Source organism: Rutidosis leptorrhynchoides, chromosome 1 (assembly GCF_046630445.1).
Source record: "Rutidosis leptorrhynchoides isolate AG116_Rl617_1_P2 chromosome 1, CSIRO_AGI_Rlap_v1, whole genome shotgun sequence".
Lineage (NCBI taxonomy): Eukaryota > Viridiplantae > Streptophyta > Magnoliopsida > Asterales > Asteraceae > Rutidosis > Rutidosis leptorrhynchoides.
Genome location: NC_092333.1, coordinates 650,360,064 through 650,432,152, shown reverse-complemented (window position 1 = coordinate 650,432,152; position 72,089 = coordinate 650,360,064). Strand labels below are relative to the sequence as shown.

At 33.0% G+C, this 72,089-nt stretch overlaps 3 protein-coding genes across 5 annotated transcripts; 1 reads left to right on the top strand and 2 right to left on the bottom strand.

The window, feature by feature from the left end:
- Positions 1–24,755: 24,755 nt before the first annotated feature.
- LOC139885780 (protein NUCLEOLAR FACTOR 1-like) lies at positions 24,756–25,793 on the top strand. The gene is made up of 3 exons (XM_071869538.1): positions 24,756–24,967; positions 25,071–25,246; positions 25,766–25,793. Exons 1-3 carry the CDS (start codon positions 24,887–24,889, stop codon positions 25,770–25,772), a joined length of 264 nt encoding a protein of 87 aa, XP_071725639.1. The 5' UTR covers positions 24,756–24,886; the 3' UTR covers positions 25,773–25,793.
- Positions 25,794–26,310: 517 nt separating this feature from the next.
- LOC139885779 (cytochrome b-c1 complex subunit 6-1, mitochondrial-like) lies at positions 26,311–32,257 on the bottom strand. 3 transcript variants are annotated; one of them, XM_071869537.1, is made up of 6 exons: positions 32,129–32,189; positions 31,996–32,037; positions 31,098–31,182; positions 27,344–27,433; positions 26,884–27,261; positions 26,311–26,617 (listed from the first exon to the last, which is right to left on the bottom strand). In XM_071869537.1, coding segments are annotated over exons 2-5 (210 nt in total). In that variant the 5' UTR covers positions 31,998–32,037; positions 32,129–32,189; the 3' UTR covers positions 26,311–26,617; positions 26,884–27,228. The 3 variants fall into 3 exon arrangements, with proteins under 3 accessions (XP_071725638.1, XP_071725636.1, XP_071725637.1); XM_071869535.1 differs by having other exon boundaries at positions 26,318–26,617; positions 32,147–32,257; XM_071869536.1 differs by having other exon boundaries at positions 26,328–26,617; positions 26,998–27,261; positions 32,147–32,257.
- A 5,308-nt stretch (positions 32,258–37,565) lies between these two features.
- Positions 37,566–41,238, bottom strand: LOC139885778 (cytochrome b-c1 complex subunit 6-1, mitochondrial-like). Its single transcript, XM_071869534.1, has 5 exons — positions 41,120–41,238; positions 40,975–41,013; positions 39,623–39,707; positions 38,032–38,121; positions 37,566–37,929 (listed from the first exon to the last, which is right to left on the bottom strand). Coding segments are annotated over exons 2-5 (210 nt in total). The 5' UTR covers positions 40,977–41,013; positions 41,120–41,238; the 3' UTR covers positions 37,566–37,896.
- Positions 41,239–72,089: the final 30,851 nt, after the last annotated feature.

The following is a 72,089-nucleotide window of genomic DNA, read 5'->3' as shown; positions in this document are numbered from 1 at the left end:
ACATTTAATTTTCTCATTCACTCTTTTACGATAGCTTCGTTTATACGCTTCCTATAATCGAATCGTTTTATCCATATTATTAAATAGTGATAAAACTTTATTTTTCAACTCATATTCATAATTAAGATATTCTTGTTATAAACAATGATGATCTCTATCAAATTTCAAGAATATGATTTCACGAACTCCTCTCTGTCTTATCTGCCCCAATATTGTGGCATAAACGCTCAAGGTTTTAAATGAGCACAATATTATTCATAACATATTTCATGTATCTAATTTACTGAAATGACTTGTAAAACATCATCATTTTGAATGATCTCCGCATTAATAATAAAATGCACTTCGTAGAAGAACTTGTAGAAATTATGGTTTGTATGATTTTAATTCTTGAAACAGAACAATATTCTATCCATTGGAATTCACGCAAGGCCCCGAGCATACCTGGGAACGTGAAAACCAAATAAAACGTAAATATCCTCGTCTATGTACGAACAACACCGATTAATGGCAACAACTAAATTTCGGGACGAAATTTCTTTTAACGGGTAGGTACTATAACAACCCTCATATTTCCATACCTGAATTGACTAATTTGACTAAAGGGTTGTTATCCATACGTAATATATAATTAAATTTGACATTGATCAAATATTTATTTTTATTCGACACTTTTTATTAACTAAAGTTTACACTAATTATATAAAATAACTTTAGTTAATATTAATATTAATATTAATGCATATTATATTTAAAACTATATGAAACATAATTATTAATTAAATGATAAGTTATTTTAATCATTATATATATTTTTTTAGCTTATAAAAAAAAGATTTTTTTATAAATTAAATAATGAGCCCATGAATTTTGACTAAATATTTTCAAAAACAAAAACTTATTAAAAACATTTTTAACATGTTTTAATTTTTTGTCAAAATTGGCACCTTTATTTTATTTATATTTTTTCTTTTCACCAACCATTTTTTTTCCTATAAATACCCACTTCCATTTCATAAAAACTTGTATCAAATCTTTGAAAAAACTCTCTCACAAACTTGGGAAAGTACTTGAGGTATTTTCTATATTTTTTATCGAATTGCTTTTATTTTTTTGTATATTCTTTAAAAATTCGAATTTAATATATATAAATTATTTTTACATGTTATAATTAGTATTATAAGTATTATGATGTATAAAAATAATTTTGATAATTTATGGAATATTATTTATAATTAAATATGAATTATGTAGTATTTAAACATAAAAAAAATATAAAATTCGTAATAAAATATTAAACAATAATAAAAATAATTATAATTTTTTTTTGAGATTATTATACTTTTATAAACAAGCAAAAATTATAAAACTTAAATAAATGGGATGATTAGTATTTAAAAAGAATTTACTTTTGCATTATTCTAAACCGAGATAAATAATAAAGAAAATATAAAATAAATACAAACGTGTATTAAATATTTTTATAAAATTTTTATATGATTAGTAGCATCACTAGATACTTTAAAAAAATATAAAAATTAATTTTAAATTATTTTTCCTATTTATTTAATTACAGGCCGATTACAATGGTTAAATAATTAGAAAATATTAAATAAATAATATTTCGATATAAAATTTGATTTAATAATTTTTATAACATTTTTACATAATATAGAACCTATAAAAAATATAAAATTATTTATTTAGGTCGATTTAATATTTATTACCTAATTAAATTTGATTAATATAAACCGAGTATATATATAAAGAAAAGTGGGAAATAAATACAAAAACTTGATAAAATTATTTTTATAAAATATCCTAGTGAATTTTATAATTAACTAAGTTTATAAAAATTATAAATATAATATTTAATGAATTAATATTCGAATTAACATATATTAGTATGATTTTCGATTAACATAAGTATATTACATATACTAAATTAATATTATTATTATAACTTACGGTTAATAACTAAATATACTATATAATAAAGTATAATGCTTATAATGTAAGTTAATAACAATACATTATTAATAAACACTTATTTTATAACTATATTAATTTAATAATAATAACTTATAGTATATAATATAAGATAATCAAATTGTTAATACATTAATAAATATAATATAACATATATAATAACATATAAATCTAAAGTGAAGGTTAATCAAAGATAATGTATAATTCATGTGAACTTCATCGCTACTCACGATCGTAAGTGAATGATGTCTAGGTTGCCATTTATGGGTAAGCTTGTGGATCTCGAATGCCATGACTTAGATTATGGTCAAGAGTCCTGGGCCCCCGGTTACATCTGGTCATTCCTGACTTATTTGATAGCAACGAAGTTTGAGTAAAGTTATACAACGTCTTACTAAAGATTAACCCGAACTTTCTAAAATTGGAAAATTACTATAAGTGGAAACTTTCCATAAATAGTAACCTTCCGAAAATGGAAATTCTATAGTGAACCATTACTATCAATATAGTACTATATACTATTATCTGTTAGGCAATGTCTGATCATACGTTCTATCTCTAGGTTGAGATCTCGATCACGTCCTTCCGTTCAATTCTTTCGTGGAATACTCTTTTGTGCTACTAAGGTGATTTTCATAGCCCCACTTTTACTGTTTACTTAACTATTTATAACTTTTGGGGTGAGACACATACTTGCTTTATAACTGTTTTACACTTAGACACAAGTATTAAATTGTTTACTATGCTGTCATGCTTTGATTCATGCTAAACCCCTACCGTAATATCGTCAATTGCTACGTTTAAATGCAAACTTAATTATTATGAGTAGGCCTATTGAGAGTAACGTCTCTAACCATTCGACCGTTGGTCTTTGGTTACATAATAATGATTCCACGACACTGACAGTACAAGGTGTCATAGGGTAAACTTATTTAGTAGCGATATTACAAAATGCAGCAACACTTTTAGATTGATATTTCTATATCAATCAACTTTAAACTAAATCTTGTGGTCTAAAACTTTGGATATTATTTATAAACCTGTGAATTTCACTCAACCTTTTTGGTTGACACTTTAAGCATGTTTTGTCTCAGGTGATGATTGAGCTAGCTGTTTGCAACTTTGTGATGATAGATTTGATGCTTGCATGGAGTCCACATCGCATATTATATTTTAGTTCATAAACATTTATTTTACGTTTTAATAATAATGTTAACATGTATTACTGCTTCCGCTGTTTTATTAACAAAGGTTTTATTTAAAAAGTCTCATATAGAGTCGTTCTCGTTTATAAAACTGTGTTATGATATGATTGGTCACAATTACCCCTGGTCCATTTTGGGGGGTGTGACACAAGGCTTGTTATAGAGAACCAGGATTGCATTCTATGTGTGCCTTATGTAGGTGCCTTAGCAATCTTTAGGTCTATAACATTTCCTGCCTTAGTTTTAAGTGTTTTCCCTTAATCTTTATACTGCAAATCCATCTTACTACATGCTTTTACCTCTTCTGACATTATGTATCCTTTCCTAAGGATGTCAATCCAAAACCCTATCATCTTGCATGATCCCGACTCTGAAGGATCAGCTAGTATGTGATTGTTATCATATCCATACATACCTTTATGACCTGACTTCGCCATTGTGATTCAAAGTATTCTTTGACTCACACGAAGGGATGTCACTCATGACTCAACATTCCCACGTCAACTATCTAAGTTTGATCACGTGTCATGACCTTATGAAGTGACCTTGGAATGGAAGTATGAATTAGTGAAATATAATGACGCTTGGCCGACGTGATTATATTACAGTAATTCATATAGAAATTCCAATATCATGACATATGGAATAGAAAGTGAATCAAAGAAAAAATTTCAAGTCATTCAAAAATCTCAATGTTATTACATGAAGTGAAATTATCATCCGAATTATAGATATACGAAGAGATCGTTACGACCAAACTATCTATCTCATACCCATGAGTAGATTAACAAATTCTCCTATGCCATAAAAGTTGTAAAGCTTGGCATTATTTCTTTCTTAAACAACTTATCTCTTTGACGCTTAATTATCACATCCCCGTTGGAAGGAAGGATGCATGTTCTTAAGTGATTTGAAGTGACACCCCTGAAACTTCTTCGAAACATGCCTCGTGCTATCTGCAATTACGATCCTAGTATAGATTTTCATAAACCCATTAGGAAACCCGTCTAAGATAAGTGACAACCACTCGCAATATTTTCATTTGAATATTCAAACGAAGATATTATAAACACCACATTCATTATCACGTTCTCAAACTCTACCATTCAGCAACAGCTTCACACATAAACATTTTGAATTCCGAGAACATATGTCCTAATAATAGTCAACAGCCATATTTAAATACAATAGATTTCATTACCTCGTAACATTTTTGCTCAAATATCACCCGGAATTTTCAAGGTCTTCACTCAAATTTTCTTAGTCTTTCTCCAAATATAAAATTCTGTTTGCCAAAATTTTACATACACTATTTTACTATGCGATCCTCTCGAAATTTTTATAGATTTATTTACCGCCATTCGTGCAAATTTTATAAATTGTATATATTTAAGCAAAATTTACCTTTATTTATTTTGACTAGTACATATAAAATTATACTCTCACTTTTTCAAATCAATTCAAAAGATATTTTACTCAAAATAGTACATGTTGTACATAACTCTAGTTTTACTAAGAACTTCGTTTCCTTTTTAAATTATCACCTTAAACGACTCGAACTTCTATAAAATTTTCATTGCTTGTTTATGTAAAAAATTTCGTATTATTCTACACCACGTATTCATCACAATTCCTCATGTCCTTTGAAACTTATCATTAAGTTCATCATTCAAAACTCTATGTTCTCGTCAACTTTTCCCCTTTTGAGGTTGACCGTTGAGAGGATTTTACTTCTAATATCTCACTATTAAACCACAACACCCTCGTGAACATCAATTCTATAATTCTATATTTTGTGATACAAGAAATCATTTTTAGAGATTTTCTCACCCGGTGTAAACAATTCTTCATACCCAATGATTCATATTTCTTCTCATCCGCACTTAAACTCATAAGAGAATAATAGGCCGACTCGCCATCTGTGCAAGAAAGTCTTTCCCATTAAGAGATCACACTTTTTCGTGCGGTTTCCTATCAGAAATATAATTTATAATTCTCGCTATCCTCTTTAAAGGAGTTACCTTAAATGTATATGACATTTATTTGTTTACTCCAAATATCTCTCTTCGTTTGTTGCAACTAGATGATTATCCTAGATAAGGGTTTGACCTCTGTTTCGACCTAACGAAAATCATAATCATAAAGTTACATTCGACAGTGTGCCTCTAAAATTTCTTCCAAGGATAAGTTCACATGTATTGTAAAATATTGGACAATATCTTTTCCACAAGACCATTTTGAGGGCATCTTAGTAATCATGGCTTGCTTTGCATATAAGCCAGATTAAAGACCCCTCGGCTGGCATCTCGTTTCGCATTCCTTAAAAATCATAGGCATCATGCCTATGGTTAATCTTCCGGAATTAAAATCTAAACACCAACTATATCAAACACAAGCCATGCATCAAACTACATGGCCGTAATCTCCACGTACTCCTATCTGTTTTTCTACCCTAGTATTGTGGCATAAACACTCGAGGTTTAGAGCCTAGTAATGTTCATGCCGCGTTTCATGGACCCAGCTTATTGAAAAGCTTGTATGGCATCTTCATCTCTTTTAAGGAAACCTAGTCAGATGACACTCATGTTATCTCTTTTAATTACCCCCGCATTGATAATAAAAATGCACTTCATAGAAGAACCTGTAGAATTTATGGATCGTGAGATCAAACACTTGAAATAGGACAACAATTCCTATTGCCAAAGATCCGTTGGAATTCACGAAGAGGCCCCGAGTATACCTGAGAACGTGAAGACCAGATGAAGCGGAAATATCCACATCAAATCTCAACTGCTGCTGCATCCGAGAAGTCTTCCTGAAACTTCGGGACGAAGTTTAAATTAACGGGGAGGTACTATAACAACCCTCACTTTTCCCTTCTGAATTTTCCAAATTGCCCTTAGGGTTTCAATGTCATATCCTGTGTATTAGCATTAGGGTTGTTATCCGGGTATAATAAATAAAGTAATTAATACTTAAACCCTAATATTATATAAAACCCTAAACCCTAACCCTACCTGTTAACTACTAAACCCTAATACCATTTAATATTTAATACTTAAACCCTAACCCTAATACTAAACAAATAATATAAACTATATGTAATAAATTAAATGTGACATTTATATAGATTAAAAACTAATGGGAACTAAGTAAAAATTTATGTAAGACATAGACAAATAATTAAGTGATTTAATAAAATATATTATAAATAAATATAACTTTGATAAAAAAAAATATATAAAATATATAGATATATAGTAATTGCCGAAAAAAAAATATATACATAAAATAAATCGGCTAGGAAAGAAAAAGAAAAAAAAGAAGCTTGATCCCTACTTCACTCCTAATCCTAATCTAACACTTTCACCTCAAGGAAACCTCGTTCATTAAGCTATTTTTCTAAGTAATCCTAGTGTAATTAGGAAATCTAAACTCAACTATAAAAGGGACCATTAGCTCTTGATCTTTATTCACAACTTGCATCACAAAAAAAAAAAAAATCACAAGACTTCTCTTCTTGTTGATTGTATTCGGCAGTTTTGCCACCATCCCATCACCCTTTTATCTAACCAAAACAGCCTTCCAACACCACCACCTAATCGACATCTAACAACCCTCCAAAACAGCCCATAAAGTCGACTGTTTTGCCTCTGTTGTGCTGTAATTTTCGAGCCACAACAGCTGCTATTTGCAACTGTAAAACCGCCACCTAAACAGCCCTTGTTTCCTGCTATAAGTCGACACTTTTTACAACCTTTAACCTGCTATTATTCAGCTGTAATTCGCCATCAAAAAAATAGCCCCAAGGTCGACTTAATTGCTGCGTTTCTTTTGCCTGTTTCCTGCTGTACATCGTGACCCAAATCAGCCCAAAAATCCTCCTGTTTCTGCTGAATTCGTCTACCACAAATCCACCATCAAACACCCTTCTGTTGTGCTATTTTTGGGTGCCAACTTGCAGCCCTTTTATGCTGTTCTCTGCGTATCAAAATCCACCCAAACAGGCTATCAAAACAGCCTACTGCAGCTGTGTGTTTGCTGCTGTTGACCGCCACCAATCTCCATCACAAACCGCCATTTTTTGGTCGTTATTTGCTCCTGTTTTCGGGCTGCTACTGTTCGGTTCCTGGCACCATCAAAACGTCTCCTTTTCTTGCTTAGAACCACACTTAAGGTATCCTTAAAGTCTATAACTAATTATACTTTTAATTTGTTTTAATTGTTATGTTATTAGCTATAGTTATTGATTATGAATGTGATCAAAAATTATGATATTGAAGTATTAATAAGAAACTAGTTAATAAAGTTAATATAAGTATGATGTTGAATATAAATTATGATTATGATCTTTAGGTTATCATGAGCATGGTTAAAAGATAAAAAAATTATGATTATAAGTAATATATTAAGTATGATCATGGCTATTAAGATCAAGTTGTAATGTTATAAAATCAAGTATGAATTATGATTTAATGTGAAAAGTTTAGGTTATGAATACGAATTGATTATGGCTAAAAAGATGATTAGTTATTATGATATAAAGTCATGATTTTATCTTAATAAGATACTAGGTTGATTTAGGTATGATCATGAAGTTAGTTAATGTTAGTTGATGATCACGTATTATAATTAATCGTTAATAATAAGATGAAGATTTTGATTATGAATTTTGAATTGATCATGAAGTATTAATAAGGTTAAAGATTTGTGATTTTATGTAAGTAAACTAGATAATGATAATAGTTGTAAGATTATTATTATTAGTAATAAAGATGATGATGTTGTAAAAGGTTATGAATAAGGGTTACAAATTGATTAATAAGATTGTTAAACCAAAAAGTATTATGAATTAGTTATGATTGTGGTTTAGTAACATAGTTAGGATCATGGTGTACGTGCATGCATGCAAACTGATAAGGCTAAAAAGAACATATATTTCATAGCATTATTCCCCAAGAAAGACAAGATTTTAGTTGCAATTGTTCCATTTTCAAGTAATAATCGGTTATATTAAATAAGTGCGAAGACAAAAGGCGAAAACGAAGATTTGAAGACGCAAAGGTCCAAAAAGCTCAAAAGTACAAGATACAATCAAAAAGGTTCAAATTATTGATGAAGAACGTCTAAAAATGACAAGAGTACAAGTTACAAAACGCAAAGTACAAGATATTAAATTATACGAAAGGACGTTCGAAAATCCGGAACCGGGGCATGAACCAACTTTCAGCGCTCGACGCAACAGTGTAAAAATTACGAGTCAACTATGCACAAGAATAAAATACAATATTTAAATAATTCATAATAAGAATAATATTAAATAATAAAAAGTTGTTAATTGAGCATAGTTAAGGGGTCATAAGTGAAAATTTCAATTTACAATTCGCCTATAAAAGGCTATGTAAATCGATGAAATAAGGGAGACCTTTTTCTATTCGATCTTTTTTTTCTATCCTTAATATCAAATATCAATATCTATATTCTATATCTCTATCATAATGTTAACTTAATAAGATATAACAATAATCTTAATTTTAATTTTAAATTATGATAATAATAAGATTTATGATAGAGATCGTTTGAGTGTGTAAGTTGAAATTCTGTCCGTGTAACGCTACGCTATTTTTAATCATTGTAAGTTATGTTCAACCTTTTTACATTAATGTCTCGTAGCTAAGTTATTATTATGCTTATTTAAAACGAAGTAATCATGATGTTGGGCTAATTACTAAAATTGGGTAATTGGGCTTTGTACCATAATTAAGGTTTGGGCAAAAGACCGACACTTGTGGAAATTGAACTATTGACTATTAATAGATGGGGGGTATTGTCTAATTGAGTGACAACTCATTGGAGTCTGTCGAACCTATCTTCAAATTAATTAACCTAATAATTAATAATGATTATGGTTGTCCTATTTAGTGATGTTCATATGGAATCTGTTATAATCATTTAATTAATCAATTGGGTTGGGTAATTGATTATTCATTCTGATCAAGTGGATGAATTAATATTCATAAACTAATTAAAACAGGGGTGGATTACATACAGTGATAACTGGTGTAATTGTTGACAGAAGTGATAACTGCGTCACAGTTTAAATCCTTAATCAGTTGGAATATTTGACTTCGGGTATAAGGGTAATTTGACGAGGATACTCGCACTTTATATTTATGACCGATGGACTATTATGGACAAAAACCAGATAGATGTATCAAATAAACCAGGACAAAGGACAATTAACCCATGGTAATAAATTAAAATCAACACGTCAAACATCATGATTACGGAAGTTTAAATAAGCATAATTCTTTTATTATATTTCTCATCGTATCTTTATTTACTGTCATTTTATTACTCGCAATTTTATTTTCTGTCATTTTATTTATCGCAATTTATTTTACGCACTTTAATTTTTGTCATTTATTTTTACGCTTAAAATCGACAAACCGGTCATTAAACGGTAAAACCCCCATTTTATAATAATACTACTACTTATTTATATATATATTTTTACAAATAAACTTAATAATATAGCGTTAACTTCACCAGCTCCCTGTGGAACGAACCGGACTTAGTAAAAACTACACTACTCTACGATTAGGTACACTGCCTATAGTGTTGTAGCAAGGTTTAGGTATATCCCATCCGTAAATTAATAAAACTTGTGTCATATTTTGTAGTATTTTGTATTAAAAATAATACTATTTCGTACCCTCACGCTACATCATCAAGTTTTTGGCGCCGCTGCCGGGAGCGCTAAAACGCTATATTTTTAATTATAATAATATTGAAATAAAATATAATAATATAATAATATTGAAATAGAATATAATAATATAATAATATTGAAATAGAATATAATAATATAATAATATTTAAGAATCAAAAATTTATACGTAAATTTTAAAAAAGTCGTATTTATTAAATACTTCAGGGGTATATTATGTAACTTATAATTAATAATTGCTATCATGTCGCTTTCATGTGAATAGTAAATTAATTAATTTATTTTCATTTACTATTCATGAATAGTAAATGAATTAAAAAAAAAAAAGTTTTGAAAAAAAAATTATAATTATAAAAAAAATTATTAATTTGTAAAAAAAAATCGTTTTTTTAAAAAAAAAAAAAAAAATTCGTTTTTTAAAAAAAAAAAAAAAAAAAAAAATTGTGTAAAAAAAAAAAATCGTTTTTTTTAAAAAAAAAAAAAAAAATCGTTTTAAAAAAAAAATTTGTAAAAAAAAAAATCGTTTTTTTTAAAAAAATTTAAAAAAAAAACGAAAAAAAAAAAAAAAAAAAACAAAAACGTAAAAAAAAAAACGTAAAAAAAAAAAATTTATTAAAAAAAAAATATATATATATTTTTAAAATTTTGTCTATAAAAAAAAATGTTTTTTTTAGTTTTATTACCTTTAGATTTTTAGACTATAGTCGCAACTTTTAGTATTAAGTTTAGTTTTGCCATAGTTATTTTCTTATTTTTATTTTTCGACGCCTTTTACCTATGTATCAATTACAATTCCAATTAGTAATCTCTATTTGTAGTTTTAATTTTAAGATAGTGATCGTTATAAGGTTGGATTAACCGCGTGTTTACAAACCACTCTTCGTCTTTTTCATTTTTCGACACTTTTCGACGCGCAATCTTTTTCTCTCTTATTTCTCGCCATTCTAGTTTTTAGGACTTAGAATTTTTTCTACTTCTTATCTAAATTTCTTAAAATTACGAAAATTTATTTTAAGTGGTTAAATTGATAGACATCAAAATTTTCTGGTTCGTAGTAATAGTTGGATTTGTACGTGGACCGGGTTATTGGAGCCAAACAGTACTCAATTATATTGAGACCAAACGAATCCTGCTCCTCTGCTGCATCTTTTGGCTATTCGAAACGTGGGCAAAATCAGAAAAGTCTATTAATTGGATAACTTATTATAATTTTTCTTTCCTTTTTAAAAACTAATAGGATATTCAGTGAATGCACCGAGCAAAACGTTCACCACCTTTCATACGTTCACCACCTGTAACTCGATCAATACATCTAGCAAATATTGTCGCCGTTGATTTTTCTTTAGAATCGTCATCTAGTCGAACAAGAACTCCAACTCAAATTTCCGATAATCCATCTTTTGAACCCGACTTCACAATTAAGAACCCGGAGCATATTCAAGGACAATTCCAAGATCCTGAACCACTAATTATTCCTCCTGAGCCACAAACCATTAAATCAGAATCCTCTAGTGATTCGTATTCAACAAATTCAATTATGGAAGTAACGGAACCTCTAAGTATGGAAGATCGAATGAGAGCTACACGCACGGGCCAAGGTCACGCCATTATTAAGCCAAATGTTAATGCGCCAGATTATGAAATCAAAGGACAAATCCTACACATGGTGACTAACCAATGCCAATTCAGTGGTGCACCGAATGAAGATCCTAACGAACACCTTCGTACGTTTAAAAGAATTTGTACACTATTCAAAATCCGAGAAGTGGAAGATGAGCAGATCTATCTCATGTTGTTTCCCTGGACTTTAAAGGGAGAAGCCAAAGATTGGTTAGAATCGTTACCTGAAGGGGCGATTGACACATGGGATGTTTTAGTTGAAAAATTTCTTAAACAATTCTTTCCGGCATCCAAAGCCGTGAGACTTCAAGGAGAAATTGTTACGTTCGCGCAAAAGCCAAATGAAACTCTATATGAGGCGTGGACAAGATTTGGAAAGTTGTTGAGAGGATGTCCTCAACACGGTTTAGACACTTATCAAATAGTACAAATATTCTACCAAGGTGTCAACGTTGCTACACGAAAAGACATCGACATAACAGCTGGTGGTTCCATTATGAAGAAAACCGCAACTGAAGCTTACAAAATTATTGATAACACAGCCTCCCACTCTCATGAGTGGCACCAAGAAAAAGATATTTTTCGTTCATCTAAAGTGGCTAGAGCCGATTCTAGCCATGACTTTGATTCCGTTTCCGCAAAAATAGATGCTTTCGAAAGACGAATGGAAAAGATGAATAAAGATATTCACGCAATACGAATCAGTTGTGAGCTATGCGGTGGACCACACTTATTGAAAGATTGTCACATTGAACCAACATTGGAACAACGAGAGAATGTTTTCTATATGAACCAAAGGCCGGGAAATAATTATCAAAATAATTATCAACCGCCAAGGCTAAACTTAAATCGAAATCAAAACATTCTTTACAATCCAAAAGGACCCGAAAATAACTGGTATAACCAACAAGGTCCGAATAACCAACCAACTCAAAACAACACTTTCAATCAACAAAGACCTAGCTTGTATAAACCACCACAACAACCCGAAGAGAAAAAGCCAAATCTTGAAGAAATGATGGCAAAGCTGATTGAATCTCAAACACAATTCATTACATCTCAAACCCAAACGAACGAGAGGTTTGATCAGTCATTAAGAACTCAACAAGCTTCCATTTTGAATCTTGAAAAACACGTAGGTACTCTTGCTAGCATGATGAGTGAGAGGGAACAAGGAAAGCTACCGAGTAATACTGAAGTAAATCCTCGGAATGAGAATGTTAATATGGTTTCAACGAATTCTGAAAAACCAGCACCAGAAGATGGGAAGGTTTTAGATGAGAGTAACAATGAAGAAGTTACACCACCACCACCCGAGTATGTAAAGCCAATGGTGGCACCATACAAACCACCCATCCCGTTTCCAAGAAAAGGAGTTGAGTATGAGCAAGTGATAGGTAATAAAGATTGTGATACCTCTGGAAAGAAGAAGAAGAAAAAGAATAAGAAAGTACAAGAAACAAAAGCCGTAGAAGTAAACCCGGTGAATACAGTTCCACCAAAACCTCCACCTAGGGTAGGTGATCCGGGTGAATTTATTGTTCCTTGTCTACTTAGTGATTGTGTTATGTATGATGCACTAGCAGATTTAGGTGCAAGTGTAAGTGTTATGCCTCTTTCATTATATAAGAGATTAGGTGTAGGTGAGTTAAGTCCAACGGATATGAGTGTTCGACTCTTTGATCAAACCATTAAACACCCAGTTGGAATTGTTGACAACCTACCCGTTCAAGTAGGCAATTTAACCTTTCTAGTCGAATTTATTGTCATTGACATAGAAGAGGACCCAAACGTTCCTCTAATTTTAGGTCGACCATTCTTTGCGTCCACCGGGGCGTTATTTGATGTAGGAAATGGAAGAATGACACTTAAAAGTGGTAACAAATCAATCACCTTTATGATTCGAAAGTCTAAATCTCCACCAGCCAAAACCGTTGAACCAGAAAAAATGATTGGTAAGAACCATGTTGTTTTACCAACTCCAACGGTAGTGCTTAGCAATAATGAAACGCCTAAGTGTGGGGAAAATGAAGTAACACCTAATGATAACCCAATAACAAAGAACCCCGTTGTTGATACGAAATTAGATGACCCCGTTATTAACAGTTCAATGAAGAAACTTTTTAAACGGGCTATTGATGCTAGAAGTAAGGGGAACTTTAAGTTATGTAACCGGTTAGTATCCAATCTGTCGCCTAAAGAAAGGGCGAAGCTAGTTGAATTATGGGATATTACGGAAGAAGCCGGGCACTGGCTTAAAGAAAAAGTCACAGATAGGCAAGTTGATTATGGACCAAGAGAAATTGACAATGAAGTTAATCACAATTTCAACACCACGGCTACCTAAGTGTGGGGAGATTCAAATGTTCTAAAAAGAAAATGCTATCTAGAGTTAGTTGTTCTGTTCTCGTGTAGTTCCGAGAATGGAATCCGATTGGTCTTTTCCGCTAGCAGACACTAAAGAACTAGTTTTCTCCCTCCATTCTGAATTTTTGTTTTGTAGGTTTTTTATGAAATTAATATGCTTTTTAAATTTAAGTTTTGTGTGATTTTAAAAACAAAATTTACTTTATTTCATTAAGTTAAAAAAAAAAATTGATTTCTAAAATTCGTCGTGAGTTGAAGACTAGGTCATAGAGCCGAAATTGCTTTACCCGAGGGCGGGGCGACAAATTTTGTTATCATTATTTTTAATTTTATTGATTTAAAGTATGCTAAAAATATTATACTTTATAAATTTTTGAAAAGTGGGGTTATAAACCAAACTTCAAAAATATATATATATATATATATATATATATATATATATATATATATATATATATATATATATATATATATATATATATATATATGTTTGTATTTTATCTTATGTACAAAACAGGGTAGAACAACGCACTTTCAAAGACTAACATTAAGTTCAGCAATAGCTACTGATTTTGACGACAAGAAGCAAAATATCAAATGTGATGTAAAATAATATGCTTACAAACTGGGTATTTTTAATCACTTTTCTACACTAATCACCCTCATGAATTTATAATTATAGTCTGATTTCATGCAAATGAGGGCATTGCATGATCTCAAGTGTGGGGAAGGGTTATAAATTCTCTCGGGTTTGCACTTAGTTTATTTGCCAAATTTTGTGAAAATTTGAAAAATTTTCAACTAAATGAATTTAAAATCATGTTTATACATATTTATGAACGGTGAAAACTAGGTGATAATACCGAAATTATCGTTACCTCGAAAAGGACATAAATTGAGAAACACCCTAAAACGCTTGAATTCATTTAAAATGAAATAAAAGAAAATAAAAAGGCAAAGAAAGAAACTAAGTGTGGGAAGAATGTACCAAGTTATTCAATTTAAAACATATATCACATATTTTTGTACAAGATTATTGCAGGTACTTTTGCTTTGGACGATACTAATCAGTTTTACCCGGTTTACTGTAATACATTTGAAAGAAAGATGGATCTACACGATGAATCAATTCCATCATTAAAAGGAAGTAAAGTCTTCCGAAAAAGACACGCGCTTCTTGATTTAGGTCATGAAGTTGTCGTCCAGACCAGCTGTAGGTTGACGAAAAACCTAGAAAAGTCATCACTAAAATCAGCAGGAAATCCACGGACCTCAGCATCAAACAGGGTCGCCAAGTGGTCAGATTTATCCTAACCATGAGAAGGATTTATCTCGTACAATGGGGGGCACCGTGCAAATTAGCTTGATAAGACTAATGAATCAGATCCCCAGAAAGGATAATCTCCTTAAAGATTAAAAATCAGCTTTTAAGACTGATATTACTCAATCCTTGAGATTGACCTTAAAGATTGAGAATTCAAACTCATGGAATTCAATGATATCTAAACTCGAGCTTGAACGAGAAAATATTTTGATCAAAAATACAAACCGATTTGTTTTCTGAAAATCCATTTTCAATGCGTTCATTACCATTGAACGTTAAATCCTAGGAATTCACCTGGAATTCATTAGGTCACCTGAACTAAATCGGGTGTCAACCGTAAGAACGGTGGTTGCATAGCATGGTCGGAGACAGGACCTTGTGCCAGACCGAAAAATCATAGGATGATCTTTACTATCGCTCCTACCAAGGATAGTTCTAGCATCCGACACGTTAAAAGACCATAATCAAATGCATGTCACGGGACATTGCCTTAACAGTTTCTTGTTCATCGCTTTCCTTTACAACCGGACGGTAGTTTACCGAAAGGTAATATACGGAACAAGTAAACTGGATGTGTGCTATTCGATACCGGGATAGCAGTGGATTACACGAACCTAAAAGTTTTTAGCCAAAATATTGATCCACAAATATATTTTGCAACACCGATGGTGGGTCAAATCAGAAAACTTGTCTAGGGTAAAAGCTAGAATGAATTTTCAAAAGATCAAATGTTTTCATAAAGATCCAATTTCCTTAAGGATCTAAATTTTTATAGTCATGTGGGACTGTAAACCGCCTTTCAAATGTGCACTTTGCTTTGGAAACCGAAAGTAAATCGGCTATTTGATTGCAAGTGTCGTTGACCTAAACCCAAGGTAACTGTGGATGACACACCCACCTTTAACCATGGTTCTATTGTTAATATCATTGTTTATACCGCTCTATCAAAATCACTGATGTACAAAGTGTGAAGAATAAAGAAGTGATTCGTGTGATGTATTATATTATTTCAAGACTGTATTGCTTGAGGACAAGCAACGCTCAAGTGTGGGGATATTGATAAGGCTAAAAAAGAACATATATTTCATAGCATTATTCCCCAAGAAAGACAAGATTTTAGTTGCAATTGTTCCATTTTCAAGTAATAATCGGTTATATTAAATAAGTGCGAAGACAAAAGGCGAAAACGAAGATTTGAAGACGCAAAGGTCCAAAAAGCTCAAAAGTACAAGATACAATCAAAAAGGTTCAAATTATTGATGAAGAACGTCTAAAAATGACAAGAGTACAAGTTACAAAACGCAAAGTACAAGATATTAAATTATACGAAAGGACGTTCGAAAATCCGGAACCGGGGCATGAACCAACTTTCAGCGCTCGACGCAACAGTGTAAAAATTACGAGTCAACTATGCACAAGAATAAAATACAATATTTAAATAATTCATAATAAGAATAATATTAAATAATAAAAAGTTGTTAATTGAGCATAGTTAAGGGGTCATAAGTGAAAATTTCAATTTACAATTCGCCTATAAAAGGCTATGTAAATCGATGAAATAAGGGAGACCTTTTTCTATTCGATCTTTTTTTTCTATCCTTAATATCAAATATCAATATCTATATTCTATATCTCTATCATAATGTTAACTTAATAAGATATAACAATAATCTTAATTTTAATTTTAAATTATGATAATAATAAGATTTATGATAGAGATCGTTTGAGTGTGTAAGTTGAAATTCTGTCCGTGTAACGCTACGCTATTTTTAATCATTGTAAGTTATGTTCAACCTTTTTACATTAATGTCTCGTAGCTAAGTTATTATTATGCTTATTTAAAACGAAGTAATCATGATGTTGGGCTAATTACTAAAATTGGGTAATTGGGCTTTGTACCATAATTAAGGTTTGGGCAAAAGACCGACACTTGTGGAAATTGAACTATTGACTATTAATAGATGGGGGTATTGTCTAATTGAGTGACAACTCATTGGAGTCTGTCGAACCTATCTTCAAATTAATTAACCTAATAATTAATAATGATTATGGTTGTCCTATTTAGTGATGTTCATATGGAATCTGTTATAATCATTTAATTAATCAATTGGGTTGGGTAATTGATTATTCATTCTGATCAAGTGGATGAATTAATATTCATAAACTAATTAAAACAGGGGTGGATTACATACAGTGATAACTGGTGTAATTGTTGACAGAAGTGATAACTGCGTCACAGTTTAAATCCTTAATCAGTTGGAATATTTGACTTCGGGTATAAGGGTAATTTGACGAGGATACTCGCACTTTATATTTATGACCGATGGACTATTATGGACAAAAACCAGATAGATGTATCAAATAAACCAGGACAAAGGACAATTAACCCATGGTAATAAATTAAAATCAACACGTCAAACATCATGATTACGGAAGTTTAAATAAGCATAATTCTTTTATTATATTTCTCATCGTATCTTTATTTACTGTCATTTTATTACTCGCAATTTTATTTTCTGTCATTTTATTTATCGCAATTTATTTTACGCACTTTAATTTTTGTCATTTATTTTTACGCTTAAAATCGACAAACCGGTCATTAAACGGTAAAACCCCCATTTTATAATAATACTACTACTTATTTATATATATATTTTTACAAATAAACTTAATAATATAGCGTTAACTTCACCAGCTCCCTGTGGAACGAACCGGACTTACTAAAAACTACACTACTCTACGATTAGGTACACTGCCTATAGTGTTGTAGCAAGGTTTAGGTATATCCCATCCGTAAATTAATAAAACTTGTGTCATATTTTGTAGTATTTTGTATTAAAAATAATACTATTTCGTACCCTCACGCTACATCATCACAAACGTATGTATGTGTATGTATACACTGTATGTATATGTGTGTGTATATGTAAATATATGCATACGTGTATATGTATGTGTATATATGTATGTATATGTACGTGTGTGTATGTATGAATGTGTATCGTGTAAGTTATATAAGTTAGTAAACTTAATAATAAAAAGTGATAAGTATATATAAATATGTATCATCATACACTTATGTATATGTAACACCTACACCTAATAAATATATATATCATACAGTTATGAACACATACATGTATAATAATAATAAATAATATATGTATATGTATGTATCAGCATAGAGGCATATTTATAGATGTAACATATAATGATAGATATACATAGTAATTAATTAAGGTAAATAATAATACTATTATTAAGATTATTGGTATAACCTATACACATACTTATATAGTAACACTTAATAACACTAAGTATATTATTATTACTTATATAAATATAACTTTCTCGAAAACGGTCACTGTTAATATAGTTTACTATATTAATAAACAAGGTTTATGTCTATTAGACATTAACTAATCGAACATAATATCTCTAGGTTGAGATCTCCGTGTTCAACACTCCGATCATATAACTTGCGTGGAAAATCTATCTGCTATTAAGGTGAACTTCATAGCCCCGCTTTTTAACTTTCTCTATTACTTATTTTATAACTTTGGAGTGAGACACATGCTTGCTTTTAAACTGTTTTACGCTTAGACACAAGTACTCAAACTTTATTTTGATCAAGTTCAAACTGTTGCTAACATGCTTTGATTCATGCTTAATCCCTACCATGATATCGTTAATTACTGGAATTTGGTAAGCTTAGTTATTGTGATAGCGCTATTGAGGGTGACGTCTCTATCCGGATGACCGCTGGTCAATGGATATATAATAACGATGAACGACACGAACGTGATGTGTTTAGGGTAACTTATGGTTAGTATCGATATCATATACACCAGCACTACTACCGAACTGATTAAACTGCTTATTTAATTCTTGTGGTCTAAAAACTTGTTATACTTATTAAACCTATGTTGTTCACTCAACCATTTTGGTTGACACTTTAAGCATGTTTTGTCTCAGGTACTTAGATACTTTGCTTTCGCTATAAAACTCTGCTGTTACTTAGAAGTCAAGCCGAGCACTCGGACCAGAGTTAACATCCGCGTCAATGGCGATTTTGGCGGGATGTTACATCATTGATCTTTAAGCCTCTCCGAAAAATCACGATACTTATTCATTGAAACTTTATCAAGTACTTATCTACAACTTGTAACAATAATTATCATACCAACTACTGGGAATTAGCAATCAGTATTTTGAATTTTGTAGCAATTTTACACCAACAGTTATATATATACATATAACGTCTACCTCCAAGACTTACAGACTTCGAATGTGAAGTTTCCGAAAAACACCCTAAACTGCGAACTAGTTCTCCGAATTTTGGAAAAATGCTGATGAAGCAGCAAAAACTGTAAACGACCTTAACAGTCAAAAGTTTGATGATAAAGAATAGTATGTTGGCAAAGCTCAGAAAAAGAGAAGGTTTGGAACTGGAAAACGGATTGAGCAAACTATGAAGGAGGCTGTGGACAAATCACAAAGACGAAATCTACCTTCAAAGAATCCAAATGATTCAGTGTCAGCTGAAATCCTTAGCAAATACCTTGCTCTTTACTCTGAAACCCTTGCGGACAATATTCTTCATCATCCTCTTATCTTAAATATTCTAAGATATCACCGTATGTTCCATTATAAATATCCTCCATATTTCTGAAGATATTTTCATAACCATTCTTATCTAAAATCATTTATCCCCTCGCGTTATCTGTAGCACATCATAAAGGAAACTGTTTTAGTTTCTAAACATCTGAAACCTCTGAGTGTAAAGTATGAATGTTTTTGAAGTAATGTTGGGAACTGAAGAATGAGTTAGTATAATATAATGATACTTGATCAACGCGATTATATTACAGTAAGTCATGCTGAGTTTTTAATGAAACATGATGATTCACAGACCATAACGTCATCATGTGTCATGTTACACGACTCTTACATTCAATCTAATCTCTAAACATATCAAAAACATATTCTCTTGATAGTTCTATCTTTTCCTTTGGATTCTGGTAATTTCACAAGTCAAATTGTGCTATTACAATTTCTCTCTTAGAGCATTAGCTATGTTCATTTCGAATTTCATATCTATGAATTCTAGACCATTATTCGCTTGACTTGAAGTCGAGAAGCAGAAATTACAAACCGTGTATATCGATGCGTATAGCAATATAAAGACACGGAAAAACTAAGAACACTATAAACCCAAGAGCATAGTAGAAATTAACAGATTCATTCGGTGGAAGATGAAAAAGAAGAATGACAGATGTGATAGTCAAGAATATATCAAGAATTAAAACTGGATGGAGCATATTGACGAATGTTTTGGAATTACGAAGAAAGGAAGAAAGTATAAAAGATGGGAGATGTGGAAATAAGGAAACGTAGGAGGTTGATTTATAGTAAAATATCTGAAAGAGAAATCGAGACAGATTATTGCATTAAATGGAAGAGGATCATAATTTCCTTAATCGCCGAAGAATCAAATCTTATATATATTACAAAGATTTTCTTTAATCCGGAGATCAACTGTGATGACGTCAAAAGATAAGACGAATCCCTATTTTCTCATTTCACTCTTTTACGATAGCTTCACTCATACGTTTAGAGTAATAGAATTATTTTATCCATATTTCTCAATTATGATAAAACCATATGAATCAACTTATAATCGTCATAATAACATTCTTATTGTTAGCCATGACGACCTTGATCAAATTTCGAGACGAAATTTCTTTAACGGGTAGGTACTGTGACGACCCGAAAATTTCCGACCAAATTTAAACTTAATCTTTATATAATTCCGACTTGATAAGCAATGAATTTTAATAAGTCTTGAACCTCCGGAAAGAGTTTTACACAAGCTTTTGGTCACCCTTTTATTCCGACGATTCACGAACGTCATAACTTGATTTAATTGTTTAATTGTTTAATTATTGTGTATATATATGGATTTATATATATTTAACTTGAAAATATGATAATTAAATATCTCATTAAGTATATTAACAAAGTATTATATATATATTTTCATACTACTAATTTAAAGAGTTTCTGAACAATATATATGTTACTATTTAAACGACGTAATTAACTTATGTTAAAATGTATTTACATATAATGTATTACGGGTGTAAATACATCCTTACAAGTATTAAATACACTTTATAATATACCAATACATATAAAGGATAGCTATACTCGTATTTTCGTTCAATTTCCTCAAGAATTCTACTCGCATTCATACGACATTTTTACCCGTATTATACACAGCTTCTAGAAGTATTTACTATTGGTATATACCAATAGAAATATGCAATTATTTGTGTAATATGTCATCCATGACCTAATCAATTTAATATGTCATCCATGACTTAATACATTTTAACTTATCTTAGATATTTTCACTAAAAACTAAATTTTCAAGCCTATAAATAAGCACCATTTCTAACTCATTTTTACACATTCATTTTCCAAATTTTACTTCCAACTTTCACACACACTTGCAAGAACTCTCTCAAGTTTTGTTATACTACTTTTTTCCAGCAACATTACATTCTAAACTTGAGGTAAAAACTCTACTTCAACTCTTGTTCAATTCATATGTCTATGGCTATCTATATAAGAGTTTATAAACTAGAACATAGTTTAGTTAATTCTAAACTTGTTCGCAAACAAAGTTAATCCTTCTAACTTGACTTTTAAAAACAAATTAACACATGTTCTATATCTATATGATATACTAACTTAATGAGTTAAAACTTGGAAACACGAAGAACACCGTAAAACCGGACATACGCCGTCGTAGTAAAACCGGGGGCTGTTTTGGGTTGGATAATTAAAAACTATCATAAAATTCGATTTAAAATTTGTTTTTCTGGGAAAATGATATTTCATATGAACATGATACTATATCCAAAAATCATGGTTAAACTTAAAATTGAAGTATGTTTTTCAAAATGGTTATCAAGATGTCGTTCTTTCGACGAAAATGACTACCTCTTTCAAATATGGATTATAACTTGTAACTCCGACTATAAACCACCAGTTTTTCAGTTTAGTTTCACAAATTACAGTTCGTTATGAAACCATAGCAATTTGATTCACTCAAAACGGATTTATAACGAAGAAATTATGGGCAAAACAATACTGGTTAGAAATGGATAATTTGATTACGGGATTAATTCATTAAAAGCTATACTAACCATATCCTAGCTAACTTTTCTTGTATTAAACATGTATTATAACATGTCATGGTTACACAATACGTCGGATAAATCAAAAGACACCACATACACAATACGTGTAACTACAATAGCGGTATTGTGGGTCATGATTGAGTCTTATACAACACGTGTATACTATGTACTACTAATTGTGGACTACTAACTGTGGACTACTAACTATGGACTACTAATTGTGGACTACTAACGTTGGACTGCTAACTTGACAACTTAAACAATCACACGTGATTGAAAATATAAACTTAAACAATCACACGTGATTGAAAATATAAACTTAAACAATCACACGTGATTGAATGAATAATAGTTGTATTACATTTTGATATACATATATATTTGTTACAGGTTCGTAAATTCAAGGACGACGGCCATATTTTTAATAAGTTGAAAACTTATTATTAATATACTTTTACTACCGTGAGTATATAGTCCCATTTTTAAACTCTAAAAATATTTTGGGATGAGAATAGGCATTTTATGTTTTATGCCATGGACACAAGTACTTAAAATATATTCTACGTTGAGTTGTACCACTTTGCATATTTTTCCCTAATAGCTTGGTAACTAATATTTACATGTTGTAAGAGCATGTAAGCGCGAATCCTATTGATAGATCTATCGGGTTTGACAACCCCAACCGGGCTAGTCGCTCTAGTATCGTAAACGGTTACATAGTACTTCGTTTTTACTACACTTGGTACGGTGTAGAGAGATTTCATAATAAAGGGAATATGCTACATTAATGGTTAAGTATGATTACCGAAGCGCTCAACAACTTATAGAATATTTTTATACACTTGCGAGTGTACATATATTTATAACTATGAAATCTTGTGGTCTATATTTATATCGATGCTAAACCTATATATCTCACCAACCTTAGTGTTGACTGTTTAAGCATGTTTATTCTCAGGTCCTTAAGAAAGTCTTCCGCTGTTGCATTATCCGAGCAAGCTGTGCATAGAGTCTCATGCTTTTAATTAAATAAAGTGTTGCATTCAATAAAACCTTTGTCATGTATTATATTTGACTGTTATGTCACGTGTGTAGTATTTGAAAATCGATGTATTATGGGGATTATTCCTTAAATAATCGCCCAATTGTTTAAAACATGCATTATGTATAATAATAGTGTGTTTTTTATGAAACGAATGCAATATTTTCTAAAACGTATCATATAGAGGTCAAATACCTCGCTATGGGACCAATGAATAACGTACCACGTTTATAGTAATATGGACGAGTCGTTTCAATTGGTATCCAGGTTGTTCCAATCGGTCTATGGTATGGGTTCTTTGCTGACTATTAATTTGATGCTTCTTCTTAATTAATTAGTCTTCCTACCTGAATTTACGATTTCGAAACATATTCACGCAATTAGTCACCGGCGCCATTGGTATCCATGTTGTTTTGTTCTTCACATTACAATTAGTCATTGTCAGATTGTTTAAATCTAATATTTATAGGTTTATTTTAGGTTTTTGTTTCAACTTAGTATGTATCTGCAGCTTTGGTTTTATCTTCCGTAAGGTAATGGCTGTTCTATTTGTTGCTGTATTATGACTTTAGGATTTGTGTTGTAATTTACTTGATCATTTTGTTGTGCTACTACTATTATGTGTTACTAACACCTAACAAAATAAATATAGTTGTAATAGGTAAGAAACGTATACAACCGGTTTGATGTGGTGAAATGGTAACACCTAACAAAAAAAATATGGTTTGAAGAGTGGTTGAAATCTCATTCGAAATAACCTCGATATCAAATGTACTGTGAGGGTGGCTAGGTTTTCATAAAAGTAGAAAGGGAAACAGTGCAGCAGCTGCTTTTACTTCTATATATATATGCACGTTACATCTAGAAACTTTGCTGCAACACTTGCAAGGAATGCAGTAAGAAATCAACAGGAGGCGTGCCAATACTAGAATGTGTTGATCACCGCCATCATCCCGACCACAGATTCTACTTGCTATTTCATTTGGAATACAAATAGTATACTAAAAACTCTATAGCTAAAACTAAAAGTTTTACTATCATTCTTATAATCCTTTTTGTGATAAAATGGACTGATTTTTAAACGACGGTGTGAACTGTGGACTTTGACTTATATTATTTTCAAAATTAGTAGAATTAAAATGCGGAGGACCCATTCGGGCACCATATATTTAAAGTAGTTGAATTTTCATAAAAGATGCTTTTCTAAAGTAGAAGTTGAATAAATTAGATTTTTCTCATAATCATCCTAAATACACTTGCCTAACAAATTCCTCCAATGCAGCTACAACTTAAAGCGTTAATTTCGGACACCTCAGCAACAACATCATTCATCTTTTAACATCAGCTGCAGACCAAATAGTTTAGACAGAATGCCAAGCCTGGTGAGGAACACGGGATACGATGAACCGGGGTCCTCAAACGAAAACGCTAAACTCTACAAAAAAAAGAGAAGTAATTCAGTTGACCCCTTCAGGGAATAAGGTAATTGCAAAATTTATAGTCTAGCAAGTTTGTGATGGATTAAATAGAAAATTATGTCACTGTTTTCTTTTTTATATGTTTTTTATTTTTTTGGTTTCGCTAGGTTAATGTAGACCATATTGGTCGTTTTACTGATGAATTTGGCACTGGACGTTCTAATGACCCAGAAGATGAGGATGGTCTTTTTAAATCATGGAAAAAGTCAAAATCAGCAGACTTTCAGTCACTTATCGGAGGGAATAACAAAGATGATTCCATGATTGGCATCAAATTTACAAAGTAAGTTTCGTATCAGAAAAGCATCTCATCTCATTTATCTTATTTAAAGGTGGCAAAAGATGATATGTTTGGTTGGGATTGGGTAATGGGTCAAAATGGGTAACTTTTGTCATGTTGGATTGACCCGGAATACGTGTGTCCAAATTTTATTAAATAATTTAATCTAATTTTTTGTGAATAAAGAGGTCTCGCAGGAATGTGTCGTTTTACGCTACACCCTACGTCGTTTTACTCATCTTTATATACTCCCTTCTGCCTTTCACCACTGGAAAAAAAAAAAAACTGAATCAGTTTCAGTTTTTCTAAACTGATTAACACTTACTTACCTTTTTCATTCTTTAACGTAATACGATAATGTTTATAGTTGCTGGTGTCTGTGAAATGTTGCAACCAGTATTTAGTGATAGGTATAAGATTTCATCTATAATTATATTTCTCACCTTAACACTTTTTGTGCACATAGGTATACATTTTTTGTTACTGATTATCTACTATTTGATGGTGTCTATATTTATGGAGTTCCTGATCTGGAAGTAAACGGATGCTTGCCGTTTCTAAAGAAACACAAGGAAAGTTATGAGTCACTTGGGGCATATATAAATATTTAATGATGGGAATTTGTGATGTTTCGTCTTGATATTCCAGTACATGATAAAATTAATTGAGTTGGGTATTACAACCCTTGGGTAGATACCATTAACGAGGAGTCGACACAAATGACCCATTTACCTAAATAGGTTAACCAGGTTGTGTCGAGTTTTGCACCGCACATAGATGTTATTACAATTACTATATCATGTTGGTAAAGGCTAATTGTTTACAGTTTTGTTATATTTCTTACATGTATTTAGTACTATTAACTACGGTTAATTTTACATTAGTGTATCATTGAAATATGCTCTTATAAGATGTAAGGCCTCTGATCAAAAATGGTAATAATTAGTGTTGGTATTGATAGTTAAGATGGGTAGTTTGTAGTTATTTACATATAAGGTCAACTGTTGGTGATAATATATGGTTTCTTAATGCAGTGTCTTAATGGTCTCAAACATATAGCTTACAGATAGTTGCATACGGTATTCAGCTCGATTAAATAATGCTTGAAGGAGTTGATGAGGCCATCCATGATAAACTGTACCTCAGTAGCAGGTTATTTTCTTCATTCAAAAGTGCTAATTTATAGAGGTAGCAATCAAAGCAACAATGGCAAGATATCAAGGTTCATTCTAGATCAAACATTCATCATAACACTACTATTGACATAAATCCGTCATCTGAACCCTTAACTCCAGTAACACCAATCCCATTAACTCGAGGTACATGCACAGTGAAACAAGGGCAGATTCATAGCAAAAACAGGAGCATCCTGAACTGCAAACAAAGACCAAGGTAACTAATCAAGAAGACTTGTACGATTAACAGGTTTGTAAAGGTCAGCCTTTCCGTTTAATTCTGGGTCAATTGAATATGTAAGGTCTCTGTCTTCACTAATTTATGTAAGTCTATCTTAATATTGCTTTTATTTGATTCTTGCATTTGTAAAAAGTAAAAATAATACTCCTTGCCATCAATTTTTAATAGAATCTTTGATAGAGAGAGTGCAAATAAATATCGACCGCTACGTTTAAATATTGTACCCGCTTATGTTCAAATGGTGCAAGACCGACTATCCCGCCGCAACGCGCGGGCTGGACCGGACCTCGTTCTTTAAATAAAACTGCTAGAGAAGTCATTATCTCTGATAAAATTACCAAATTCATTATTGCACCAAAGTTTGTGATTTGAGGCCACAAAAATGACTCCCCGGAACCACTTCAAAGCAAGCAGCATAATTGCAAAAAATCATGGAATTCATCCAACGGATACATTTTTCATTATATAGTTCACCTCGGTCTTAAATTTCCAATACAATTTGAAAACAAAATGGGAACCGTAAATATCAAGATACAGTCTTTGTGATCCTCGTACGATTTCTGCTCCTGTTACTTGAGTCTCTCAAATAGCTTAGGGGCAACCTGCAACCCGACGTATTACAAGAATGAAAAACTTGCATGCAGAATGATTCAAGATATAAGTAAGGGAAATATTAAAGCTTACACATTTGTCAACACATTGCCAATAATCAAAATACTGTCCTGTGCAATGCTTGTGCCCAGTTTCATCTGTTTCAACCCTTTTCACACATCCCTGTAGATGATGACTAAAGTAAACATCAAACACATAGAAAACACGATTTTTCTTTTTAAGGGGTGGGCGGTTAGCTTAGATTATATAACAGGTGTTTCATGGGTCCTGCAATTTCATGGGGTGTTTGAATATTACTTTAAAGGTCTGGGATAATCATATGTGATACTGACGATATCAAATCGAGTTTGGATGTGCTTCTGTTTGAAGTTGTAATAGTCAAATAATGAGATTGTTCTTCTGAGTACTTATTAACCTCTAATAAGCAGAAACATAAAACGTTTACACTTGCATTGGAAGCTAGGATTAGTTATCAGACAATAATTCCGAAACACAATTTCAGAAACCCCCTGAAACAAATTGTTTCAGCACACTTCAATATTGGGAAAAAAATCTACGACAGACATTGAATCAATTCGATGATTTATTGTCCACTCTAAGATGATAAGCTTAACTTCATTATTGCGACTAACATAAAACACAGACAAAAATTAATAATGAAAGCTTGTGGTACTATAGCCTTCATCACGCCATATATAATATGAACTTAAACTTTATACTATAAAGCAAAATTGGACGGTTTAAGGTATAGTATGTGATGTGGAACCGGGCGAGATGGGCTAAATAGTCTATCTATATTTTATTATTAAGTTTGATTTAGTTATTAATTAAAAGTTTGAGTTATAATAGGGTTAATATTGTTTTCTTATTTTCCTTATAAAGCTTGTATTATCATCAGATGATAAACCTTTCAAGATCAACCACGATGGTATCTAACAAATCATAAAACTTATATCAAAAATAATTTCGACAATCTAGTAAATCTCTAATTCAATTACATTAGTTTTTTTGGAACGTGGTTAGAGTCAATGACGGGGTCCGAACGCAATGTCAAAACCACCCACCCGATCATTTCCTGGGACGACCATTACAATCATACGGCCCCTTAGAAGGAAACTCCCACGGCAAATCCATACGGGCATCGCGTATGGTGAAACCCCTCGGGTGAGACTCGAACGCAAGACGTCCACGACCTCTGAGGCCCATGAAATGGGCGGTAACTTCAAAGAAAATATTTTACAACTCATAGGGATCAACCGGAGATCATCACCGGCATCTTGAGGTTGAACATACTTTATTTACATCATAAAGTCAACAACTTCGACCACTTTCTTAGTGTTGCCTTCTTACTGATTCCAAAGGGATATATCAAGAATAACATGCACACTAAGTTTCTTAAATTGAGTCGAAAGTTATCCGTAAGCACTTAGATACTTGGGATGTCTCACGACATCTACCAGCACGGGACTTGGTAGAGTTTTTGCCAGGTTTATTAGATAATTCCAAGAAGGGCACTCTTAAGTTGGTTTAAATACTCGTTAAACGTTGCCAAATAATACTTGAGAGAAAACTGAGATATGATTTTTCTTCTATTTTAAGGTAAAACAAACAAAAAATAAGTCCCAAACAAACAACTTAGATTAAATAACAAATTAAACAAGATGTGAATATTCGGATTTTGGAATGTAATTTTATCTAAAACATACTATTCCAACACTTTCAGCTTAGGATATCTCTTTTTCAGCATCATCTAACACCTTTTTTTTTCAATTACTACATATCCTTTATTGCTTGAATGTATGTTGATAACTCTCACCCTACAAAATTTCCTTTGTTTGTTATCATGTGAAATCAAATACTAGCGTTTGTTAACAGCTCAGGAAAAGCTCCGGAAATGTTAGTATGCGATTTCACTTATTGACTAATAGGAATTTAGTACGGCGAAAGCTATTAACATACCTCCAATCAATAAAGGATATGTAGTGATTGAAAATGAGGTGTTAAAAGATGCTGAAAAAAAGATATCCGAAAATGTTGGAACACGAGGTTTTATATAAAATTGCATTCCAAATATTCATATCTTGTTTAATTTGTTATTTGATCCGGGTTATTTGTTACAGACTAATTATTAGTTTGTTTTGTTATATAGCAGGGTTCACCCTCAAAAAAAAAAAAAAAATTATATATATATCTCGATTTTCTCTCTATATCATTTGGCAACCTCCAATGAGGGTTTAAACCAACTTAACAGTGCACTCCTCGGGGATTATCTAAAAAACATGACAAAGGCACTACTAAATCCCGTGTTGATAGTTGTTGTGAGACATCCCAAATATGCAAGTGCCTATGTATTGCTTTCAACTCAGTTTAAGAAAGTGACTTTTGGCATTGTGTACATCTTATTCTTGATATATCTCTTTAGAATCACCAAGAAACAACAAAATCTAAAGTTGTTGACTTTATGATGCAACTGGAGTAGTTGATAGAAGTGTGATGATGTAATTGAATTAGAGATTTAGTAGATGGTTAATATTTAATTTTGATAGAAACTTTTATGATCTCTTAGATACCATTATGGTTGATCTGAAATTTACCGTTGATAAATAAAAGCTTTATGATCTGAAATTTGATGAAACTTTATTGTTGATAAAAGCTTTATGATATGAAATTTACTATTTATAAAAGCTTCGTGATCTAGAAAAGAGTAAAACTGGCATTGTTTCGCAGCTTCACTACCAACGCTTGATCCGAAATGTTGTTGGCCACTATTTCAACAAAAGGGATCTCACTAACAAATTTTTTTTTTTTTTCATTAAATCAACCAGAATTCCCTAAATAGAGAGAGATTGTATGTTTTGTTTATCCATTCTTCACTGTTTGCTACTTATTTAAACAAGGGAAGACTGTACTTGAGGCCTTTACTATGATTGCTCAGATCAATTGGTTTGGTGGTTTGTTAAAAGATTCAACATTATTGATTTATTACATCTAAGTTATTGGGTGTTAACATTAGAACACAGCTTTTCACTTTCAATTTTAATTCTCTATTGATTGATCTTGCTTTTGGTAGCAAGATTGTTGTAATTACCACTTGGTGAAATCTAAGGAAGACTTATCACACTATCATGAGGTCGGTGTCGCTATACCCGGATAACTCGAGGTCGAGTTCATTTCAAGTAGGGGAAACTGATGTGGAACCAGGATAGGAAATGGGCCGAATAGTTTGTCTTGGAGACCAAGGAAACTGATGTTATCTTTATTTTATTTTAAGTTTGATTTAGCTATTAATTAAAGTTTGAGTTATAATAAGATTAGTATCGTTTCCTTATTTTCCTTATAAATAGTCTCGTATTTTCTTTTATGAACACTTTTGATTTGAATTAATACAATCGTTTTTTGGTTTCTTACGTATACTCTTGCGTGAGTATTTTTTTCCTACTACGAGCACGTTTGTAATTCTAGCTATCTTGGTCCGCATTAGTAGGGAAAAGGTTTCAGCGTCTAACCAAGATAATGAAAGGGCTCAACTTACAAGAGCAAGCAATTTTGTCTTCAATAATGGATATGTGTGGACATATGCGTAGGTTGGTTAACGGATTAGAATGGGTTAAAGTTTAACATGTACTGTTCAAAACAGGGGAGGGTCTTTCAAGCCATTTGATTTGACCCAATTACCTTTAATTTACTTTTAAATGAACCATTTATTATTCAACATAATCTGGATAGAAGTGTTCATAAGTCATTGGGATGAAAGTGCCGTCTGTGGCTTATGGATATCAAGTTTTTAAAACATCAAGTATCTGGTTTAAGGTCTAATAGAAAAAACCTGATACTCGAGCCAAGCTCTGACACACTTGGGCTTGCATGAATCTTCAAAATACTTCTTCTGGTCAGCTGGTTCTTCGTCGGCCCTGGTTTTCAAAAATAAAAATTCACATAAGTTTAAGCTCAAATTATAATTTGTTGCAACCGTCTTAAACTATGAACACGTCATCTGAAGGAAAAAGTTTGCACATAACATTACAAAACAGTGGAAACAAATAACAGTAAAATTCGCTTTGCCTTGTCTACCAAAAACTACTATTCTACTACAAACATCGAGAAAGTTATGTAGTTATAAGAAAACCTACAACATACTCCATACTAACGTAGATATAGAACATTCTAGATTCATTAATAAAATCACGATTTTCCCAAAAAAGAAAAAATTGTTCTTTTCCTAAAAGCTTATTTATCAATAAATCAGTACTTAAGAAACTGTCACTAAATATGAAGCCAATTACACATATCCTTCAATGTTGTAAACGAGCAAGTCGAATTACAAGAATGGATACCAAGACTACATTTTTTCTCTAATATTCCAAAATTAAAACTGTTAACAGTTTGGAACCAAATCAACGAGAATGATAGATAGTGTTTGGTTTAACGGCATTATAGTTTCATAATAAAAAATTCATATCCTGGAAATTAGGTTTCTAAAACTGATCCCCGTTCTCAGTCTACCCTGCTATGATAGCCAAACCCATGAGGCCATACTGATACCCGACTGCTAGCCAGACAACACCTAAATCTATCTTTCAGTAGCAAGTAGTTTGGATCATAAATTCATAGTCTTTAGAAATGAAAGTATTACACAAATAAATACATAAAAATATTTATTTAATATATGATGATAAATAGTTAGTTGGAATAAGAATAATAAGATTGAACAAGTAATTACTTACATTAGTATACCAAAGGAAATACAATCAAGCAATTAAGCTAATCTGCCAATGAAAAAACTCAATACATTGAGAAACCCTAAAATTAACAGATCAAAAGAAATAAAGAATCGATTTTGGGGAGAAATTGATTGACTTGATTAAAAAACTTAACCAGCTGAACGAAATAGAGGCGACGAATTGACGATGTTCACTCCTGATCCCAATTTCATTATTGCTAGGGCTATATATATATACAACTGCTTCATTATATTCTTATTTTAGTATCACGAAAAAATTATCATATAGTTAGATGAAAATTTTGACTAGATAGCGTGAATAGTGTGATGAGTATGGTCAAAAAAACTTTAACATGTTTAGGGTGTGTTTGTACCAATGTTGTAAAAGTCGGCCGACTTGCCCGACGCGTCGGCCGATGCGCCGTTTTTTTTGGGTTCTCCGTCCCGTTTTTTTTAAAAACGACTCAAAAGACGGTCAAAGCTAAAAGTTCGGTCAAAGTCTGTCAATGACGGTCAAAGTTAGTCAACAACGGTCAAAATCAGTCAAATTTTCGTCAAGATGTGATATGTTTTAAAATTAGGGTTTGTTTTCATTTTTTGGGCCGCTCTTTTCTCTCTGTCCTTACTGATTATGTACTCGGTAATATTAATTGAGTTTGAAGTTTGATTGTATATAAATTCAAGTTCTTATTTAAGAAATTTATGGTAAATAATCAACTATTTTATACATATATAAATATATATTTAAGAAATTATTAATAAAGTCAACGTTGGTCAACAACCGATGCGTCCCCGATGCGTCCCCAACTCGGCCGATATGTCCTTTTTAGGTCTCGACCGATGCGTCCCCGACTCGCGACTTTTACAACCTTGGTTTGTACTCTTAATATGGTAAAAAAAATAATTTTTGGGTAAGCGACGAACTCTCCTATGAACGAGCACATTGGCTCCCCATAGAAGGTAAAACCTCGGGTAGTCAAGCCCCTTGAGTGCTAGATCTGGTACCGAGTGAATTGCGCATTATGCGCACCCTCTAGTCACACTCCTTTTTTGAACAATTTGGCGGAGCCAGGAAAATAATTTTGTAAATCTAGCATACCGATATTTCAAATACGGATTTGTTCATTTCACCCTAAACCGAATTTGAGAAGTCCGGCTTTGTCTTAGTTCTCCCTTCAAAGTCCCTCACACGTTTTCTGATCGGGGGCGTGATAGGCAACTTCGAGTGAAAGCATACCAAAAGTAATCGTGATTTCGTGCTAGCTTTTGGAGAGTAAAAAGTAAGCATACCAAAAGTAGTCGTGATTTCCTGCTACCTTCTTTGTGTGTATGAGCCAGTAACTTTTTTTTTTACTTAAAAAATACATATGATCACATAAAGTTTTAAACCCGGATTTGAGAGATCCGGTTTTCATAAAAAAAGGGAAGTGATCCCTACACCACTTCATTTTTGTCATCCACCACCAATAAATGTTTTAGGACATTTTTACCCTTTTATCTTATTTCTCAATTCACATCCTTTTTTTAATTAAAACTAAAATTAAATTTTGCAATTAAAACTCTTTCCTCCAGACTTTAACATCGTATCATTTTTCAATTGAAGGTTCTACCACTTCATTGCTCGTCTACTGTCTCATCAAGCGAAGTGTTCAATTAAACCACTTCACAATTTCGCTTCTTATTTTTGTTTATCTTTTGTTTTTAGGTTTTCTTCTTTTTTTTGTGCAAAAAGTTTGTGAGCCTTAGGGTTCTGTTAATTGACATCAAATTAATGTTTGCTAATCACATCTTTGAGTTAAAACCCTTAAAAATTATTGTGCATCTTCTAAAGATATTTTAATTTGCCTCTAGCTAATGTACTTTATAATAATTTGATTGGAGAGCGATAGCACAAATTATTGTACGGAAGTTGAATGAGTTATAATAGTGGAGTTTATAGCCATGGCAGTTTAATCCCATTGATTCCGATCAATCGTACACAATTCTTCTACTTATTTAATAAGTAAGTTGTGAGGAGAATTGATTTAATTTAAGTGGTGTTAAAAATAAAGGTTGTAATATGGCAAATTAGGGGAAAGGGTAAAAATGTCTAACAACATGATTTGGTGGTGTATGGTAAAATGGGAGTGGTGGAAGGATCACCTCCCAAAAAAAGAAATGTGAGATATCCAATAAAGTGGTTGAGAACAGAACCATAATTAGGGAAATCCAGGTATACTAGATTTACTAATTATTTTTCGACCATACTAATATAGTAATATTACAAACACACCCTATGTTCACACTAACAAGTGAAAATTTTCATAGTTTGATAAAACAAAATAATTAAGTGCTAAATGATTCTTACTTTAATAATTTAAAAGTACTAACTGGTAATTATTATGAATAAACGTCATAAATAATATGAAATTATCATATAAATCATTACATAAAATAAAAAATATATTGTTTGATAAATGTTCTAATAAATTTTTAGAGGTGTATATTGTTTAATTCTTTTAATGGTTAATAGATAATTTGAACTCTAAATGGTTAACTCTAATAGATAATTTGATAAATGTTCTAATAAATTGATTGTAACTCCAAAGGGGTGGTTGAGTGGTTGGGTGTTTGGGAATCTCCAAACGAGACTCAGGTTCAATCCCCACCAACCTCACTTTGGGTTCTTGCCTTTAATAAATAAATAAATAAATAAAAACAATCTTAATTGTGGTTAACTTTAAAATTAGTGTTCATTTTTTATTAGATATTTAATACATATAAAATACCATCAAACTAAAGTTATATACTTTTTTCAAAGCATTTACGGTCTTGTTCATGTGAGAATTAAACTAATAGTATAAATAAAGAAATGCTTGTGATGATTGACTGATAAAGCGTAGTAAATAAAATAAAGAAATGCTCCTGTACCTTGGTAAACTCCTCAAATGCTTTGAACACGCTTCGGGTTTAAAAGTAAACTTTCAAAAAAGTTGTGTTTTCGGTGTTGGTGTTGAAATGGATGAAGTTAATATTATTGCAAGGCACTTAGGTTGCCAAGTAGGTAAGTTTCCTTGTACCTACCTTGGTTTACCAATTGGATCGAAAATGAACAAACTCAAAGATTGGCGCCCGGTTATAGATAAATTTCATAGTCGTCTCTCGGGTTGGAAAATGCGGTCGTTGTCGAATGGAGGAAGATCAGTTCTCATTAAATCGGTTCTCAATAGTCTCCCGTTGTACTATTTCTCGCTATTTCGTGCTCCGTCTTGTGTGATAAAACTACTTGAGAGTGTGAGGAGATCTTTTTTTTTGGGGGCTCGGGTTCAAATTCAAAAATATCTTGGGTTAAATGGGAAAACGTCATTAATACTTATGGGAACTGGGGTTAAATATTGGGTCTTTACGTGGTAAAAATCTTGCCTTACTAGGGAAATGGTGGTGGAGGTTCAAAACCGAAACCAACTCCCTATGGGTCAAAGTAATTCGAATCATTTATGGTGTATGCGGGGGCCTTGTGTCGGAAAGTGGTAATATCCATTTGTCGACATTGGGTACTTGGCGTAATATTGTGTTCGCAGGTGCGTATTTGGAGGAAATTCATATTCCTTTCAAGAACTCATTTGTTAGAAAGATTGGCGACGGCGAAGCAACGTCTTTTTGGAACGATCTTTGGATTGGAGAAGAAAAGTTAAGCACTATTTTCCCTCGTCTGTACCGTTTGGAATGCAATGCAGATGCATTGATCAGGGACCGTATCAAGCCATCTGACTTCGACAATAGCACAACAACCTCATTGGAATGACGAAGAGAACCTACTGGACGAACGCTGGGAGAATGGAATAGCCTTTATAACTTAATTTCTTCTTTCTCTTTCAGTTACAGGAGCAGCGACTCGTGGCATTGGAAGTTGGCCAATAATGGTGTTTTCGAAGTAAAGAAGCTGTCCAATTTAATCGACGAACAGGTACTTAGAGACAATCCTTCGCAACAGCTCACAACTCGCAACAAATTAATTCCGAAAAAGATATAAATTTTTTATTTGGAGAGCATTAAAGAAAAGATTACCGGTACGTGTCGAACTTGACAAGCGGGGCATTGATCTTGATAATGTTCGGTGCCCTCTTTGCGACGACGGCTTGAAAACGGTAGATCACTCACTTATTTTTTGTTCTCATGCTATTGATATTTGGGATCGTGTGTATAAACGGTGGAATCTTGGTAACTTTGCGGACTTTAGTTTGGCCGAGGCTCTCAATGATTCTAATGGTATTTCGTCAACGGTATAAGGAAATTGGTTTGGCAAGCGGTAAAGTGGGTATGCGCTTATCTAATATGGAAGAATCGAAATAATAAAGTCTTCCACGGGAAATGTTGGAACGGTCCGGTCGCGCTAAACGAAATTCAAGTGATGACTTTTGATTGGATTTCAAATAGGTCGAGAGGGAGAAAAGTCGATTGGCTTACATGGCTAACCAATCCAAGATCGTGTCTAAATAATTAAGTGTCGCGTTGTAAATGTCGTGTTTATGCTTTTAGTTTAGGCATAGAGCTAAACTTAGTGTTAGTCTTTGAGTTGCTCGCTTCGCAACTTTCGTGTATTCTTTTTGGTTTGCAATAAAATTGCCTTTCAAAAAAAAAAAAAAAAAATTTTAATTATTATCAGTTAACATAATAAATAATAATATTATTAGGGTATCACCGAAGCTTGGCTTGAGTGGTATGGGGTGGGATTCAACTTGGGGTACTGCCAACCTATGTTCAATCCTCACTCCAAGCATGGAATTTTCAACCTTTGATGGTACTACCAACATCAATGCGATTTGGGAAGGTCTCTTGGGGGTTTTCCCAACCTTCGATGGTACTGCCAACATCGTCGCGAATTGGGTTTCCTCCTAACGCGTGTGTGGGTGACAAATGAGAGCATTCGATGTCGATATCGCCGTTCAAAAAAAAAAAAATAATAATATTATTAGGGTGCTCCGAACGGTTATGCTTTCCAAACCGTCCTCCTCTTAGTCCTCGAGGACACCATTGGCAGCAAATAGTCCAGCCTCTAGTCCAGCTTTTATTCCTTATCTATGTCTATTTCAATCATATTCATGGACCGAGGATTATGTTATATTGTGTGATACCTTTTGCTTATCTAGTTGTACATTTAATTAATTAATTAATTAATTAATATAGTGGGTTCCAATTTATTTGATGAAGTATGTCATTGTTGGTAGTGTTTAGTCCTTGATTAGTCTTGAGAAGTAAGTGTTAATGTGGCGGCTAGTCCTCTCAGGGAGGAGCTTCACCATTGGGAACACCCTTACAAAAATTAATAATATAAGGTTCGTGGTATTTGTAAACTGGGTTTCTTATGCTTTCTGAGAGAATATGTAACAGCTGGCTCATCATCTTTGGCTCATCATCTTTGGTCACTAATCTTGACTGCCCAGAAAATGGTACGCGTAATAATTTACAGAAACAATATACAATCCATTTCTGTTACTGTTATGTGTAGAAGAAGTAAGATGTAAATAATCATAAATCATTTATTTATTTATATGTATATAAATATATAAATGTAAAATAGGAAGTCCTTTCTTTACCCCGACCATCCCTCCACTCGAGGTAAAGAAAGACACATGGCCAACAAATGTATATAAAAGAGCGCAAACAATCAAATGTAAGCATGTAAAAGTCGCCACCTACGTTTATTCATTCGTTATACAAAGAAATGATAGCATAAACAATTTGCTGTAACATTATTGCTCTAGAAACAGAAGTAAAATACTCAACCAAATGAAATCCATTTGAGTATATTATAGATGCTATTTATTTGATTTCAAAGTACAGGACTATGTTATCAAGAAGCCCATGCATACACATCTACTGTCAACAAATCGAGAACCACAATGCAAGATGTAAACCTCTTTTCTTACTTGAGTTTGTCAAATAGCTTTGGTGCGACCTGCAGCGAGAGAGAAAAAAAAAAAAAAAAAAAAAAAAATCAGTTAACAAACTATTTGTTATATGGAAATAAAGAAAAGGAGATAGACGGAGAGAAGAATACAGCTCGGTCGATGCAATGCCAATAATCAAAGTATTGTCCAGTGCAATGCTTTTCTCCAGTCTCATCTCCTTCAACCCTTTTTATGCATGCCTGTCAATAGCACAATTAATAAATATTTCAGAAATGTGAATACTTCGGCCCATTTAACATGTTTTCGACAAATAAATTAGGATGAAAACCTAAAATTGATATGTGAACCATGCAAAGAAACCTCTGTAACTCAAACAACCAAACAAAAATAGAGGAAACCTATTTAACTGACAGCAAATTCCAAAAATACTCTTGATCTTCCAGATGAATACTTTGAGCCCTATATGTCAAGCATATTAACTTGCTATGTCATACGAATTACCTATTAGGTAAAACAAAGACAGCTAAGAGTCTCAAGTAATATATGATTTGATGAAATCTGGTGTTATGCCATCTAACATTCTAACCCTTGTAAAACTTTTGTTCATGTAATTCAGCAATCTAAAGTTACACCTAAAGCGTTAAAATGCCATATCATTATAATCACACACAAAATTGTGTATCATGTCACCTGCTGTACGTATTAATGTCATCAATTTACTGGATTTGCAACCAAAACGTCCAGTCAATAATCATTATCCTAGAAACTCCTAAACTAACAACTCAAAATAAACGAATTTTAAACAGCACAGATCTAATGTCTAAGCCCATATAGAAAATGGTCAACACTTTATAAATTTTTTTCCCAGTCTATGTACAATTCACAGAAAAATACCTAAGGTATAAGAAAGGAAAGCCTACTGTATACTAGTATGTAACTAAATAAAAAATAAATTTTACTTTTCGAAAATGTATTACTCTGCTATAACAAATTTTCATACATAATCCCGCACAACATATTTTCATACATAATCTCGCACAACATATTTTCATACACAATCCCGCGATTTCGCGGGGTAATAAACTAGTTTATATTTATACTCAGGGTAAAAATAAAATGTAACACATCATAGTTTTTCGGGTCTTTGGGGGTGAGGTGCTGAAATGTTTTAGTTGTACTGTCGGTTTGTTCATAAATAACAATAAAATATTCGTTTAACGGTCTTATTTTCTTTGTCATATCTGTAAAGTTAATATGGGTGTTATATAATATATAAAGGGATTAAAGAGAGACGCATTAAAACCGTTGAAGGAGTCACCATAGATCTCCGAGACTTGCTTAACCTCATATTAAGTTTCAACTTCGGTAAGGACAGAACGTAAACTGCCGAGTTTTAAGACTACGATTTTTCTCTGAAGTTACGTATGAAATTTACAAGGATGCTATATTAGGACACGCTGAAATAATTATGACGTTTCATCCACCTAAAATTATCCCACCTAACATCAAAATTATAATCAATATAAACCCATATGTAATACCCGAGCAGGGTGGTTTATATTACACATCTTTTATATGATCAACAGGTAATACATGTTGCATTATAATAGAGACATTATCATCAACCCATACGATATGTGCAGTCTCATCAAACAGTACTATTTCAGGAGGCACGTTAACTTGCAAAAAATATTACGATTGTAAAAAATTGGCACTTGAGTTTCAGATAGTTAAAAGCACCTGATACTCGATGAGAGGTCTAACACACTTGGGCTTGGATGAATCTTCTAGATACCTTTTTTGGTCAACTGGTTCTGCATCACCCCTTTAATGATAAGAACAAAATGATAGGTTAGTAGAAGATGATTTCATTAGATGACAAATCAAAGTATCAAATGCATTATGCATATAGTAATCCTTCAAAAACATAATGCAAGGCACAAAGGCATAAGCTAGCAGACAATGTTACATATAAACGAGTGACAAAACGTTAATAGAAATAGAGGTGGATATTAGCCATATTAGCAGCTCAGTAAGATTTGTAAAATGTAGCATAAAATACTACACGTTGGTACTGAGTAGTCCTCATTATCGGTATTAGAGTCACAAGATATCCACTTGGATTTACCCACACACAAAAATCAAATTATTGCAAAGATAATACAACATGACACTTTCTACAAGATACTCAGCTAAGACGACTTACAGTCAGCCAATTAGCCAATAGAAACTGTAAAACTTGGCCTAAAAAATGCTTAGATGTATAAAGAAAATGTAAATTGTTCAGGAATTGGTTTAGTTATCACATCGAGTGTAATTACTCATGCTTTTTTCATTTGGATATATGTTCTCGTAACAGTGTACAGCATATAAGTATATACATATTACATATACACATTTTTTCAACCATCTTCCAATATGAAATTGCATAGAAGTCAGAAAAAATGGAGTTGTTTTGCTATTAAGAAACCGATAAAAGGCAGAAACGAAACATCTTGGAGCGTTTAATCGTTTTCACAAACGACACAGATTAGACTCTTAGGCCCGGTTTGGCTCACGGAATACAATGGGATTCCGGCGGAATGGGATCCCATGGGATCCCATTGGATTCCGTGAGCCAAACGGGGCCTTATTTTTGCCAACAATTTTATTTTGCTAGTTTCTAAATACTAGCAACAGAATTCACATCCAAATAGCTTTTTCGATATTTTGTCAAATAATTACATCGTTTTGGAAACTTTTTAGATTGTAATTATCGATTTTCTCATCCTCTTTGTTGCAAAAAATCAGTAAACAGATTTTTGAAATAAAAAAAAAAAAAAAAAAAAAGTACTGTAACCTTTTGCATTTGAGATTGCAAGTAACATGTTCAGATGCATAAACTCAATCATATTGAAAAAATCCAAAGCTATATAACTAAGTGGCTAACGATTTAACACACCAATATACTACAACTAACGTTTACTGCACAAAATTGATTTCGTCAATTAATAACTCTTTATAATTAGGTATTTAGATTTAGATCAGCGTGTATGCATATATTTTAAGTGTGTATACGATAAAGCAGCATCAAAATAGCAAATGAAACTTACATTTTCAAGAAAACTGCAACTGGAAACAACCTGGATAACCTGCACAAACATCATATATATCGATTATGAACGAAGATTATAACTATGAAACCCTAATCCATGGATCAAATGTGTATCGAATCGAATAAAATATTAAGATTCGTACTTTTTTCCGAGAACGCAGAGAACGAAATAAAGTTATTATTATTGGTATTGTTTAAATTTGTAGGGAGAAGGACCGATTCAATGGCAAATGAATTTGGTTTGTTCGCATTTTAACGATCCTATAAATTAGGATACACAAGTTTATTTATTTATATATTTTTTTTTTATTTAAAAATTTATATATTTTTCAAGACTTAATTAAACACATATTAAATACAAGTGGGATTGTTTCTCTCCCATTGGTCCACGTTTACCCCTCTAACTCACATACGTCCTCTGTTCACCGTTTGCCCTATGTCGACCGGCCAAGTTTCGAACCGGGAGAGGAGTATTAACCGGGTCGGCGCCGACCGAAAATATTATAAAAAAGGCCGCACAAGGGGTTGCTTCATCATCTGTACAAACAAGTACCGTTGCGCCATACTTTCCATGCCTTGGACAATCGGGTCTTCATGAACAACATACTTTTTTGTTTCCTTTTATCAATTTACCAATAATATCTTCTCCAATTCCAACTCTAATTCCAGTTTTCGTGTTGCAAGCCAAAATCCATTTTCAGTTGATTCCAGTTTTCGGTTTACCAGCAAAGGTATTTGGTATTCTATTTCTTGATTAATGCTCGCGTAGTGATTTTCTGAAGGCTATAAATCCTAAACCGTATATCGGATTTAGGTGAGTCTTAAACGAAAAGTCATCTACTCAAACCGAACTATCTGTTAAATCAACTTTCCAGAAGTATCAGGAGTCTGATCAGACCCTGAAAAACAGCAACAAGTGCTCCGATGGGTTTCTTGGTGTTTGATGCTCATCACGGTTCTCATCCTTGATGCGTATAAGCCAAAAGTGTACAACTCTTTGATGTTTTAGCATCATCATGACCAAGTTTTAACCATCAACACACAACTAAAAGTAAAAGCTAACTTTCTATAAGTTTTGAACATCAAAGTTGCCTCTTTATTGTATAAACACAATAAAGCTTCAACCTTTGTCATTTTGATACAAGTTTATGCATCTTCATCATATGAGATGATGGAGACTTGATTTTTATCACCACAAAAATCAAAGAAAGGTTCCAAGTAAGTGAGATCTACAATAATAACTTAGATATCAAGTATTAAGAAACTCTAAGCTAGAAAGCTTGGATTTTTACAAGATTAATGAGACCATAAGCTAGAAAGCTAAGATCTAGTAAAAGTAATGAGATCATAAGCTATAAAGCTTAGATCTAAACAAAATAATGAAACCCTAAGCTAGAAAGCTTGGATCTCTAACATTCTTGTAGATCCTTAAAGCATAAAGCTAGATCTACAAGTTTTAAGAAGATCATAAACATAAGTTTTGATCTTTTAACAAAATAAAGTGATCTTAAGCTATAAAACTTAGATCCAACAAAGAAATGAAGATTCAAAGCTAAAAAACTTGAATCTTTCATGTTCTTGAAGATTCCAAATCAAAGTTTGAATCTACAAGATGTAACAAGATCAAAAAGCTAAAAAGCTTGATCCTTTGATGATGATGACGATGTCGTGATTCAATAAAGAAAAAGAAGAAGAAGAAAATTCAAGAACTTACAATTTTAGTGTGAGAAAGACTAGAGAGAGAATTAGAGAGAAAGTGTGTGTGACTGTTGAATCAGATTCGAAGAATGTACAGTGTAACTTATTAATGTGAAGAGAGAAAGTGTGTGTGACTGTTGAATCAGATTCGAAGAATGTACAGTGTAACTTATTAATGTGAAATCTAAATATTCCTCGAGAATTACCTACCCGTTAAAATATTTTCACCATTAACAGTTTGTACAAAGAATTTTTAATTACAATCTTTATGAAAACATATATACATATATATTTTCTTCAGATATAATCATGGATTTAATGAGTCAATATGATATTAATCTCATTTGATTTACCGTTAGAACTAGAATATATAATCTCTAAAACATTAGAGATTACATAATCGCATGTCGAACGAAGATGAATGGTGTAGAACGTCATGTAGAACGATGGTTATGCTCGAGGTACATAATGAGATGTTGAGGCGTGTGATGTTGAAACTTGGGTTGTTGGTGGTACTGGTATTGATGTTGGTGGTACTGTTGGTGCTGGTGATGTTGCTGAAGCTGATACGTTTTGCACTATATTCTCCAAATTGATTATTCGAGCGCGAAGCTCGTTGACTTCTTCCATTATCCCGGAATGATTGTCGGTCGGAACGAGCGGATGAATAAGGTTTAGAATTGTGGATAGAACATAATCGTTGTGAGATATCCTGGCAATGTGAGTGAATATGGTGTTTCGGATAGGTTCGCCGGTAAGTGCTTCAAGTTCTTCACCAAGAGGTGAATTCGGTTGGTGGAAGGGATCGCCTTCTTTGCGTATCCATTGATTAAGTCGACTACGAACCCATCAGATGAATTAGGGATGGTTGATTGGTTGATTCATTCTAGTGACGCTGCTTTCGAAGCTTAGGTGAACATCCATGTCGGAATAGCGGTCGGGTTCCGGAGAACATGAACTAGTGACGAGTTCCATTTCGTACTATTGAGTAAAGGGTTTTTCGGTATGAAATGATTTTCGACTATCAGATGGTATTCTAATTACAAAGAATATCTACATATATAGAGCAAAAGATTTCGTAGATTACGGAAGGATTTACGAAATATGTCTGGCAAAGTTTACAGTAACAGATACGCTAAGATATGAATTAGTAGATACGCTAAGATACGAATCTTGTCTATACACTATTCATGCAATTAATGTAGTAACATGTGTCTATACTAAGAATGATAAGCAAGAAATTTTCTAAGGATGATAAGCAGATGATTTTCGACACGAAATGATAAGCAAAACTTTTGACATGCAGACACGGTCGAAGTCCAGACTCACTAATGCATCCTAACGACTATCAGTTAGATACACTAATGCAGACCTGGTTCGCTAAGACCACCGCTCTGATACCAACTGAAAGGACCAGTTCATACCGATTATAAATGATTCACAATAGTTGATTTCATTGCGAGGTATTTGACCTCTATATGATACATTTTACAAACATTGCATTCATTTTTAAAAGACAAACTTTCTTTACATCGAAAGTTGACGGCATGCATACCATTTCATAATACATCCAACTATAATTGAGTTAATAATAATCTTGATGAACTCAACGACTCGAATGCAACGTCTTTTGAAATATGTCATGAATGACTCCAAGTAATATCTCTAAAATGAGCAAATGCACAGCGAAAGATTTCTTTCATACCTGAGAATAAATATGCTTAAAAGTGTCAACCAAAAGGTTGGTGAGTTCATTAGTTTATCATAATCAATCATTTTCAATATTGTAATAGACCACAAGATACTTATAGTTAGAAAACAATCTGTGCAGGTCTACTCCTGCTGTAAAATCATTCATATGAAGAACACCGGAACCTTTCAAAACAACTCACCAACGGTAGCTAATGCGTAGTGCAATGACAAAATAATCTCACCGTGGTAGTTAATACACTATAATTTTACAACGGTAGCTAACGCGTAGTGCAATGCGAAATCATCTCACCGAGGGAGCTAAAACGGTAGCTAGTGCATAGTACAATGCAAAATCATCTCACCGTTACTAACTACAAAATCGAATACAATACAATACAATACAATACATCGGTAGCTAGTGCGTAGTGCAATGCAAAATCATCTCACCGATGGTAGCTAAAACAGTAGCTAGTGCGTAGTGCAATGCAAAATCATCTCACCGTTACTAACTACTAAATCGAACCATTTCGGTAGCTAATGTGTAGTGCAATGACAAAATCATCTCACCGATGGTCGATAATACAATCTTTATATAATCTAACCTCTGAATCGAAATAATTCTATCATAGAATATAGTTTTGAATACTTGTGTCTATTTTGTCAATCATTTATAAAAGCAATTCATGTATTCTCAGATCAAAAATATAAATTTCAAAGGCATTTAATAAAACAGTTGTAAATCAGTTATAAAGCAGCGCATGTATTCTCAGTCCCAAAAATGTAAAGAGTAAAAGGGAATCAAATGAACTCACAATATTGTATTTCGTAGTAATTAAGCATATGATGGCATTGAACAAGTGCAAGGTTGGCCTCGGATTCACGAACCTATATCATTTGTATACTTATTAATACCCATAATCGTAATCGAGTAATTATATATATATATATATATATATATATATATATATATATATATATATATATATATATATTGTTATTAATTCTATACTTGTTATACTATATGTTAATTAGATGAATTTAACATATTTAGTTCATATATTTTGTATAACTATTATTTATCATAAATGATAAAACTATATATTAAAGTTTAATATATATTTATATATATTAATTGATATCTTTTTACATATAGTTTAATTAATATCTTTTTAATAATAAAATATAGTGTAATGTATTTTTATATAAAAATATCTATTTGTAATAACGTTAATAGTTTTAGTGATATGATAATTTTAGTAAGAATGATAATCATGATAATAAGTTTAATAATGGCAGTACTAATAATCATATTAATAATAATAATGATAATATTAATAATAATACTTATAATGATGATAATAATAATAATGGTTATGATATTTATAACTATGGTAATAATAATAACTCTATTATTTATGGAATGATACAAATACTAATATTTATAATAATAAGTTGTATCATTTTTATAATAATAATAATGATACTAACACTAGTAATACTTATATTAGTAATAATAATATTAGTTATAATACTTATAACAATGATAATAATAATAATAATAATAATAATAATAATAATAACTATATTACTAATAATATTAATCATAATAACATTAATAATACTAATAATAATAATAATTATAATAATAATAATAACAATAATAATAATAATAATAATAATACTTGTAATAATAACAATTATTAATAATAATAATAGTAACATAATAATAGTAATCATAATAATAATAAAAATGATAATAATAATAATAAAAATAATAATAATAAAAATAAAAAGTGTATACCCTTTAAAAACTTCTGTAAAAAGAATTGCCCGAGACCGGGCTCGAACCCGAGACCTCTCGCTCACCCACATCATACCCAACCATCTGATCCGTCATGCTTTTCTGATTTAAATAGAACCCGTTTATATATAACCCATATTCTAATATCTTATTCTTCTCCAAACTTTTAAATCGACCAGGGATCCATTTTATACAAACAGAACTACAATTCGTTTGTTTTAAAAATGTGAAATTGATTTATAAACAATTTGTAAGTTGAATTACTCATTTAATAAACGTGAAAAATAAAAAAAACATTCAGAACAGCAGTTACTGTTCGACAGGAAATAAGAAAAAAAATACAATTGCTAATTTTAAAATTTAGATCGTTTTAGCTGAAGGTTATAACACAAAATATGTTTCAATTCACTCATAAAAACTTTCCAAATCATTAATTGATTCAGAAATATCAACAAGAACTCGAATTTCACGATGAACACATATTTTGACTTTTTGATCTTTAAACTTTGACTCGAAAATTAAAGTTCGGTATAAAGAATTGGAACATGAGATTTTGCAGAAAGTTTGAGTAACAGATTCTTAACAAAACTGCAATTAAGGATTTGACAATTTCATTCAAAATCAGAAGTTGAGTAAAAAATTACACGTACAGAGCACTTGCTTCGGTTTTTAAAAAATTTTCTGTTAAATTCGTAAAAATGGATGCTGTTTTAATTGTTACTGTATTTGATAATGGTGATGAAAGAACTCAATGAGATGACCAACATTACAAATAATTCAATTGATTTTATAGCCCAAATTGTCGATAGTCAAATTATTCGATCAGAAAAAAAATAAAAAAAATAAAAAAGGGATATCGATTGATAACAGATTTTGTTGGGTTCCTGGGATTGTATATATAGCTGGTAATCGAATATCTTAGGCAGTACTATGAGGTGATTGATTTTTGTATGTATTGAGAATGGACATCGACTGGTAACAAAAAAACCCGACATAAACAAAAATATATAAATAATTAATTAAGTACAATCGTGGTTTTTAACAGAATTCAATAAAATATATATGTTATTATATATTTAATATTATTAATAATAAATAAATATAAATATATTACTAATAATAATAGAGTTATTAATATTAGAATTAATAAAAATACTAATAATAATAATAATAATAATAATAATAATAATAATAATAATAATAATATAATAATAATAATAATAATAATAATAGAAATAGAAATAATAATAATAATAATAATCAAAATAATATTAAGATTAAAAATGATATTAATATTAATGACATTTAATAATAATAAAATGATAATTAAAATTTTATTAATGATAATAATAATAATAATTATAATAATGATAACAATTTTATTAGTAATATTAATAATATAACAATTTATATATATATCAAATTTCTTATCTATATGTTATATATTGAATAATAATATTAATAATAACATCAAAGTAATACTAATAATAATAATGATATCATTAATAATGGTATTTACTAAAGATAAATTTGAAAGTTAAAACTCATAACTTTGGTAAAGTAAAAAAAAATTCTTAATTTTTATAATATTAATAATAATAATGAAAGTAATTAATGTAACAAATATATTTTTAGTTGTAATAAGATTTAATATATTAACGTTACCTTTTATTAATTATGTATTACTTGATTTATATAATAATCTATTTGAATATTTATATATATATATATATATATATATATATATATATATATATATATATTTATATATTACAATTTACATATAATATTAATTCTTTATAAAAGTCATATATATATTGATTCATTTTAATAATAGTTTAATTATTTTGTATATTACTTTATATTTCCAATTCAAATGCTTATTTTGTATTTTATTAATTCATATTAATATATATATACTTATATATATATATATATATATATATATATATATATATATATATATATATATATATATATATATACACATATTTATTTACACAATGGTTCGTGAATCGTCGAAAACAGTCGAAGGACAATTGAATATATGAAACAGTTCAAATTTTTTTTTGAGACTCAACCCTATAGACTTTGCTTATCATGTCGAAATCATATAAAATGTCGAAACCATATAAAATTAAGTATAAATTTGATCGGAAATTTCCGGGTCGTCACACCTTGGGAACACGTCTAGATATGAGTACAGCGTATCACCCGCAAACCGATGGACAGAGCGAGTGCACGATCCAAACCCTGGAGGACATGTTACGTGCTTGTGTTATTGATTTCGGGAAAGCTTGGGAGAGAAATTTGCCGTTAGCCGAATTCTCTTACAACAACAACTATCACGCAAGCATTAAGGCCGCACCTTTTGAAGCATTATATGGCCGTAAATGTAGTTCTCCTATCTGTTGGGCCAAATTGGGTGAAAAACAACTCACCGGTCCCAAAATCGTCCACGAAACAACTGAGAAGATTGTCCAAATTCAAGCGAGGCTCAAGACGGCCCGTGATCGTCAAAAGAGCTATGCCGACCTTAAACGTAGAGATAGCGAATTTCAAATCGACGACCGCTTTATGTTGAAATTCGCACCTTGAAAAGGTGTAATCCGTTTCGAAAAGCGTGGGAAGTTGAATCCGCGATGTATTGGTCTTTTTGAAGTCTTGGAGCGTGTTGGACCCGTTGTTTACCGTTTGGATCTTCTGACTCAATTGAGCGCAGTTCACCCCACTTTCCACGTGTTGAATCTGAAGAAATGTCTTGCCGAACCAGAACTCGTCATACCTCTCGAGGAGTTTACGATTGACGACAAACTCCATTTCGTGGAAGAACCTGTCGAAATTATGGACCGTGACGTCAAGACCTTGAAACGCAACAAGATTCCGATCGTTCGAGTCCGATGGAATGCAAAACGAGGACCTGAGTTTACTTGGGAGCGAGAGGATCAGAAAACAAAAATATCCTCACCTCTTCACAAATCTACCATCTACCTCAGCTTAAAATTTCGGGACGAAATTTTCATTAACAGGTGGGTAATGTAACGACCCAACTTTTTCGACTTGCTTTTGTGCTTTGTGCTTTCACGAAACTGCGTATTTGTGCGTACTGAGCTATAATATACTTTGGGATCTTACTACATGTGGATTACTTTCATTTATATGTGAAAACGTGCCTTTAAGTACGTAGGTTACTTAACTTGATCCCCGAAAGCCTTTACGACCGTTAGTGTCACTTAACATTTAGAACGAGCTATATTTGTCGGTACACGTTTAACTTTGGTCATAATCGGAATATTATGACTACGAAATACTAATTGTTATTTTATAATAACAATTACTTGGGTTTTTGGATGCTTAATTACGCTTAGTAATTTACTGGAACACACTAGTTAGTCTTGTTGGACTTTCTACCTTGTTGGACTTAAGCCCACCCTACTCTAGCTAGTGGACTATTTAATTAGCCCAATTTTAATAAGTTAGTTACCCATATTAATGTAAGATAAATGCCCAATTATTAGAGAGAACATACTAGCATTTTTGTTAACCATAATCACAATTGTTGCATGAGATCCCAACATAAGCACCAACTTTAGACAACCATTAACCAAAAAGCAAAAGTTGTTCCCCTTGTCCCCTCCCCAACCCCACGGTCACCACCACCTCCCCACACCCTCACCTCCTATAAATACCAAGCTAATTCCATGCATTTCACACTTGATCTCATTCACAATTTACACACACTTACTCTCTAATTCTCTCTCTAGTCTTTCTCACTCTAAAAAGCGTAAGTTTTAAACTTTCTTCTTCTTTTTCTTCCCTTATCATTCACGACATCATCATCATCAAAGGGTCTAGCTCTTTAGCTTTTAGATCTTGTTATATATTGTAGATTCAAACTTGGATTTGAATCCTTCAAGAACATGGAAGATTCAAGCTTTCTAGGTTTGAATATTCACTTATTTTGTTAGATCTAAATCTTGTAGCTTTTAATCTCTTTATTTTATTGTAAAGATTCAAACTTGTGTTTGTAATCTTCATGTAACTTGAAGATCTAGCTTCATGCTTCAAGGATCTTCAAGAACAACCAAGATTCAAGCTTTCTAGCTTTGAATCTTCATTTCTTTTATTGGATCTAAGTTTTCTAACTTATGATCTCATTATTTTGTTATAAAGATCAAAACTTGTGTTTATGATCTTCATGTAACTTGAAGATCCAAGCTTTATGCTTCAAGATCTTCAAGAACACCAAAGATTCAAGCTTTCTAGCTTTGTAATCTCATAACTTGTGTGAAAAGGATTCAAGCTCTCTAGCTTAGGGTTCCATTACTTTGTTTGATCAAGTTTGTGTTCATACTTGTTTGATTGAAGGAAAGTTTGTAGCTTTAGTTGTAAATAGAACTTGTATTTGTGTTAAGACTAAGAATATGATGTATCCTTGGTTCATCATCCTTCTAAAACTCTTAAGTGAGTTGTATTCTTACTTGGTCTTAACATATTATGTGTTGATGGTTGAATCTTGGTCAAAGTGATGCTAACACATCAATGAGTTGTACACTTGAAGCTACAAGCATCAAGGATGAGAACCGTGATGAGCATCAAGCACCAAGAATCCCACCAGAGCACTTGTTTACTGTTTTTTAAGGTCTGATCAGACTCTCTGGGCTTCTGGAAAGTTGATTTTCAGATAGTTCGTTTTGAGTAGATGACTTTTTGTTTAGGCCTCGCCTAAATCCGATATACGGTTTAGGATTTATAGCCTTCTGAAAAGTACTACGCCTTTGTAACGTTGTGGTGAAATTTCTGAACTACTCGCACTTAAACTGTCGCCACGGTCAAACGAAGATGAGTTAGGTTCTGAAAATTGGTCAGCGGTTAGAGAACTCACATACGGAGCCTTATCCACTGACTATGCATCTTTTCGATTTGTATAGAGGTCGTAACAGCTGTCCAAAGTCAGCCTTTTGTTTCGATCTCTATTCTTGTTAAACTTACCTTAGCTTTGATGAATGATAATGATGATGATGATGATGATGATTGATAAGGCTAAAAAGGAACATATATTTCATAGCAAAATCCCCCAAGAAAGACAAGATTTTAGTTGCAATTGTTCCATTTTCGAGTAATATTCGTTTATTTTAAATAAGTGAGAAGACAAAAGGCGAAAACGAAGATTTGAAGACGCAAAGGTCCAAAAAGCTCAAAAGTACAAGATACAATCAAAAAGGTTCAAATTATTGATGAAGAACGTCTAAAAATGACAAGAGTACAAGTTACAAAACGCAAAGTACACGATATAAAATTGTACGAAAGGGCGTTCGAAAATCCGGAACCGAGGCATGAACCAACTTTCAGCGCTCGACGCAACGGTGTAAAAATTACGAGTCAACTATGCACAAGAATAAAATATAATATTTAAATAATTCATAATAAGAATAATATTAAATAATAAAAAGTTGTTAATTGAGCATAGTTCAGGGGTCGTAAATGAAAATTTCAATTCTAATTTCGCTATAAAAGCGATGTATTACGATCGATAGGGGACGAACATTTTTCTATCCTAAATCTATCTTTCTATTTCTATATCTTTCCCCTTAATATCAAATATCAATATCTATATTCTATATCTCTATCATAATGTTAACTTAATAAGATATAACAATAATCTTAATTTTAATTTTAAATTATGATAATAATAAGATTTATGATAGAGATTGTTTGAGTGTGTAAGTCGAAATTCTGTCCGTGTAACGCTACGCTATTTTTAATCATTGTAAGTTATGTTCAACCTTTTTACATTAATGTCTCGTAGCTAAGTTATTATTATGCTTATTTAAAACGAAGTAATCATGATGTTGGGCTAATTACTAAAATTGGGTAATTGGGCTTTGTACCATAATTGGGGTTTGGACAAAAGAACGACACTTGTGGAAATTGGACTATTGACTATTAATAGATGGGGGGTATTGTCTAATTGAGTGACAACTCATTGGAGTCTGTCGAACCTATCTTCAAATTAATTAACCTAATAATTAATAATGATTATGGTTGTCCTATTTAGTGACGTTCATATGGAATCTGTTATAATCATTTAATTAATCATTTGGGTTGGGTAATTGATTATTCATTCTGATCAAGTGGATGAATTAATATTCATAAACTAATTAAAACAGGGGTGGATTACATACAGTAATAACTGGTGTAATTGTTGACAGAAGTGATAACTGCGTCACAGTTTAAATCCTTAATCAGTTGGAATATTTGACTTCGGGTATAAGGGTAATTTGACGAGGATACTCGCACTTTATATTTATGACTGATGGACTGTTATGGACAAAAACCAGATAGACGTATCAAATAAACCAGGACAAAGGACAATTAACCCATGGTAATAAATTAAAATCAACACGTCAAACATCATGATTACGGAAGTTTAAATAAGCATAATTCTTTTATTGTATTTCTCATCGTATCTTTATTTACTGTCATTTTATTACTCGCAATTTTATTTACTGTCATTTTATTTATTGTCATTACTTTACGCACTTTAATTATCGTCATTTATCTTTACGCTTAAAATATAGAATCGACAAACCAGTCATTAAACGGTAAAACCCCCCTTTTATAATAATATTACTACTTATATAATTATATATATTTTATATAAATATAGTTAAAAATATAGTAAGTATCACCAGCTCCCTGTGGAACGAACCGGACTTACTAAAAACTACACTACTCTACGATTAGGTACACTGCCTATAGTGTTGTAGCAAGGTTTAGGTATATCCCATCCGTAAATTAATAAAACTTGTGTCATATTTTGTAGTATTTCCTAGTAAAAATAATACTATTTCGTACCCTCACGCTTCAACATCAAGTTTTTGGCGCCGCTGCCGGGGAACTCGGCGAAACACTATATTTTTAATTTATATTTGTAAAAAAAAAAAAAAAAACATTTAAAAAAAAAAGTCAAAAAAAAAAAAAAAAAAAAAACGTAAAAAAAAAACAAAAACGTAAAAAAAAAAAAATTATAAAAAAAAATATATTTTTAGATTTTGTCTATAAAAAAAAATGTTTTTTTAATTTTATTACCTTTAGATTTTTAGACTATATTCGCAACTTTTAGTATTAAGTTTAGTTTTGCCATAGTTATTTTTACTTCTAGAATTTTTAGGCTTTGCCGTAAAATCCCTTAAGTGCTTATTCCTTAGACTAAGTTTTAGGTGCTTTAGAATTTTACGACACCGTTTTTCGCGCTATTTTCTTATTTTTATTTTTCGTCGCCTATTTTTCAACCTTTTTATTTTTCGACACTTTTCGACGCGCAATCTTTTTCTTTCTTATTTCTCGACGCTCTAGTTATAGGATATAGAATTTTCTATACTTCTTATCTAAATCTTAAAACGGAAAGAAAAATTATTTAAGCGGTTAAATTAATAGACGTTGACATTTTTCTGGTTCGTAGTAATAGTTGGATTTGTTAGTGGCTAGTTGTGGGCTTCCGATTTAAAGGGTCCTGGCTACCTGCTACATCTTTTGGCTATTCGAAACGTGGGCAAAATCAGAAAAGTCTATTAATTGGACAACTTATATAAGTTTTTCTATTTTTATAACTAATAGGATATCCTGTGAATGCACCGAGCAAAACGTTCACCACCTTTCATACGTTCACCACCTGTAACTCGATCAAGACATCGTTTAACGAATATCGCCGCCGTTGATTTTTCTTTAGAATCATCATCTAGTCGAACAAGAACTCCAACTCAAATTTCCGATAATCCATCTTTTGAACCCGACTTCACAATTAAGAACCCGGAGCATATTCAAGGACAATTCCAAGATCCTGAACCACTAATTATTCCTCCTGAGCCACAAACCATTAAATCAGAATCCTTTAGTGATTCGTATTCAACAAATTCAATTATGGAAGTAACGGAACCTCTAAGTATGGAAGATCAAATGAGAGCCACACGCACGGGCCAAGGTCACGCCATTATTAAGCCAGAAGTTAATGCTCCAGATTATGAAATTAAAGGACAAATTCTACACATGGTAACTAACCAATGCCAATTCAGTGGTGCACCGAATGAAGATCCTAACGAACACCTTCGTACGTTTAAAAGAATTTGTACACTATTCAAAATCCGAGAAGTGGAAGATGAGCAGATCTATCTCATGTTATTTCCCTGGACTTTAAAGGGAGAAGCCAAAGATTGGTTAGAATCGTTACCTGAAGGGGCGATTGACACATGGGATGTTTTAGTTGAAAAATTTCTTAAACGATTCTTTCCGGCATCCAAAGCCGTGAGACTTCAAGGAGAAATTGTTACGTTCGCGCAAAATCCAAATGAAACATTATATGAGGCGTGGACAAGATTCGGAAGGATGTTGAGAGGATGTCCTCAACACGGATTAGATACTTTTCAAATAGTACAAATCTTCTATAAAGGCGTAGACATCGCCACACGAAAAGACATCGACATAACCGCTGGTGGATCCATTATGAAGAAAACCGCAACTGAAGCTTACAAAATTATTGATAACACAGCCTCCCACTCTCATGAGTGGCATCAAGAAAAAGATATCTTTCAATCATCTAAAGCGGCTAGAGCCGATTCTAGCCATGACTTTGATTCCGTTTCCGCAAAAATAGATGCTTTCGAAAGACGAATGGAAAAGATGAATAAAGATATTCACGCAATACGAATCATTTGTGAGCAATGCGGTGGACCACACTTATTGAAAGATTGTCACATTGAACTAACGATGGAACAACGAGAGAATGTTTCCTATATGAACCAAAGGCCGGGAAATAATTATCAAAATAATTATCAACCGCCAAAGCTAAACTTTAATCGAAATCAAAACATTCTTTACAATCCAAATGGACCCAACAACAACTCGTACAACCAACAAGGTCCGAATAACCAACCAACTCAAAACAACACTTTCAATCAACAAAGACCTAGCTTGTATAAACCGCCACATCAAACCGAAGAGAAAAAGCCAAATCTAGAAGAAATGATGGCAAAGCTAATGGAATCTCAAACACAATTTATTACATCTCAAACCCAAACGAATGAGAGGTTTGATCAGTCATTAAGAACTCAACAAGCTTCCATTTTGAATCTAGAAAAACACTTAGGTACTCTTGCTAGCATGATGAGTGAGAGGGAACAAGGAAAGCTACCGAGTAATACTGAAGTAAATCCTCGGAATGAGAATGTTAATATGGTTTCAACGAATTCTGAAAAACCAGCACCAGAAGATGGGAAGGTTTTAGATGAGAGTAACAATGAAGAAGTTACACCACCACCACCCGAGTATGTAAAGCCAGTGGTGGCACCATACAAACCACCCATCCCGTTTCCAAGAAAAGGAGTTGAGTATGAGCAAGTAATAGGTAATAAAGATTGTGATACCTCTGGAAAGAATAAGAAGAAAAAGAATAAAAAAGTACAAGAAACAAAAACCGTAGAAGTAAACCCGGTGAATACAGTTCCACCAAAACCTCCACCTAGAGTAGGTGATCCGGGTGAATTTATTGTTCCTTGTCTACTTAGTGATTGTGTTATGTATGATGCACTAGCAGATTTAGGTGCAAGTGTGAGTGTTATGCCTCTGTCCTTATATAAGAGATTAGGTGTAGGTAAGTTAAGTCCAACGGATATGAGTGTTCGACTCTTTGATCAAACCATTAAGCACCCAGTTGGAATTGCTGACAACCTACCCATTCAAGTAGGTAATTTAACCTTTCTAGTCGAATTCATTGTCATTGACATAGAAGAGGACTCAAACATTCCTCTAATTTTAGGTCGACCATTCTTAGCGTCCACCGGGGCGTTATTTGATGTAGGAAATGGAAGAATGATACTTAAAAGTGGTGACAAATCTATCACCTTTATGATTCGAAAGTCTAAATCTCCACCAACCAAAACCGTTGAACCAGTAAAAACGATTGGTAAGAACCATGTTGTTTTACCAACTCCAACGGTAGTGCTTAATAATAATGAAACGCCTAAGTGTGGGGAAAATGAAGTAACACCTAATGATGACATGATAACAAAGAACCCCGTTATTGATACGAAATTAAATGACCCCGTTATTAACAGTTCAATGAAGAAACTTTTTAAACGGGCTATTAATGCTAGAAGTAAGGGGAACTTTAAGTTATGTAACCGGTTAGTATCCAATCTGTCGCCTAAAGAAATGGCGAAGCTAGTTGAATTATGGGATATTACGGAAGAAGCCGGACACTGGCTTAAAGAAAAAGTCACAGATAGGCAAGTTGATTATGGACCAAGAGAAATTGACAATGAAGTTAATCACAATTTCAACACCACAGCTACCTAAGTGTGGGGAGATTCGAATGTTCTAAAAAGATAATGCTGTCTAAAGTTATTTGTTCTGTTCTCGTGTAGTTCCGAGAATGGAATCCGATTGGTCTTTTCCGCTAGCAGACACTAAAGAACTAGTTTTCTCCCTCCATTCTGAATTTTTGTTTTGTAGGTTTTATATTAAATTAATATGCTTTTTAAAATTTATGTTTTGTGTGTTTTTTTTTAAAAACAAAAATGTACTTTATTTCATTAAGTTAAAAAAATGATTTCTAAAATTCGTCGTGAGTTGAAGATTAGGTCGTTGAACCGAAATTGCTTTACCCGAGGGCGGGACGAAAAATTTTGTTATCATTATTTTTAATTTTATTGATTTAAAGTATGCCAAAAATATTATACTTTATAAATTTTTGAAAAGTGGGGTTATAAACCAAACTTCAAAAATATATATATATATATATATATATATATATATATATATATATATGTTTGTATTTTATCTTATGTACAAAACAGGGTAAAACAACGCACTTTCAAAGACTGTCATTAAAGTTCAGCAAAAGGTACTAATTTTGACGACAAGACGCAAAACAACAAATATGATATAACAAATGAAGGAATGAACGATGAGGCGCCATCTATCATTCGACGAGCTTTGTAATTACAAACTCGGTATTTTTAATCACTTTTCTACGCTAATCACCCTCATGAATTTAAATTATAGTCTGATTTCATGCAAATGAGGGCATTGCATGATCTTAAGTGTGGGGAAGGGTTATAAATTCTCTCGGGTTTATACTTGGTTTATTTGCCAAATTTTGCGAAAATTTGAAAAATTTTCAATTAAATGAAGTCAAAATCATGTTTATACATATTTATGAACGGTGAAAACTAGGTGTTAACACCGAAATTATCGTTACCTCGGAAAGGACATAAATTGAGAAACAACCTAAAACGCTTGAATTCATTTAAAATGGAATAAAGGAGAATAAAAAGGCAAAGAAAGAAACTAAGTGTGGGGAGAATGTACCAAGTTATTCAATTAAAAACTATCTATCACATATCTTTGTACAAGATTATTGCAGGTACTTTTGTTTTGGATGATACTAATCAGTTTTACCCGGTTTACTGTAATATATTTGAAAGAAAGATGGATCTACACGGTGAATCAATTCCATCATTAAAAGGAAGTAAAGTCTTCCGAAAAAGACACGCGCTTCTTGATTTAGGTCAAGAAGTTGTCGTCCAGACCAGCTGTAGGTTGACGAAAAATCTAGAAAAGTCATCTCTAAAATCAGCAGGAAATCCACGGACCTCAGCATCAAACAGGGTCGCCAAGTGGTCAGATTTATCCTAACCATGAGAAGGATTTATCTCGTACAATGGGGAGGCACCGTGCAAATTAGCTTGATAAGACTAATGAATCAGATCCCCAGAAAGGATAATCTCCTTAAAGATTAAAAATAAGCTTTTAAGACTGATATTACTCAATCCTTGAGATTGACCTTAAAGATTGAGAATTCAAACTCATGGAATTCAATGATATCTAAACTCGAGCTTGAACGAGAAAATATTTTGATCAAAAATACAAACCGATTTGTTTTCTGAAAACCCATTTTCAATGCGTTCATTACCATTGAGCGTAAAATCCTGGGAATTCAACAGAATTCATTAGGTTACCTGAACCAAATCGGGTGTCAACCGTAAGAACGGTGGTTGCATAGCATGGTCGGAGACAGGACCTTGTGCCAGACCGAAAAATTATAGGATGATCTTTACTATTGCTCCTACCAAGGATAGTACTAGCATCCGACACGTTTTTAGACCATAATCAAATGCATGTCACGGGACATTGCCTTAACAGTTTCTTGTTCATCGCTTTCCTTTACAACCGGACGGTAGTTTACCAAAAGGTAATATACGGAACAAGTAAACTGGATGTGTGCTTTCCGATACCGGGATAGCAGTGGATTACACGAACCTAAATGTTTTTAGCCAAAATATTGATCCACAAATATATTTTGCAACACCAATGGTGGATCAAATCAGAAAACTTAAAAGCTAGATTGAATTTTCAAAAGATCAAATGTTTTCATAAAGATCTAATTTCCTTAAGGATCTACATTTTTATAGTCATGTGGGACTGTAAACCGCCTTTCAAATGTGCACTTTGCTTTGGAAACCGAAAGTAAATCGGCTATTTGATTGCAAGTGTCGTTGACCTAAACCCAAGGCAACTGTGGATGACACACCCACCTTTAACCATGGTTCTATTGTTAATATCATTGTTTATACCGCTCTATCAAAATCACTGATGTACAAAGTGTGAAGAATAAAGAAGTGATTCGTGTGATGTATTATATTATTTCAAGACTGTATTGCTTGAGGACAAGCAATGCTCAAGTGTGGGGATATTGATAAGGCTAAAAAGGAACATATATTTCATAGCAAAATCCCCCAAGAAAGACAAGATTTTAGTTGCAATTGTTCCATTTTCGAGTAATATTCGTTTATTTTAAATAAGTGAGAAGACAAAAGGCGAAAACGAAGATTTGAAGACGCAAAGGTCCAAAAAGCTCAAAAGTACAAGATACAATCAAAAAGGTTCAAATTATTGATGAAGAACGTCTAAAAATGACAAGAGTACAAGTTACAAAACGCAAAGTACACGATATAAAATTGTACGAAAGGGCGTTCGAAAATCCGGAACCGAGGCATGAACCAACTTTCAGCGCTCGACGCAACGGTGTAAAAATTACGAGTCAACTATGCACAAGAATAAAATATAATATTTAAATAATTCATAATAAGAATAATATTAAATAATAAAAAGTTGTTAATTGAGCATAGTTCAGGGGTCGTAAATGAAAATTTCAATTCTAATTTCGCTATAAAAGCGATGTATTACGATCGATAGGGGACGAACATTTTTCTATCCTAAATCTATCTTTCTATTTCTATATCTTTCCCCTTAATATCAAATATCAATATCTATATTCTATATCTCTATCATAATGTTAACTTAATAAGATATAACAATAATCTTAATTTTAATTTTAAATTATGATAATAATAAGATTTATGATAGAGATTGTTTGAGTGTGTAAGTCGAAATTCTGTCCGTGTAACGCTACGCTATTTTTAATCATTGTAAGTTATGTTCAACCTTTTTACATTAATGTCTCGTAGCTAAGTTATTATTATGCTTATTTAAAACGAAGTAATCATGATGTTGGGCTAATTACTAAAATTGGGTAATTGGGCTTTGTACCATAATTGGGGTTTGGACAAAAGAACGACACTTGTGGAAATTGGACTATTGACTATTAATAGATGGGGGGTATTGTCTAATTGAGTGACAACTCATTGGAGTCTGTCGAACCTATCTTCAAATTAATTAACCTAATAATTAATAATGATTATGGTTGTCCTATTTAGTGACGTTCATATGGAATCTGTTATAATCATTTAATTAATCATTTGGGTTGGGTAATTGATTATTCATTCTGATCAAGTGGATGAATTAATATTCATAAACTAATTAAAACAGGGGTGGATTACATACAGTAATAACTGGTGTAATTGTTGACAGAAGTGATAACTGCGTCACAGTTTAAATCCTTAATCAGTTGGAATATTTGACTTCGGGTATAAGGGTAATTTGACGAGGATACTCGCACTTTATATTTATGACTGATGGACTGTTATGGACAAAAACCAGATAGACGTATCAAATAAACCAGGACAAAGGACAATTAACCCATGGTAATAAATTAAAATCAACACGTCAAACATCATGATTACGGAAGTTTAAATAAGCATAATTCTTTTATTGTATTTCTCATCGTATCTTTATTTACTGTCATTTTATTACTCGCAATTTTATTTACTGTCATTTTATTTATTGTCATTACTTTACGCACTTTAATTATCGTCATTTATCTTTACGCTTAAAATATAGAATCGACAAACCAGTCATTAAACGGTAAAACCCCCCTTTTATAATAATATTACTACTTATATAATTATATATATTTTATATAAATATAGTTAAAAATATAGTAAGTATCACCAGCTCCCTGTGGAACGAACCGGACTTACTAAAAACTACACTACTCTACGATTAGGTACACTGCCTATAGTGTTGTAGCAAGGTTTAGGTATATCCCATCCGTAAATTAATAAAACTTGTGTCATATTTTGTAGTATTTCCTAGTAAAAATAATACTATTTCGTACCCTCACGCTTCAACATCAATGATGATGATGACACTTAAACTTAATTTATGCACTTTAAACTTATGGGGACAATATACTGACCTAGTGACCTTTGACTTAGGTTGACGACCTTTCGGACCGACTTACTACCTGCATACGTTTCATATCGACTTTTACTGCTTATTCACTGTGTGTTATAGCATCCCTTTACTACTTTTACTATTTTTGGGACTGAGAATACATGCGCTTTTTACGTTTTACATACTAGACACGAGTACTTAAACTTTATATATGTGTGGGTTACAAAACAGCACAAAGATTCCCCTTAGCTCGGTAACGTTTAATCATTGGTTTTCTAACCGTGAACGCGAATCTTAGATATGGATCTATAGGGTTTGACATCCCCACTCGGGCTAGTCGCGCTAGCATTCAACGGGTGTTTAATACTTCGAGGACAAACGCACTCGCCAAGTGCACTTTTAGGGGGTGATATGCATACGTTAAGTCTAGTTACCGGGTGCCCACGGTTAAGCATATACTTTTCATACTGATTTAAACTGCTAATTGAAGCACTGAAATCTCGTGGTCTACATTACTTTACTGATTACAAACTATAGCTCACCAACATTCGTGTTGACTTTTAAGCGTGTATTTCTCAGGTGCTTAGACGATGTTGCTTTTGCTGTTAGACTTACTGTTATGGACCTGCTGTGTTAGATTTCCGCTGCATTACTTAGAGATGTCTCAATCATGAAACTTTTATTTTTCATTCGTAACTTATGTTATTTTAAACAATGGCTTTGTAACGACCTTTGGATCACATACTTATGTTAACGCTTCTATTCATAGGAAGCACGTTATCTTTTGTAAAACGCTATCTTTTATGAATGTAAAATTGGTTTTCAAACAGCATGTAGTGTTTGACCTTGTAATGATCCCGTTGTTGATGAACCGTACACGATGGTTTTGTACGGGGTGTCACATTTGGTATCAAAGCATTGGTTGTAGGGAATTAGGTTGCATTAGTGAGTCTAGAACAGATCGAGTAGGATTCACTAATAGGACTAATCTACAACTTGTTCGTTTACTTGTTACTGCTTACTACTGCCGCATGTTTCGCTTACTTATACTGTCGTATGATCTTGCTGCATGCTACTACTTACCCTTACTGCTATGTGAACTTGCTGTATGCTATTGCTTATCCTCGTTACTGCATGCTACTGTCTGCTTTCGATTGCATGTTCCTTTATTTAGTACTGTTGTTATTGCCATGCTATATACTGCGGTAGACGATCTAGGTTGCTGTAGTGCCTGATTACGTGCTTGCTATATGTCTTACTGACATGGAAAAAGTTATTTTTCCTTGTTCAGATGTCGAACATGCTGCCCATGACCTTTGACTTCGAGAGTGACTCGGATACGTCTGCTACCTTGCCTACGACTGTTGATGATTCATAGCTACCCTCTGGCGACTCCGGTGATTCTTCATTCGGAGATAGCAGATACGCGCTTGACCTGATGGACATCTCGAACGGAGACGAGGATCCAGAGGAGATTCCAGCTCCACCCAGCCCTGGGTTCCCGGGAGCACAACGCCATTCCGGTGATGTTGTGATTCCTGGGGGAAATGAAGACGGTCCTTTCCGTAACGAGCATGGACATTGGGCTAGACGCACAGATGATGGATGTGTTGTACTGATTCCACCAGGCAGATATCGACTTATGACCACTGACCAGACGCTTTCTCCCGCCCGCGATGATCCTGCATTACCTACTGACGATTCAGATGGTTCATCATCCGACGACTCTAGCGAGGAGGATCCCGAGGAGGATTCTGAGGAGGACCCTGAGGAGGAGCCCGTGCAGCTGCCCTCTACCCCAACGAAGAAGCGGTACCGTTTTGATGGTACTGTTATTCCAGGGGTTAACTGAGGAAGACCATTCGTGGATGCACATGGACAGTTGGTTAGGGTCACAGCCTGTAAGCGGGTCGTACCATATCCTACCGATCCATTCGTGCGTAAGACCGCCCGCACTGTGCCATCTACATCTGCATCATCTGGACCATCTGCACCACCGGTGCCACCTGCACCATCTGCACCACCTGCCCCACCAGCATCCCCCGTCGTCGAGGAACTGACTAGGGAAGTGCATGTCCTCCGTGCTTGGGTAACTGAGCTCGAGGATCAGTTGTCCCACCTGATGGACATCATTTACCCACCCTTTCCCTAGGACTGTTGTACGAATTCCTGACACCTACTGTGTTCCTAATGATGAGAATGGATTGGCAAATATAATTTCTTTTATCTACCCCCGTGAAACGTTGCAGAATCCAAATGCTGCAGAATTACAGCAAAAGGCGATTGTTTGCCCGAAAAACGATGCAGCAGATACCATAAATAAGATCGTCATCAATATGTTTGATAGCCCGGTTACAACCTACGCAAGTTATGATACTACACAAGGGAATGACGGTGGTGAGTCGGAGCTACTATATCCAACAGAATACTTGAACACGCTAAATTACCCTGGCCTGCCACCGCATCTTCTCGAGCTAAAAAAAGGGGTACCAGCTATTTTGTTGCGGAATATTAATGTCGCAGGCAGCCTTCGTAATGGTACCAGGATGATAATCACTCATCTCCTATCTAAAGCGGTTGAAGCTGAGATTATCACGGGTACAAGGGTTGGTGAAAAGGTCTTCTTCCCGAGGATGAACCTCATCCACAAAGACCCAACATTACCTTACGTTTTAAAAAGGCATCAGTTCCCGCTAAAAATTTCGTATGCCATGACCATAAATAAGAGCCAGGGGCAGTCGCTGAACAAAATAGGCGTTTATCTACCTAAACCAATTTTCGGCCACGGCCAATTGTATGTTTCACTCTCAAGGGCTACATCACCAGATGGTTTAAAAATACTGATTAGACAGCATGAGGGCCAAGAGGCAAATGTCATGAAAAATATCATCTACACAAATTTCCTTTCCACAATAGTTGACTTCGATGCAACCCCGGTTGCTCATACTATCGATTAAAATAACACGGCCGTAGGAACATTATGTATATAGCAAATATTTTTATTGGAATTATAATGTTATTTTTTTTTTGGTTTCACAGTATGGCACAAATTACAGCCTTGGCACAGCTTGCACCAGGCGATAGAAATAGGACTATTGCTGCGAGATTTACCGAAAGTGGGTAACTTACAATTTTCACACTCAAGCACCGACCGGGTACTGCTGCATGTTAATCGATGAGATGGTATTCTTGCATCAACCCTTTACATCAATATTTTTTTTACTCATTTAAAAAGTGTACCTGACATTTTGTATATAATTTTGCAGCACTACCCTATGCTCGTCAACATGCGCTATCCTGACAAGGAAATTCTGGATGAACTAATGAATTTAAATTTAGACTATGTGATAAGGAATTTCTCTTACCACGCAACAACTTGGTGAGAGAAGGTACTACCCGGGCCAAAGACCCTTTCTTTTGATAGGAACACAACTTTTGAACTTATGCCGGAGGTAGTGTTTCCGAAGCATTATTTCCAGTTTGTGGCTTATAATCAGTTGCGTACGCGCTTGCCAAACAGTACCGTGTTTGCTGGTAAGTTCAACGTAATAACAACCACGTTTAAAATAAATTGCGTACCAACTAATATGTTATTTACACAAACAGACTACATCAGGTGCATTGAACGTCTCGAAGATCCGATATTGATGGGAGATGTTAACCGTAATCAAGTTATACGAAGGATGATCGACCTCACAAACCTGAAGTGAGTTGTACCTACAGTTTACAAACAACATGTTAAATTACTTACTTGAATTTTGTAAATGCATTTGTAACTGCTATTAGTTGTATACCACTTTGTTTACCTTTAACATTTCTAAACAATGTGACATTTTTGCAGCGGTGATATAGTTCAGCTCACCCTCTGGAATGACCTAGCTATGGCTTTTGATGCAGACACGTATGATTCTATGGAAAAACCTGTCATCTTAGCGGTCAGTTCATGTCGACCAAAGGTCTATCGTGGTATGCCTCAAAATCCAAAATCCTTTTCATAGTCACTAACAAATAGTGCGACTTACTCATGCATTTCTAAATACTCGAACGTTAACTTTTATTACGGTTTGTGTGATGTAAAGGAGATGTCCAACTCAGCACTTCTCAGGACACCCACTGTTACTTTAACCCACGGATACCAGAATTTCTCGATTCAATTCAAAAGTAGGCACCTCTCTTCCCTTAATCTTTTTAGTGCTTTTGTAATAACACTCACAACAGTTTCCTGCGATATGAATGCACAAGCACACAAATCAGTTCCTAGCAAACCTACCTTTGGACATCAATCGAATTAGGTTGACTGACTTATCAATTGAACGATACCGAAATAGGATTCCTATTAGAGAACTGCTAACACACAACCTCAACAACTATCGGGTAAGCGTGATGTTAAGAAATATTTGTGCATATGTGAATACAATGTGTAAAACATGTACATTAGCGAAAAAAATATATGTATATACATGCAAAACAAACCAATGCTAACTTGTGATGAATACAAAACACATTAACATTTTATCCACATTTACATAAAGCCATGTTTTATCATCGCAGAAATAGCAGCAGGTATTACTACTTTCAAATTATAATTCACATTACATCATCGTATGTATCTAAAATGTCGTACAGACAGTCTGTAGAATTCACCTGCAAAGCTGTTATCGAGCAAGTGGGTGGCAACAGGGATTGGTTCTATAAAACTGCAATGATTGCTCATTAAAAGTGACAGAGGATGTAGATGACCCTACCAAATTCACTTGCAGGACCCACAAGACCCAAGCAACCTTTAAACCTACGTAAGGAAAAAAAATAAAATAATACTACCTGCACATCATAGTTGCATCATGTAACTATATTGTTTTTACATATGGCAGCTGATGTCGTGCGAGGTGTACGTGAAATACTTTATATTTTTGATACGAAAAGCGATACAGATTACACAAGTTTTAATTATTTTATTTACAGATGGGATATACCTAAACCTTGCTATAACACTATAGGCAGTGTACCTAATCGTAGAGTAGTATAGTTTTTAGTAAGTCCGGTTCGTTCCACAGGGAGATGGCTTATTTCACACTATATTTTAAATAACTATATTTGTACAAAATATATATAATTATATATAATAATATATAAAAAAGGGGTTTACCGTTTAATGACCGGTTTGTCGATTTTATTTTTTAAGCGAAGCGTAAAGTAAATGATGATATTTAACTAACAATATAAAATAAATAACAATAATTAAAATGACAATAAATAAAAGTACGAGGAAAAATGAAATAAAATATATTATGCTTATTTAAGCTTCCGTAACCATGATGTTTGACGTTTTGATTATTTATTACCCTGGGTTAATTGTCCTTTGTCCTGGATTATTTGATAAGTCCATCTGGTTTTTGTCCATAACGGTCCATCAGTCATAAATATAAAGTGCGAGTGTCCTCGTCAAATTATCCTTATGTCCGAAGTCAAATATTCCAACTGATTGGGGACTTAAACTGTAACAAGATTTTAATACTTTGTTTAATAATTACACCAGGATATCGACTGCGTGTAACCCAAGGTTTTAATACTTTGTTATCAATTATTTCAAGTGTCCTTGTACATAATTTCACCCCTATTTTAATAATTCTAGTGACTATTAATCCATTCCCGTGTCCGGTTAAATGAACGATTATTCGTACATATAAATACCCCGCCCATCGTGTCTGATCGAGTGTATATGGTTATTTATAGGGACGTCTAATTGTAAATCTTTATATTAAAATTAATAAACTATCATTTAGTTAAAAAAAATATAAAGCCCATTAATAGCCCATAGTCTAATTTCCACAAGTGTCGTTCTTTTGTCCAAACCCCAATTATGGTACAAAGCCCAATTACTCCGTCTTTAATATTTAGTCCAACATCATGATTACTTTAGCTCAAATAAGCATAATAATAACTTAAGTACGAGACATTAATTTAAAAAGGAGAACATAACTTACATTGAGTATTTATCACGTAGTGTTACACGGACAGAATTTCGACTTCAAAAACCCGTAAAATAACCTTTACATAACCCGAACTAATCTAATATAAAACTATCCTATACTATATATATATATATATATATATATATATATATATTATATATATATATATTTATTATTTATTTATTACAGAGTATTATTATTATTATTTTTTTTATCGAACGAATGCATGGCCTTTTATAGGCGTTTTGATTTCTGACAGCTCCGCGAGTCGTGGAGTTTTTGGCCTTCAAACTCCGCGAGTCGTGGAGTTTTTGGCCTTCAAACTCCGCGAGTCATGGAGTTTGAAAATCCAGCTCACATACTTTTGGAACCTTGCTTGTCGACATATTTTATATATAAATATAAAATATAAATAATTAATATAATTATTTATATATTATATTATATTCCTTGTGCATAGTAGACTTGTAATTTTTGGTCCGTTGCATCGGGCGTTGATAGTTGGCTCGGGTACCGGTTCCGGATTTTCGAACGTCCTTGCGTACAATTTAATATCTTGTACTTTGCGTTTTGTAACTTGTACTCTTGTCATTTTTAGACGTTTTTCATCAATAAATTGAACCTTTTGAATTGTATCTTGAACATTTGAGCTTTTTGGACGTTTGTGTCTTCAAATCTTCGTTTTCGCCTTTTATCTTCGCACTTATTTATTATAAACGATTACAACTTAAAATAGGACAATTACAACTAAATAATTTACATATTGGGAGGATATTGCTACTAAATATATGTTCATTTGGAGCACTATCAGCAGCTACTGTTTCAAGACCATTGTGAACAACACGTCATCCACGGCATTCTTCACATTCTTCTCGGATGCTGGTAACCAAATCGTTGGCCACACATGTAACGAGTTGATCACAGTCCAAGGATATGATCAGGCCCATGAAATACCACCACCCATACAGGCAATTGCAGGAAAAAACACACGTTTCATTTCTGCTACAACCCACAATCAAGGAAAAACTATCCAGAGTTCATCGTTGTGAGGCTGTTTGATGAAATTCCGGAACCCGTTCTGAACACAACTCCATCTAACATACCGACAATCGCTCAGGCAACAGGTTAGCCTCTTAAAACCACCACACTCATTCTTTTTAGCACTCTAATATTTGAATATTGCTATTATATATTATGAGGTATATTTTGCTTACCGTATGATTGCCGGCTAAAAAAAAATAAACGCCTGCAGAGGGTCTCTAAACCATCATTTGAAGCTGTCAAAAAAATGAACACTCACTCTTTCTTAGATCCTAATTAGATCTCAATTATTGTGAACTCACAAGCAATTGTAGCCCAGCAGCTTATCCTAAACTTACATTATTTTTTATTTTCTGACCCTTTGAATATTGTAAACACCTAGAGTAAATGCTCAAACAATGTAACTCTGTTTGTGTTTTAAGGTTTGTATCATGTTCTAATTATGCCCTGGTGTTTGTAACACAATTATCGTATTGCAAGTCATGATTTTGCTTAACGCAGGCTCGGAAACCATAATGACTCCACCACCACAACAGTTGGAACAACAAGAAAAAGGCTCGGAAACCATAATGACTCTGCCACCACAGCAGTTGGAACAACAAGAAAAAACAAAACAAGGAACATCCAAGAGAACAGTTAGGCGGGTTCTATTCACTGAAGATTCGGATGAAGGAGAGGCCGCAACAAAGAAGCTTCGCGGTGAACAAAAACGGAAGAAGTAGGTTGCCGATACCAATCTTTTGGGATTAACATGTGATATGGCCAAAACAGACGGTTTTATTTATGCGGTGTCATTAGGCTGCAAGGCGTCAGAATTAACCACCAACAGGGGGTAATGGTTTTATATTTATATTTAGCGGGGCCTAAATCATACTACTCCTTATTATGAGTAAGGGAAGTATGACCTAGGGTCGTATTTTTGAGATATCAGTAGAATCGAACCTATATTTAAAGCTTAAGATAATCCTAAGGTGCAGGAGTAATGGCTTGTTACCTAATTTTTGGATTTTCTAGTTTATAAGATAAAGTAAAGTAAATGCGATAAAATTTGTAATTCAGATAAGGTTAAAACAAGCGCATGCTATGATTTCGTCAGTTACTTTGTCGGGATTATGGAATGCTGGCTCATGAATAGGCAGTGACCTTGTATTCATTACACTTGTCCTAAACGCCCATGTCATAAGACATGTCATTGGATAATGCGATAGGCTTGAAGATTCTGAATAGACAGCAACGTCCCTTACCCCCGACGCCAGTGCAGTCTGACTACAGGCATACACGTTCAGACGGCTCATCCAATTGAGCGACTCGGTTGGGTGACGTATTAACATTCCACAAAGGTCTAAACTTTCTTAAGCATAATAGGATACAGGGTTTGTCGTATCCGAGAGACGTGATGTGTTTTGATGCTTTCGTTAATGATTGGGTTTAAAAGATAGTTAGGCCCTTAAAAAGAGTTCAACCATAAAGAACACCATGGCCAAGTCAAGTTTGACTTCCATGAACACGTTCGGTTATCCTAAAGGTCCAATCCTTTATGTGTTTATACAAACAGTTCCTTAATTAACCAAGAATCCCTCAAGCGGGGTGCAATGCTTGAGACCATGTTATGGTGAAGTGTATTAATCAGCACTGATCGGGTTCCATGACTTACTTAGCAGAGGTACAACTTACAATAACCGCTGTGCTTCAGCGCGCACGTACGAAGTTTATATGCTTGGTGACTACACTAGCATCGTCTAGGACCGACAATGTACTAGGGGTCTAGTTAGATGTTTCACTATGAAAGAGTCCTCAGTTGGAATCCAAGGCTCGGTGGACTTACTACAACTGGTGTGCCTCGGTCAAACTTACGTTGTATCCGATAGACTTCTCTTACCAAGGGGTGACACAGATAGTGTACTCTGAATCGGGGTTCACGACTTCCCAATAATAGAGCCAATAACTACGTTCTATTAGTTGGAAAAGCGATTGAGTTTAAAGCATAATCAGAAAGCATCTCAACAACTTACACAAGCCATAATATTATTTCGACATTATAACTGACTACATCATAACATACACTAAAGATAACTACTCGCTAATCGTGGCAACAATATCACAAAGCATAATAATGGAAAACATTATATAAAGACAAAGGATTGAAGTACCAGTAGATTAAATGAGTTCCGAATACAAAAGTGACAACTTCAAACTCCAGACCGCTCTTAATACAATCTTCGGCGTTCTTCTCCGGGTACTAGGTTTCCCGCATGGAGTTGAAGACCTTGAAAGTATGACTAATATTGTAGAAAGAGAGAGAAAGAAGTGAATTGAAGTGTGTGTAAAAATGGATGACAAAGACCCTTTAAATAGACTTGAAATTTGCCTGCAAACGGCTGGCAGGCCGTTTGGCAAGCCGTTTGCAGTGCCTATTTTCCAGCCTTGCCCGTTTGCTTGACCCGTGTAGCAGGCCATTTGCCATAGTGGCATGCCATTTGGCAAGCCGTTTGGCCTGCCCTGGTTTGCTGAATTCACTGGATCGTAACTTGATTTCTTGTCTTTCACCGTTTTCGCTCTAGAATCTTCGTTTTAGCTCCGATTCTCTTGATTCTTTTTGCACCATCTTCGTAATCACTTGTTCTTCAATTTTAACCGACGAAGCAGGTATTTTGGTGATAAAGTTTGGAACTTTATTGTTTTTGGGCCTTAATACCGAGGTGAAGATGTGACTTTTTAGCCGATATCAAATATCCCACACTTAGACTTTGCTTGTCCTCAAGCAAACTTCTCGTTTTTACTTAAAGAAATCTTTTCGGAGTTTTTTTTCTAATAGCCTAAGCGGTTTAATTTTTATTATAAGAGCGAAAGATAAGGTGAGTCATCTATGTTAGGGTTAAAACTATCTCTGCAAGCATGCGAGGAGGTTACATACTTAAGCTAGCTTTCACGGGTCACTCAAATCACTCAAGTGTTTAGGGTTCCCTATAGATCTAAGAAACGAATTCACTCATAGCCAGTCATATTGCACCCATCGTCATAGGCTTGATAAAGACTCCAATCCTTGCTACTAATGTGAAAACGGTAGTAACCATAGCTTCTAGGTCATTTGTCAATGATGGAAATGAATTTTGGAGTGGTGGTGAAGTTGTTTTAAAGGGGTGAGAAAAAGGTAATATAGTCTTTTAAAGACTGTTATTCGAAATTTCAGAAAATTTAAGATAGATAGGAGTGATAAGCATTTGTGGTCAAGTTCTTCTTCGGCATTTCTCTTTATAAGTTATGCTCCTTTTTTCAGAACTTTGAAATATATATATATATATATATATATATATATATATATATATATATATATATATATATATATATATATATATATATATATATATATATATATATATATATATATATATATATATATAGGGGCAGGATCAATGGGGAAGTAACCAATCGGGGGGAAGCAAATTTTTTTTCTTCGTTTTTTTTGAATTTTTTTTCCGGCATCAAGATCACACGAAAATATGAACATTTAGAAGAGACACTTCGTGATGAATGTTATTATTTAGGCGGGAAAATGATCGACAAAAATAACATTCAAGATAATATTGTTCGTGAAGAATATGAACGTTTTTTTTTTATGTTTTGTGAAGTAAAATTTAGCCCAATTTAGAGTTTAGGGTTTAGGGTTTAGGGTTTGGTGTTTTGGGTTTATTCCATAAACCCAAAACACCAAACCCTAAACCCTAAACTCTAAACCGTTCGTGTTAAAAACTCAATCTAAATCCTAAATCTAAACCCTAAATCTAAACCCTAAACCCTAAATTTCTAAACCCTAATATCTAAACCCTAATATCTAAACCTCAATAGCTAAAACCTCAAAATACGCTCGAAAAATACGATAATTGTTATATATTACTTCTTCGAGCGTTTTCCCGCAAAAATAAAAACATTTATCACAAAGTGTCTCTACTAAATGTTCATATTTTCATCTCATCTATAATGTTCGTAAACAAAGTTTTTTCAAAAAATGAAAAAAAAAAGTTTTTGCTTCCCCCCGCTTCCCCCCGAATGGTTACTTCCCTCTTGATCCTACCACTATATATATATATATATATATATATATATATATATATATATATATATATATATATATATATATATATATATATATATATATATTTGGAGATTTAATCTCGAGAAACTTTTTACCGGTAAACTATTTCAAGACCTTTGCCATGATACTTGAGAGGTTTATAACATCGGATTTTCGGAAGGAATCTAATTTTCTGGTTTTTC

Coding starts and splice junctions, on each gene's coding strand:
- LOC139885779 (XM_071869535.1), bottom strand. Junction 27,434..31,097: donor GAGCTTGGCTCGAGTATCAG/GTTTTTTCTATT, acceptor CATCATCTACAG/GGATGTGTGAAAAGGGTTGA. Junction 27,262..27,343: donor GGCAATGTGTTGACAAATGT/GTAAGCTTTAAT, acceptor GTCGGGTTGCAG/GTTGCCCCTAAGCTATTTGA.
- LOC139885780 (XM_071869538.1), top strand. CDS start 24,887: ATGAACCGGGGTCCTCAAACGAAAACGCTAAACTCTACAAAAAAAAGA. Junction 24,968..25,070: donor TGACCCCTTCAGGGAATAAG/GTAATTGCAAAA, acceptor TGGTTTCGCTAG/GTTAATGTAGACCATATTGG.
- LOC139885778 (XM_071869534.1), bottom strand. Junction 38,122..39,622: donor GACCTCTCATCGAGTATCAG/GTGCTTTTAACT, acceptor TGCTATTGACAG/GCATGCATAAAAAGGGTTGA. Junction 37,930..38,031: donor GGCATTGCATCGACCGAGCT/GTATTCTTCTCT, acceptor CTCTCGCTGCAG/GTCGCACCAAAGCTATTTGA.